At 44.4% G+C, this 72,089-nt stretch overlaps 2 protein-coding genes across 2 annotated transcripts; one reads left to right on the top strand and one right to left on the bottom strand.

The window, feature by feature from the left end:
- Positions 1 to 20,032: 20,032 nt before the first annotated feature.
- LOC129822839 (mitogen-activated protein kinase kinase kinase 8-like) lies at positions 20,033 to 32,804 on the bottom strand. The gene is made up of 8 exons (XM_055881288.1): positions 32,487 to 32,804; positions 31,456 to 31,838; positions 29,811 to 29,984; positions 28,798 to 29,059; positions 25,192 to 25,298; positions 23,851 to 24,003; positions 22,247 to 22,490; positions 20,033 to 22,022 (listed from the first exon to the last, which is right to left on the bottom strand). Exons 2-8 carry the CDS (start codon positions 31,810 to 31,812, stop codon positions 21,892 to 21,894), a joined length of 1,428 nt encoding a protein of 475 aa, XP_055737263.1. The 5' UTR covers positions 31,813 to 31,838; positions 32,487 to 32,804; the 3' UTR covers positions 20,033 to 21,891.
- Positions 32,805 to 33,120: 316 nt separating this feature from the next.
- Positions 33,121 to 61,311, top strand: mtpap (mitochondrial poly(A) polymerase). Its single transcript, XM_055881287.1, has 9 exons — positions 33,121 to 33,298; positions 38,341 to 38,507; positions 38,621 to 38,854; positions 39,364 to 39,588; positions 44,949 to 45,160; positions 48,094 to 48,320; positions 53,228 to 53,320; positions 53,437 to 53,510; positions 59,582 to 61,311. The coding sequence occupies exons 1-9, from the start codon at positions 33,121 to 33,123 to the stop codon at positions 59,918 to 59,920; spliced, it is 1,749 nt and encodes a 582-aa protein (XP_055737262.1). The 3' UTR covers positions 59,921 to 61,311.
- Positions 61,312 to 72,089: the final 10,778 nt, after the last annotated feature.

Raw genomic sequence — 72,089 nt, 5'->3', positions numbered from 1 at the left:
CATATTTATTCCAGAAAACACGAACTCGATTATACACTAACAAAACAACAAACGACGTAGACGCACCTGAACATAAGAACTTACATATAACGAAGAACGCATGAAACAGGAACAGACTACATAAACCGAAAACCAAACAAACCGAAAACAGTCCCGTGTGGCGCAACGACATACACAGACACAGGAGACAACCACCCACAACGAACACTGTGAAAACACCTACCTAAATATGACTCTTAATTAGAGGAACGCCAAACACCTGCCTCTAATTAAGAGCCATACCAGGCAACCCATAAACCAAAATAGAAACAGAAAACATAGAATGCCCACCCAAACTCACGTCCTGACCAACTAACACATACAACAAACTAACAGAAATAGGTCAGGAACGTGACAGTGGCCATATTTTGGCATGAAACTTTGTCATCAAGTCTGTCATTCTCTGGATTAATGGTGCTTTCAAGACAACTGGGAACTCAGAAAAAAACAAGGGTGAATCATGACATCAGTGATCTTCAGGTTGGAGCTCTAGAAAGAGGCCCGAGTTGCCGACTTGGAATTCTGAGTTGGATGACCGTTCAAAACGTATTTTCCCAGTCAGAGTTCCCAGTTGTCTTGAACTCACTGAAGTCGGAGATTTCCCAGTTTCCAGTTGTTTTGAACACGGCAGAAGTCATGATGGCTTGACATCATGGCCAATGTATTCAACCTTTCCTGGCCCACGGTGTTGCGCTTTTCCTTTTAAGCTTGGAAAAGAGACAGTTAAACCCAGCCTTGGACCACACACCCTCTCCACCGAATAGCAGGCAGGGGAAGCAAAATAGGGATTGCTTTGCAACACTTCAAGTTATCCACTGATTCCTTACAAACGACTCATTGTTCAATTTGTGATTTCCAACTTGGTGTGTAATGTTCATGTCCAATGGCCAATTTTTTATTTATTTTTATTTCACCTTTATTTAACCAGGTAGGCTAGTTGAGAACAAGTTCTCATTTGCAACTGCGACCTGGCCAAGATAAAGCATAGCAGTGGGAACAGACAACAACACAGAGTTACACATGGAGTAAACAATAAACAAGTCAATAACATGGTAGAAAAAAGAGAATCTATATACAATGTGTGCAAAAGGCATGAGGTAGGCAATAAATCGAGTAATTACAATTTAGCAGATTAACACTGGAGTGATAAATCATCAGATGATCATGTGCAAGAAGAGATACTGGTGTGCAAAAGAGCAGAAAAGTAAATAAATAAAAGCAGTATGGGGGGTGAGGTAGGTAAATTGGGTGGGTAGTTTACAGATGGACTATGTACAGCTGCAGCGATCGGTTAGCTGCTCGGATAGCAGATTTTTAAAGTTGTTGAGGGAGATAAAAGTCTCCAACTTCAGAGATTTTTGCAATTCGTTCCAGTCGCAGGCAGCAGAGAACTGGAAGGAAAGGCGTCCAAATGAGGTTTTGGCTTTAGGGATGATCAGTGAGATACACCTGCTGGAGCGCGTGCTACGGGTGGGTGTAGCCATCGTGACCAGTGAACTGAGATAAGGCGGCACTTTACCTAGCATAGCCTTGTAGATGACCTGGAGCCAGTGGGTCTGACGACGAACATGTAGCGAGGGCCAGCCGACTAGGGCATACAGGTCGCAGTGGTGGGTCGTATAAGGTGCTTTAGTAACAAAACGGATGGCACTGTGATAGACTGCATCCAGTTTGCTGAGTAGAGTATTGGAAGCTATTTTGTAGATGACATCGCCGAAGTCGAGGATCGGTAGGATAGTCAGTTTTACTAGGGTAAGTTTGGCGGCGTGAGTGAAGGAGGCTTTGTTGCGGAATAGAAAGCCGACTCTAGATTTGATTTTGGATTGGAGATGTTTGATATGAGTCTGGAAGGAGAGTTTGCAGTCTAGCCAGACACCTAGGTACTTATAGATGTCCACATATTCTAGGTCGGAACCGTCCAGGGTGGTGATGCTAGTCGGGCGTGCGGGTGCAGGCAGCGAACGGTTGAAAAGCATGCATTTGGTTTTACTAGCGTTTAAGAGCAGTTGGAGGCCACGGAAGGAGTGTTGTATGGCATTGAAGCTCGTTTGGAGGTTAGATAGCACAGTGTCCAAGGAAGGGCCGGAAGTGTACAGAATGGTGTCGTCTGCATAGAGGTGGATCAGGGAATCGCCCGCAGCAAGAGCAACATCATTGATGTATACAGAGAAAAGAGTCGGCCCGAGAATTGAACCCTGTGGTACCCCCATAGAGACTGCCAGAGGACCGGACAACATGCCCTCCGATTTGACACACTGAACTCTGTCTGCAAAGTAGTTGGTGAACCAGGCAAGGCAGTCATTAGAAAAACCGAGGCTACTGAGTCTGCCGATAAGAATATGGTGATTGACAGAGTCGAAAGCCTTGGCCAGGTCGATGAAGACGGCTGCACAGTAATGTCTTTTATCGATGGCGGTTATGACATCGTTTAGTACCTTGAGCGTGGCTGAGGTGCACCCGTGACCGGCTCGGAAACCGGATTGCACAGCGGAGAAGGTACGGTGGGATTCGAGATGGTCAGTGATCTGTTTGTTGACTTGGCTTTCGAAGACCTTAGATAGGCAGGGCAGGATGGATATAGGTCTGTAACAGTTTGGGTCCAGGGTGTCTCCCCCTTTGAAGAGGGGGATGACCACGGCAGCTTTCCAATCCTTGGAGATCTCAGATGATACGAAGGAGAGGTTGAACAGGCTGGTAATAGGGAGTGCGACAATGGCGGCGGACAGTTTCAGAAATAGGGGGTCCAGATTGTCAAGCCCAGCTGATTTGTATGGGTCCAGGTTTTCCAGCTCTTTCAGAACATCTGCTATCTGGATATGGGTAAAGGAGAAGCTGGGGAGGCTTGGGCGAGTAGCAGCGGGGGGGGGGGGGCTGTTGGCCAAGGTTGGAGTCGCCAGGAGGAAGGCATGGCCAGCCATTGAGAAGTGTTTGTTGAAGTTTTCGATTATCATGGACTTATCAGTGGTGACCGTGTTACCTAGCCTCAGTGAAGTGGGCAGCTGGGAGGAGGTGCTCTTGTTTTCCATGGACTTTACAGTATCCCAGAACTTTTTGGAGTTAGAGCTACAGGATGCAAATTTCTGCTTGAAAAAGCTGGCCTTTGCTTTCCTGACTGACTGCGTGTATTGGTTCCTGTGAACACTGATGAACACTGAACAATGAACACTGATACGTTTTATCTATAATTTCTCTCCCTGTAGGTTTTGCAGTGATGTAGTGTCCTCAAGAGTGACAGAAAATTGAGCCAATCACAGAAAAACCAGAGAAGATTACCAACCCCTATGCTCTGTTTTTTTCCCACTGTGTGCCCCTCCAACACAGAAAGCACTGAGTTGGCTGAAATACCTACATTTTGGAACTGCCTAACTCAAGAAACCAACCATGTTTGTATGCAGCTTTATTAACTCAATGACAATGTTTTGTAAATTTTTTGTAAACTGATATGGGACACGTATTAATGCCAAAATAACATGGAAAACAGGCAACCAAAAGAATAACTGTTTGCAATGCAGCCTAAGTGGGATAAATCAGGGTTGAAGCCACAGAATGTGTTTCCTCCCGTTAATTAAGATTTAGTGCTTCTATTAACAACACTTGCTGGTGCTGTGTGTGTGTGTGTGTGTGTGTGTGTGTGTGTGTGTGTGTGTGTGTGTGTGTGTGTGTGTGTGTGTGTGTGTGTGTGTGTGTGTGTGTGTGTGTGTGTGTGTGTGTGTGTGTGTGTGTGTGTGTGTGTGTGTGTGTGTGTCAAAGCTCCAGGTACACTATGCCAAGTACTCTGGAATAGGGATTAGAAGATTAAGGAGACAGTGAAATAATGAAATAACTTCTGCCAAGTTCTGTTAACTACAATCCACACATTTCCCCCTCAATGTGCTCCTATTTCCCCTGTATAGACATGACCATGACTACTCTGTTCTGTGTATTGGATACAGTGATTTTACCTGGTTTGCGCTGTAGGTTTTCATGGGAGGAAAAAGTGGAGTTTGCTTCGTGAGTGCTGTGCTTCAGAGACAGGAGTGTGAGAAAGTCATGTTAACCATGCTCAACATGAGACAAATGGCCCTGCTCGAAAGTAGCTGGAAAACCGGGACATTTTTAGGACATTTGCCGGACTTTTGCAACCCTAAGACACCCCCACAAGGTTGGTTCTGGGTATGTTGTTTTAACTACACAGGGTCATAGACTTCGCGGCGCTTTCTTTAGCCTTTCAAACAGCCAGGATGTTGAGGGACTAAGTCGGCATCCCAAAATGGCCCCCTATCCCCTATATATTGCATTACTTTTGTATGGGCCCTGGTCAAAAGCAGTTCATTAGTAGGGAACAGGGAGCCATTTAGGAGGCATCCCACTACAGTCCGACCACTGGCTATCAGCTTGTTTCATTTGAGTGTTTGTTTTACAGCAGTTCTATGTGTATCAAGTTATTGCCTATCACAATCAAATTATGTTCACACACACAGATAAGTATGAAGACTTAGGTCCATATTTTCAATGGGGTCCCTTTGGGGAAGAGAGGTGCTTTCACTGAAGCTGGAGCAGAGATTACGACCCTTATCTTTACTGCAAAACTGGGAAACATACAGAACAGCAACGCAAACAGCGCATGAAGCAGCAGGACTGTGTAATGTGATAGCAGGCTACTGATGGAATCTATAGGTAGGGTAGTGGAGTGGAGAGCTGTGTAGCTACTCAACAGAAAGAGCCTACAGTGAAAACAGCATTAAAATACCTCAACTTCTGATTGATCATATTTAAAGTTCTTCATAATGTCACCCAGACAGTATGTTGTGGTGAAGGTATTAGACAGATGTTAGGCAGATAGTTAAATCGTAAATTCAACTGACATTGGGAGCACTAAACATGTAACATTCAGCCAGCATCCCAAATAGCACCCTATTCCCTACATGGGCCCTATGGGCCATAATCCAAAGTTGTGCACTGTATAGGGAATAGGCTGCTATTTTGGATGCAGATTTACATTTGATACAATCTGTCTGGCCCCTAAAGAATGTTATTTCATAAAAGCCTGTAGAGGTCCTGTCCAGTAGAACCCACACTCATATCAAGCATCCACCACCTTTCAATCTTTGACTGAATAACACAAACTGAAAAAGATTGAGATTTTAGATATTACTGCAGCCAACAAAGGACTTATTATTCCAAATGTTTATTGGTGATAAACACATCTGGAAACAGTTATCACCTCACTACCATGGTGGCAAACATTTACCACCCACCCAGACCCTGTCAAAATGCTTCCATACTCAGATACTCTCTGATTCAGAAGGGTTGGGTTAAATGTGGAAGACACATTTCAGTTGAATGCATTCAGTTGTGCAACTGACTAGGTATCCCCCTTCTCAATATGTTTTACTCAATGTCTTTATAATGCCATTGCCAATGACAATACAGTATAAGCTGGAGAGAAAACTGAAATAGCTCCTTCTGGCTGAAGAGAACCAACGCGTCCCAAATGGAACCCTATTCCCATGTAGTGCACAACTTTTGACCAGGGCCCATAGGGTATAGGGTGCCATTTGGGACGAAGCTCTACCGCTTCTGGCTGAGTCTTCATCAAGCCTTTGTCTATGGATCTTCAGTTTGATTGGAATCTCAGTATGACACAAACAACTGTGGGTTGGAGACACTGAGACTGCCAGGTCACCCCAATTCTCTTTCTCTATGTAATTTCATTCCAACGTTTGTTTTACTTCTGTGTTTATCAAGTTACCTCGCATCCCAAATTCTGTTTAGTTGACGTTGAGTTCTGAAATAATTATTTTGGAGAAGAACCTGCTCCCTTGGGTGCAAAATAGCCTCCAGAATCTGAATGTCTCAATAAGAAAAACAAGCAGATTTTGTCTGTGGCAAGACAACATCTGTCAGAGTAATTTCATTTCACCAGAGCTCACCACCAGTGGTTTTTCCAGTTTAGACTTTCTGCCTGTTCCTACCTGAGGTGCTTCTTGAGGACACTCAGGATGCATCCCAAATGGCACCCCAGAGCCCTGGTCAAAAGCAGTGCACTATAAAGGGAATAGGGTGCCATTTGGTACACACATGTTATAGGAACAACTTGTGTTCTTCAGATTGTGTGATGTTGGCCAGGCTGTCTCTAGCCAATCTGTGCCCCCGGGCATCCCTCTCACCCCATTGATCCTCAGCCAGGACTGTCCAGGCTTTGCAAGGAAGCCTAGGGGAAAGGCACCTCAGAGAATATGTGTCATGTTCCTGCTCCGAGTCAAACTGAAGGGCCTCAGCCCTCATCTCAGCTCGGCCCAGCGGAGGGCAAAACAAACAGGCAAACAACGTCAGGGTGACACCACAGCCAAATAAAACAAAGATAATATGCAGGGGCACGGAGGGATGCACACACACACATACACCCACACATACCAGCAAACACACAAATAAATACACACAGCCCACAGACCAAACCAATATGAGGAGGAAAAATAAACAGAATATGAGTGACTCCTGAGTCGTGCATATACATAAACAGTGATAATGTATGTATGGCAAACACCGGGGGAATGACTCACATTCCCCTACAGCTGACTCAGGTTGTGTCACTAATGGCACCCTATGCCTGGTGCACTGCTTTTGACCAGGGACATAGGGCTCTAATCAAAAGTAGTGCACTAAATAGGGAAAGGGTGCCATTTTGGACGTAGCCTCATTTACAATACAGGACACAGAAGTGGTCTGAAGCCACTACCCTAAAACCTACCAATGTCAATGTGCCAGGTGCCACAAGTCGCATCCCATGAGAGAAGCACTGAGAGGAAAGAGGCTTCTTCATTGTAGTCTGTCGTGTAAACGGCTCGTCAAATGTCATCCATTGGCGAATACAGAATACACTCCAGTCATAAAGTTCTGGAGTCTGCCCCAGCTGGTGCTTCTGACTCGGGTTACGTCCCAAATGGCACCCTATTCTCTATGTAGTAACCTCAAAAGTAGTGCACTATGTAGGAAATAGGGTGACATTTGGGACTGAGGAGAGAACTACGGCCATACAGACAAAGCTTTGTCAGGGGGGGCTGAGGAGAGCGCTCCTGTTCTGATGCATATTTGCATGTGATGATGGAGCACTCCTGACTTGAATAGAGACTGCATGGCTTGTGTCCCAAATGGCACCCTATTCCCTATTTAATGCCCTACTTTTGACTAGGGCCCAAAGGGCTCTGGTGAAAACCAAAGTAGTGCACTATATAAGGAATACTGTAGGGTGCCATGTGGGACACATCGATAGACTCTCAATGGGCCTGTCAGTTTGAAAAGCCTCGGCCAGAAATGACCGATTTCTGTTTTTGCAAACATTGAAATTACTATTTTTCATTTTTTTTCCCCTACAGCCAAACTGTTGTGTGAAGAAAGCAACCGTATTGTCATTGCAGGCACCAGCGTTTTAGCATCTTGCACATCATATTTACAACTCTACACACACACACACACACACATAACACACACACACATAACACACACACACACACACACACACACACACACACACACACACACACACACACACACACTCTCACACACACACACACACACACACACACACACACACACACACACACACACACACACACACACACACACATACAGGTTCTGAGGTGCAACAGATTACAAAGTAGAGTGTAGTAAGGGGAGTTCTCCATGGCCTGTCCTGGTCTCTCTGGAGTAATCACCTGCTCGGTTGACTGCAGTGTTTCGACAGGAAACAATGGCTCCATTGTGACCAGTGGATTCCTTTGTGCCCTGGGTGAGCTTAGAGCCCCAGCACAGCAGCACTGGGTCCTGACACGCAAACACATACACACACACATGCAAGCATGCACACACGCAATCACTTTTGTGAGCACTGACACTCACACACACACACACACACACACACACACACACACACACACACACACACACACACACACACACACACACACACACACACACACACACACACACACACACACACACACACACACACACACACACACACCCCAACGTCTGGAGCAACTCATTCAACCTTCTCCTATGGGACCCTACTAATCTTCCTGTGTGTGTGAGGGGCTTCACACCTGCCAGCACAGCTCTCACACACACTCACGGAGACTTAGCTAGATGTGCTTTTACTCAGCCACATTTCCTCACTCACAACACATCATGTTAAGTCCATGAGAAGCTCTTTAGTCACTCTCCTATTCATTGATTAATATTGGCATTTTTCACACCAAAAAATGAATTGTTTCAATATAATCTAGTGAAGTTAAGAGGGAGGGCATTCTATTTGTTGTCCCATTTCAAAACACAGGCCAATAGCATCCTCTGCTGGAGATTTGAGTATTTTCTGAATTCATGTGTAATACCGCTTGAAGCCCAAGCGAGGGGGATAAAGCACAACATGTTGAATTCAAGTTTCTGATTTAACTAGCCTAAGGAAGTCCCTCCTTTATACCAGGGTTTCCTAAATATGGCAAAAACAAAACGTGCACCCTGGAAAGGCCCCAGGACCGAGTTTGGGAAACCCTGCTTTATGCCATACTGTAATAATCTCGCCACTATGGCCTATTTTTGCCTCACCCCCCTTATCCTACCTGATTTGCACACACTGTATATCGACTTTTTCTATTAAATAAAGGTGAAATAAAAAAATAAAAATGTAAATGCAGTGGCGGAAAAAGTACTCCATTCTCATACTTGAGTATAAATAAAAGATACCGTAGAAAATTAATCAAGTAAAAGTGAATACGAGAGTAAAAAGTCTAAGAGCACACTACATGACCAAAAGTATGTGGACACCTGCTCGTCAAACATCTCATTCCGAAATCATGGCCATTAATATGGAGTAGGTCACCCCTTTGCTGCTATAATAGCCTTCACCGTTCTGGGTAGGCTTTCCACTAGATGTTGGAACATTGCCGTGGGGACTTGCTTCCATTCAGCCACAAGAGCATTAGTGAGGTCAGGCACTGATGTCGGGCGATTAGGCCTGGCTCGCAGTCGGTGTTCAAATTCATCCGAAGGTGTTCGATGGGGTTGAGGTCAGGGCTCTGTGCAGGCCAGTCAAGTTCTTCCACACCGATCTCGACAAACCATTTCTTTATGAACCTCGTTTTGTCCTGCTGAAACAGGAAAGGGCCCCAAACTGTTACCACAAAGTTGGAAGCACAGAATCATCTACAATGTCATTGTATGCTGTAGTGTTAAGATTTCCCTTCACTGGAACTAAGGGGCCTGAACCATGAAAAACAGCCCACCAAACTGTATTGTTGCCACTATGCATTGGGGCAGATAGCTTTTTCCTGGCATCCGCCAAACCCAGATTCGTCCGTCGGACTGCCAGATGGTTAAGTGTGATTTATCACTTCAGAGAATGGATTTCCACACTGCTTCAGAGTCCAATGGCGGCGTGCTTTACACCACTCCAGCCGAAGCTTGGCATTGCGCATGGTGATCTTAGGCTAGTGTGCGCCTGCTCGGCCATGGAAACCCATTTCATGAAGCTCCAGACGAACAGTTCTTGGGCTGACTGCTTCCAGAGGCAGTTTGGAACTCAGTAGTGAGTGTTGCAAACTGTCGTGTAATCAAATTTGTCTGTACGTGAGTAAAATAACTACTAACGGTGTATCTTTATGAAGGCACATTTACTGCCAACTTGACGTTGCTTCACATTATAAGCCACATGAGAGAGAGATGCTTTCCTCATGAACTCCCACAGGCCTCATCAGCATATGGCAAATAAGGATTCAAATAACACCACTTCTCCCCTTTTCAGAGAACAAATGGTAGACTGCCTTTGTCTCAACAGACCTCAAGGGATTATTCTGCCCTTATGTCGGTAGGTCTGTTCCTGCCTAGTTCTTCTGGAACATTTCAACATAGTCATGAGCGTGAAATATTTTCTGTCAACTTTAACCCAAAATGCATATAATTTCTTTTAACACAAAACTACCCCACAGGTAATTTAGAACTGTAACAACTTAACAGCTGTGGTTTTGTCTTTTGTTTTTACTTTGTTCCCTCAGCACTGTTCCTGTGACTTGAGTCAGTCACCCACACCTGTTTTCCAGGTGGGAGTCTGCTGAGGTCGCTGACTCTGTGACACTTGTTGAAGCTGATCCGCAGTCCTTCTCTAATTGTGCTTTGAGCTGACCACAGCTGTGTTTGGGAGTGATGGGTCGAGCAGCGATGGGAGCGTTGGCACTGTGCTACGAAGCCGTCGTGCCATCAGCAGTTGCGCCGTGCTGAAGCCATTCTAGGGTGGAGTTGACGGGTAGGCCAGCAAAGCAAGGTAAGCGTCAGCTGATATGCATACTTCTACATTGTAATGGACACGGTTCAACCTTTGGTAGGTAGGCTGCTGTCAGGCTTCGGCTGTGGTACAGCAAAGCCAAGTCAGCCCATGTTCATGGTTCTCACAGGGGAAGTGAAATGATAGAACAATGACTTTGTTCATGCACACCGCAAATGGCATGTAACTATAAATTCCTTGAATTTTCTTTTGCTGGTCTCTTATCATTATCTGGATAGGCACTTGTGATTTCTAGCTCTCGTTACACCAATCGAAGCAGTGGAACTTTACACCAATCAAAGCAGTGGAACTTTACACCAATCAAAGCAGTGGAACTTTACACCAATCAAAGCAGTGGAGTGTGTAGTGAAGCAAAACTTTAGTAACTCTGGGACTTCCCTTCCTGTGGCGGCCCTCGTGAGAGCCAGTTTCATCATCGCGCTTGATGGTTTTTGCTACTGCATTTGAAGAAACCTTCAAAGTTCTTGATATTTTCCGTATTGACTGACCTACATGTCTTAAAGTAATGATGGACTGTCGTTTCTCTTTGCTTATTTGAGCTGTTCTTGCCATTATATGGACTTGGTCTTTGCTGTCTTCTGTATACCACCCCTACCTTGTCATAACACAACTGATTGGCTCAAACACATTAAGAAGGAAAGAAATTCCACAAATTAACTTTTAAGAAGGAACACATAGGAAAAAGACACTCCATTCACATGGGCAGTTCGGATTTGTCACTTCAAGCCCAAATATATCATACTTTGACTAAAATGATGACTTATTGACGTAAATTGATGTGCAACATCATGGGTAAGCTCTGGCCATCGTCTTTCAGCTCGAAAAAGTGGATTTCTCCTGGTGTGGGTGTTTAATAGTGGTAGTACTTGGTCTAATAGTCGACTACTCTCCGTATGCCTTGAGGGATTTTTTGGGGAAAAACAGACAATTAGTGAGATGTGACTTCAAAGAAAGAACTATGCAAAAAGGTATGGCGATGTCCTACCAAGTAAACGCTAGCTCCTTGTAGATGCGCAATGCAGGTCTCGCTCTGTCCCATTGATTAGATGAGGATATTGAAAAGCCAATGTCAACGCCTCATTTCTGCTTGTTTGTGCCTCCTTGGCTTTGTACAGAAATGAATAGATTTGCACAGCGAAGCATTTTTAAGCCATCTATTAAAGCTACTTGACCAAATGAGGGATGCAAACTTACTTTATCTAACTAGATAGGCTACTCCTGCTTGGTGGACTTGTATAATGTTATGCCTGTTGTCTTGATGGATGCAGAAAAAACCCTGCGGGAACCTCTGTGTCTGTCACAAACTCCCTGGTGTGGGAAACTGCTCGGAAATTACAGTGCCAGCCCTCTGTGTGCTTTTATTTTGCTTGTAAAGCCCTATTCGGGTGGGATAAGTTTTACTGGGGGAGGTCAGGTAATGCAATGATGTGCACCAGCACAAATCCCCACATCCGTAATTTTAGTCCCGTCCGAATCTGCCATGTCAGTCACATTTTACTAAGCAGGAAGATTTTGTCCCAGCCCTAAAAAACTACATTTTTTCAGCAAACTCCCAGGTCCTCTGATAATACTTATCCCTGTGAATCGCCCTCCCTGTGTTTTGAGGGATATTAGCGTTCAACAGGTGCTGCATCCCAGTTTGGGTAAGAACATGGGAACAAATTTAAGCTTATTCATGTAGCCTACAGATGAATGATCTGTTTTGTCATATATCAACGTTCGTAGTGCCATACTTCTCTTTAAAAAGATAAAGTGGACGATATCGTGCCAATGAATCCATAAATTGCCAAATACATCAGTTAATTAAATGTCTGCATAGTTTAGAGTTCATGGTTCTTATTGATATGCATTATTATTTTGACTTTCTCCGAACTGAAGAATATGAGGCCAATATTAGGCTATTCCTAGACATTTAAAATATCTTCATGCCTAGAAGAGCCTCCAGGCTTCCGTCATATTGGCCAATTGTGAATGAGGAAAAAAATGTATTACAGGGGCAGGCAGTTAGATAAAACTAATCCTGCCCAAATCGTCCACTGGAAAAGCAGGCAGACATTCTAGGGTAGTAACTACATAACCGACGTTCTATAATGTACATCCTATTTCCTCACAATGATGAGACTGCGTATAAATGGAGGGTTTTTATTCTAGAATCTAATGAAATCTCAAATCTCTTATGAAGTGTTCCTTCGTCCAAATAATGGTACGAAATGAATACACACACACCTTTGTCTTTAGTTTCCATCTACTGACGCCAAAGACGGTAGGTCAAAGTTGAAACAGAGAAATTGGATTGGCTGAAATATGGGAAATGTCCTCAATCGCAGGAAAAGTGGGAGCTAGCTAGCCAACTGGCCTTGCTCCCCGACAGGCGTTGATTGCGGCGAGTAGTGAGGATGCGGTTATGGAGGATATGGAGAGAAGTTTGGAGAAGCAACAGCTGCACTCAATACGGTTGACAGTTCTGATGAAATTGGTTGGGGAGAGCGTGAGGATGGTTAAGTTAGGGAACAAGAGTAATGATGTATCAGAGTGGAAAGTTGTGACGGTCTTTTATGTGACCACAGGGCCGCATCTACACCCTATCCCATTAACCAATGACGTAAAGAAAGAGATAGGAGAAGTAAAACTAGCTAACTTCATTGGAAATGTTAGACTGCCAATATTCTGTGCTAGCCATGCTCAGCACAGATGCTAAGTTCATGGGAACCCACTACTTATGCTAAGTTCAGGGGAACCCATTATCTATGTGCATAGATGATATTAAATCAAATTTGAAGGGAGGCATAGTGATTTTTTTAGTTTAGCATTGCTACTGAGGTTTGAGAAGATTTTGCCTGAAAAAGTATAGACATGATTCCTTAGTGTCAATGTCAGAGAATTTGTCCCATCCCCTTTGCGGTGTTTTAAATGCCAAAGAATTGACAAGTAGCTGATCAGTGTAAAGGAAAGATGTGCCAAGTGTGGAGGGGAACATAATTACGGTGACTGTGGAACAATGTGAAGGCTAAGTGTTGTAATTGTAGGGGGGAACATGGTGCAGCATTTGCTGATGCCAGGTGCAGAGAGAGGCCCAGAGATATAGAATCAATCATGATGTCTCATATGCAGAGGCTGTAAGGCAGATTGGTGGAACTACTCGGTGGACTGATGGAGCTACCATGGCTGCTCCCGTAGTAAGTGGACCTACTGTCAGAACTGGGTCTTCTACTAATCCTGACATGCTTTCGAGGCCTGTTCAGAAAAATTGCTCCCATAAATGTCAAAGGACACTTTGATAGTAAATAAATTTGACTTATAGCTTTCATTGGAAAGGTTATCAACATGACTCGGATTGTAGAAAGCAGAAATGGCAGGTTGAATATTATTGTGGATACGGCAACAGAGTTATTGGGGGCAACAAATGTCACCCACTAGGCACACACTGTTGAATCAACATTGTTTCCACGTCATTTTAATGAAATGACGTGACTTGTCTGGCCTAACCAAATCATTTTTGGCATAAGGAGTGCCAAGGAGTCGAATGATGGCACAGACTGCTACCCTACCCAGGCTAGACTTGACTCAATCAGAGACCTTCAATTCCCAATGTTCTACCATTCAGTTCATCGTAAACTCAGGGTTTTTAAACACATTTTCTTCTAATAACTGAAATGTAGGCTATAGCCTATTATCACGTTTGTTATTTTATAATGTTGAAGGCCTCCACGAGTATAGTACCCATCCCCAACACCCCTATCACCACCACCCCATGAGAACGAATTACATTTTCTACCCTCTGGACTCCCCATTAACACACCACACCCAAAATACCATTACAACATCTTCTTACTTCCTTCCTGCATCACACCCACTTACTTCCCCACCTCTTCCAATTTCCTCATGCTATCACCCCACTTCCCAAATGCCACACCATCCCATTCAGCAAACTCCCACACTTTTACCCTTGCACTTTCCCGAGGACCTCTACACCAGGCGGTGTCAGAGGAAGGCCCTGAAAATTGTCAAAGACCCCAGCCACCCCAGTCATAGACTGTTCTCTCTACTACCGCATGGCAAGCGGTACCGGAGTGCCAAGTCTAGGACAAAAAGGCTTCTCAACAGTTTTTACCCCCAAGCCATAAGACTCCTGAACAGGTAATCAAATGGCTACCCGGACTATTTGCATTGTGTGTGCCCCCCCCCCCCCCCCCCAACCCTTTTTTTTTACGCTGCTGCTACTCTGTTTATCATATATGCATAGTTACTTTAACCATATCTACATGTACATACTACCTCAATCAGCCTGACTAACCGGTGTCTGTATGTAGCCTCGCTACTGTATATAGCCTGTCTTTTTACTGTTGTTTTATTTCTTTACTTACCTATTGTTCACCTGATACCTTTTTTGCACTATTGGTTAGAGCCTGTAAGTAAGCATTTCACTGTAAGGTCTACACCTGTTGTATTCGGTGCACATGACAAATAAACTTTGATTTGATATACACTGAGTATAGCAAACATTAGGAACACTTACCTAATATTGAGTTGCAGCTAGGGCTGCCGGTCTCACAGTAACTGTCCATTAGTTAACATAAATACGTTGAGCGTCTCCAGGCCTCCATACAAGCAGCTGATACGCGCCTTATGGATGTCTACATTTTAAAAAGTATAATAGATACATTTAATAAACACCATCACAATAAATCCCTAATTTATTTTAGTCAGGTCTAAAGAAACATTATGATATGAAGAAAATGTATTTCAGAAGAAGAGAAAATTAGTTGATAACATAAATGCATGTTATCTGGCTAGACGCCATGCCATAGGCTGTAGGCTTGTTCATTTAGCAGACAAGATATGTGTTTAAGTCCCGTGGCATTATTTTATATGATTTTATTGTAAGAAGAATATAATTGAACTTAGCTGAATAAAATAGAAAGGATATTTTCCCATTACGGCGCGAGTGCGCATATGAAATGTCTATGTTGAGCATAAAAGTGATAATTTGAAACCGGTCCTATATGCTAGATTTAGAGTTATTTGGTAACTTTAGTTGTGGATGATACAAACCTTAGAATGTCTTAGAAATCAAAAGATATCAATAAGCTCATTAAACAGCATGATCATTACACAGATGCACCTAAAAGGCTACTCTAAACATTTTTGTTTTGTCACACAACACAATGCCACAGATGTCTCAGGTTTTGAGGGAGCGTGCAATTGGCATGCTGACTGCAGGAATGTCCACCAGAGCTGTTGCCAGATAATTGTATGTTAATTTATCTATCATAAGCCGCCTTCAAAGTCATTTTAGATTATTCGGCAATACGTCCAACTGGCCTCACAACCGCAGACCACGTTTAACCACGCCAGCCCAGGACCTCCACATCCGGCTTCTCTACCTGCGGGATCTTCTGAGACCAGCCACTCCTTTTTATTGATGGCAAATTGAATGCACAGAGATACAGTGACGAGATCCCGGCCATTCATCCACACCATTGCCTCATGTTTCAGCATAATGCACGGCCCCATGTCGCACAAAACTGTACACAATTTCTGGAAGTTGAAAATGTCCCAGTTCTTCCATTGCCTGCATTCTCACCAGACATGTCACCCGTTGAGCATGTTTTAGATGCTCTGGATTGACGTGTTCCCGTTCCCACCAATATCCAGGAACTTCGTACAGCCATTGAAGAGGAGTGGGACAACATTCCACAGGCCACAATCAACAGCCTGATCAACTCTATGTGAAGATGTGTCGCGCTGCATGAGGCAAATGGTGGATTCTGACTGTTTTTTTTAATGGATTATTTTGACTATAACAAATTCTCAGATGAAACATATTGTGCTATTTATCACAGACTACCTTGTGTCAAAGTTTAATAAGGACTCTCTCCTCACGAGTGTCATGATCAAAGATATGATCAAGAGCCTCACATACAGTATATCGTTTGGTCATTGTGCTGCCACAGAATGAATTGTGAGCAAGGCCTTTATATACCAGAGCTGCAAGAGAAGTTCTCTATATTATTGAAACAATGTTGCGATTGTTTGTGAGAATGCCAGTGTGAGGTGTGTGGTTCCCATGGGGGAAAGATTCTATTGGGGAAAGGTTCCCGTGGGGGTTGCCATGGAAGCCAATAAGAGGAGTGAGGTGCGTGTGTGTGCGTGTGCGTGCGCGTGTGCTCAAACACACATGCATGTGGGGGTCTGGGAAAGGAAGTGTGTCCATCTGATGAATGGGCATGTGCCTGAACTAAATTTTATACACTAATTGTAGTCTCACCCATTGATTTCTAATGACCGGTCATTTTTGACCGGGAACACCACAGGTGTACAAAAGTTAAATATAACACCCCAAATTTTATTAAAATCATCAACATGTATTTTGTGTGTTCAGGTGCCCTGTGTGGACAAAGTCATGGAACCTTATGACAATCATATTAAATGAACTAGAACTTGTAAATCAGTCCAATTCGACCGGAACACAGCAGGAGGGTTAAAAGAAATTGCATTTCAAGGTGTTCAAAGTCATGCAGTGAAAGACATGTGGCACTTAACATCCTTCCTCTTGGCAGGTCTCTATAGGTGACCAGGGATTATCTCTACCACATGGGAATGCCTCCGTGGAGTTCATCAGTGAAGCCATGCAGCCTATTTCAACGGTTCACAATATCATCTGTATGGATGTGGAATGCGAGTGGATGAAGATGGCCGTGCCCAACCAGGTGCAGTCAGTGGAGGACTCTGTCCCGAGAGCCCACAGAGGAGGATCTTTAGTGGATAAGGAACCATCTCCGGGGCAGGTTCAGTGGAATGGCATGTCAGACCACTGAACAACTATTGATTTAGAACCACAGAGAGTTACCGCAAGTCGCAAAGAAAACAGGAGCTGCCTCCACTATTCCAGCACCATTTCAACTTCAACATTTCAACATCATCAAATCACCTCTGCTTAGTTTAATAACTAAAAGATACCAAAAACTGTTTTGTCCAATCAACACAAGCTAAATATGATGTGGCTGTCCATGGTTCTGCGGACAGTCTGAGCACTGATGGACGGATTGTGTGTTCCTGGTGTAACTCGGGCAGTTGTTGTTGCCATCCTGTACCTGTCCCGCAGGTGTGATGTTTGGATGTACCGATCCTGTGCAGGTGTTGCTACACGTGGTCTGCCACTGCGAGGACGATCAGCTGTCCGTCCTGTCTCCCTGTAGTGCTGTCTTAGGCATCTCACAGTACGGACATTGCAATATATTGCCCTGGCCACATCTGCAGTCCTCATGCCTCCTTGCAGCATGCCTAAGGCACATTTGTGCAGATGAGCAAGAACCCTGGGCATCTTTCTTTTGGTGTTTTTCAGAGTCAGTAGAAAGGCCTCTTTAGTGTCCTACATTTTCATAACTGTGACCTTAATTACCTACCGTCTGTAAGCTGTTAGTGTCTAAACCCTTTACAATGAAGATCTGTGATGTTATTTGGATTTTTACAAATTATCTTTCAAAGACAGGGTCCTGAAAAGGGGACTTTTCTTTTTTTGCTGAGTTTATAACGGCACAATCATTATGTTCATTCAGTACTTTAATAGGCCTATGCATATAGGTGTTTTGAATGAATCATTACCTTAGAAGCGCTACCCATTTCATTGTGTTAGGTTTTAAAGAACATCCACAAAGACCATGTTTTCCACTTAGTTTCAACCTGTCAAATCGATCAATCACAGTGAGGTGAGTTTTAAAAGCACATACTGTTTTCAGGATAAGTGTTTGATGTGATTTTCAATTGCATTGATGTCAGAGTGGTTAGAGGGACAATAGAGCCCTTAGTACCAGGAGAGGAGATTACCGTGACTCAATGGTCACTCAGCGGAATTTTACTGCTGTCATGATTCATGACTGTCGGTTTGGCGTTGATATGGTCACCGCAGCAGTCTGTCACGAAGAGGGCAGGTGTCCTTAATGTTTTGTATACTCAGTGTACATCACCGGATTTACCTCATACTCTCCCTTGGGGGCTCATTGATAAACAGCGACATAAAATGGGCTTCAGTGGATTCCCCTGCTACGTTCATCACTGATAAGATCAAAGACTGACTCAGTGTCAATAATGAGTTGACCATAGCTTCATAATGAGAAACCAGCTATGTTCTCTATCTCTCAATTTCAATTTAAGGGCTTTATTGGCATGGGAAACATATGTTAACATTGCTAAAGCAAGTGAACTAGATTATAAACAATAAAAATGAACAGTAAAATTACACTCACAAAAGTTTCAAAAGAATAAAGACATTACAAATGTCATGTTATGTGCAAATAGTGAAAGTACAAAAGGTTGCCTTGTTGCCTTGTGGCAACAAGTCACAAATCTTGCTGCTGTGATGGCAGTGTGGTATTTCACCCAGATATGGGAGTTTATCAAAATTGGATTTGTTTTCTAGTTCTTTGTGTATCTGTGTAATCTGAGGGAAATATGTGTCTCTAATATAGTCATACATTTGGCAGGAGGTTAGGAAGTGCAGCTCAGTTTCTACCTCATTTTGTGGGCATTGTGCACATAGCCTGTCTTCTCTTGAGAGCCAGGTCTGCCTACAGCGGCCTTTCTCAATAGCAAGGCTATGCTCACTGAGTCTGTACATAGTCAAAGCTTTCCTTACGTTTGGGTCAGTCACTGTGGTCAGATATTCTGCCACTGTGTACTCTCTGTTTAGGGCCAAATAGCATTCTAGTCTACTCTGTTTTTTTGTTAATTCAATGTGTCAAGTAATTATCTTTTTGTTTTCTCCTGATTTGGTTGGGTCTAATTGTGTTCTGTACTGGGGCCATGTGGGGTCTGTTTGTTCTCTCTCTCTCTCTCTCTCTCTCTCTTTCAGAGATTCCACCTCAAGGCGAACGTTGGTGTGAGCTATTTATCACATTATCTGGGCGTGCACTTCCCGTTCACACTGGTTGTGTCCCAAATAGCACCCCATCCCCTATATAGTGCACTACTTTTCACCAGAGCACATTGGGCTCACTATGTAGGGAATATGGTGCCATTTGGGATACTCACTGTGTGGGGGATGGTGATCGTCAGAGGGGTTTGCCTCAGATCTATTAGTAAATAACACAGAATTTACAGTAGCAGGTTTATCTGCATCTCAGCCACTCATACAGCCATATATGGTCATCACAGGTCAGTGTTAGTCATAGTTAGCTGAGGTCAGGGAATACCTAGTTGATACCCGCCCTCGCCCTGTCACCGGTCCTGCCCACACACTGTTACCATGACATCAGAGAGATTGGAGCGACATGCTTCCTGATAAAGAAATTGATCTCCGATGCTATCAAGGAACTGTTCTTCATACAAAGTACCAGAAAGCACATAGATGGATACTGTAGTTGTGTAACAGAAGCATTTGAGCATGTTGGATGGAGCCCACTCACATAGTAGTCGAAGGAAGAGTTGTAACGTAAATAGTATGCAAACTTTCTAATAACAATTTGCAATTCTTCAAAAACATTTTAGAGTAGGAACTAGTAACTACAGGTGTTTGTGTGTATGAGCTGACTGCCTGCGCTGTGACAGGATCACACAGAGTGGAAGCTGACCAGAAATGAAAACCTCCCACTCACTCACCATAGAAACAGATAGCTATACCTTCAATATGATGTCCCCTTTCCATTTTATCTAGCCATTAACATGACAAAAACACAGGTGTTGACTTTTTCATTTTATTCAGATGAATTATATGACATGTTATTCAGTAATTCAACTTCATATTGAGACAAAGTACCGTGTAAGAGACTGAAGTCAATTTACAAAATGCTATAGACATTTATCTCTTTAGAAAACCACAAATCCAACAGGTAAAATACATGTAAAAGATCATTGATTACACATGTACTACACGGTGTAACTTGCATAGCAAGTACTCAAAATATAATATTCAGATTCCACAGGAACAAACAAAAAGTTCATTAAGAACTTCAGACAATATGGTTTGTACAAAACGCAAATACATTGTCAGAAATCATATTGACACACAGAATGTCTCAATCATAAGACACATGCAGACATTTCCTTACGCTGAGAAAAAAAATAAAGGTTTTTGAATGGTTCTTCCTAAACTCTGAAGGTTCCTTGGGGAACTCTTTCTCGATAAAGAACCTTTGAGTTAAGTGTGGGGTTCTTAACTTGATGGTTCTTCGGAATTCTAAAAGGTTTTTGAATAGTATTGAAGCCTGCAGATGTGTCCCTTTCATAGCACACAGTAAATTGGCCAGTGTTAACTAGTGTTGATTTTTCAGTGTAACATTTCTAGTGTTGATTCAAGTTAAATTAACACTGTAGAGGTAAATGAACACTCAGTAGTGTAAAAGAACCCCAGTGTTGGTGTTAATAACCAGAGTTGAACCAAAACCACGCCCATCATTATCATATTTCCCAGCAGGCCCTAGTGCAGGCAGATTTTTTTTTCAATGTTTTTGCATGCACATTGATTGATTCATAAATTGTATGCTACTCAAATATAAATAACATACATTTTTGTAAACAAATCCAATCTGTTACTTGGACTCATTGCACCCGTTGCTGAAATGGTTGTTCCAGTTTAGATGTTTAAAATATGAGTATCTTAGTGTCCCCAACCCTGGCAGTCATTTTGAAGGCAGGTTGTGGGTGAATGAAAGTGTCAAACGTTGAATATCCCCAGTCTGGCTGGATTCCAATAGGAATTACACATCACTTATAAAGCCAGCATATTGTGGCCTGTAAACTATGAGTTTCAGGCCACAACTAGGCACTCAAAAAAGGCCTTATGAAATAAGTATTGTTTTAAATAATTAGATTTTAATGACAACATATTCACTTAGGATTTATCTTGGGGAAGCCACAGGGCTTAAAATGAATGATTGCAACAAGCATGTCTTTATCACTAGCAAACATAGTCATGGGTAGTACTTTTAACTCTAATATTCACTCGAAAGGCACCCTGGGAAATATGAAAATAAGGCTTAAAACCCTACACCGGTTTTGGCTTTTGGTATAGTTGTTCAAAGAACCATCCTATCCATGGTTCTTCAGAGACCCTAACATGGTTCCCCTATGGCATCGCTCTCGAGAATTTGATTTGGTTCCAACTTGCACCTTTATTTTTAAGAGAGCAAGAAACGAACTTGTAAAACATGCTCATATATCATGCATCTACAGAGCACATCACAAGATGTCGCTGATTCCACTGTTAACCCAGAGTTACGGAGTAACACATCTCTTCCAACCAATGAGGCTCAGCACTGTTGAGAGATGGCAAACTAAGATAGCTACAGAAACCACTCTCCAGACATTGGTCCACTTCACCTGCTCTACCCAACTCTCTGTCCTTCTGGTGACTCTTTCAAAACATATCAGACACATATTCACTATTGAGTCTCTGACCTAACAGTTCACCAGTACAAAAATGTCCCCATGGGGATAATAAAGTCATTATCTTAGTACCAGGCTAAGGTTACAGTTATAGCTCTACCAGACCAATTTCTGTCAGAGGTCTTACTAAATGTGTCTTTGGGTTACGCTCAGGGTTAGCCATACTCTGTAGCAGGGGGGCCTCTTACTAGATTATAGTACCCAGTCATTGCCCCCAGGTCGATGTACAGTGATCCCTTCCTCCTCAGGTGGGCAGAGTCCTCAGGCTCGGAGTACAGAGACGATTCTGCAAAAAAAGGGAATTGTATAGTTATTGGTAACATAAGCCCTCATGAAGTTTCATACACATGTTAGTGTGTATGTGCCGCTTGAGGAAGTGCGTAGGCATTTTACCACAGCACAGTTCGTATTTGAAGTCCCTGCCTACCTCTGTAGGGAATATGAGGAACAAAGTATATTTTAGGGAAGTACGATGATAAAGAACAGGAAGATAGATATAGAAGTCCCTACCCTGTGTGGTGTCAGGCTGCTGGCTGTGCTGCCTCAGAGGGTGGGAGGCCTCCACCAGGGCTGAGTCCAGGCTCCAACAGCGTGGCTGTTCCTCCCTGGGAGGGTTGATGGCCTCGTCCCTCAGGAGCTCGGCTGCAGAGCTGCGCTGGGCAGGGTTCCTCTCCAGGGCTCGCTCCAGGAAGGACCTCATGGCACCGCTGCAGTCCTCTGCTATGTCCTCCAGCGGAGGGGCCTGCTTGTGGATCTGAGGGGAGCCATAGAATTACAATTGTAGTCAAGCCATTCTAATTGTGTGATAGAACCGTATAGATCCTATAATTAGGGTTTCACAGCTATTCTTATAGTTCTACACTCTAAAAAAAATGCTGGGTTAAAAACAACTAAACTGCGCCTCCAGTCTTCCGATCTGACCCGCTGGGTCATTTCTCAATAACCCAGCATCGACAACCCAAAACTGCTCTTTTTAAAGCAAACAACCCAACTAGGTCTGATGCAACAGTTTCACACACCAGTCTTCTATGGAATGTAAGGATGCGATGTCAGGTTAGGCGAGACCTAGCCACCATCACTATAAGCATTCCTTGTTTTTTAGTCATGGTGATGGCTAGGTGAGACTAAAAGCTATCCTGCAACTCATGCCATCTCTGGGCACAACTTCCCAAGTGTAAAACAAGTTTGATGTACAACTAGGGTTGCAAAATTCCTTGAACTTTCAATAAATTCCCTGGTTTTCCAGAAACCTTGAATCCTGGAATAAAACCGGATTGCTCAACAACCTGTTTGTGCCGTGCTTATGTTTGCAATAGCCTAATATTACAACAGACAAATAACTACATTTGTTCAAACTTTTGTGTACAGGCGGCAGCGGAGTTATGGAGTGACTGCACACTGAGCAGCAGCTGAAAGGACATAGGCTATTGGATCCCGCATAAGCAGAAATCTCAGTATTTTTAGCAACAGAAAGTCAGGTTCGGGAACTGCAGCCAATCCAAAAAGAGAAACAGGACCTCTTCAAATCAAGAATGTGATAATGAAAAACACTGTTAAAAGAAAAACAGAACTTGTGTACTGAGCCTGAAAAAGTATGCTGATAATATTTGCCAGAGACAGAATCCCAAATGGCAACTTATTCCCAATATAGTGCACTACTTTTGACCAGGGCCCATAAGGCTCTGGTCAGAAGTAGTGCTCCATACAGGGAATAGGGTGCCATTTGGGACACAGCCAGTCATGTTAAGGGATCACATGATGTTTGAGAAATGATCTTGCAAGAATCTAGGCCAATGCCGTGGAAATCTAAACTGGGTGATGAAAAAATCTGTCTGTTTCAAAGACTGGCTATAAGTGGGGGTTTCCCCTCCTTCAGCCCTGTCAGTGTAGCAAGAGGAAGGCCTGTATGTTCAACATTCACTCATCCATCCACTTTCCATTGTCCCATTACTTAGTGGAGTGACTATGCAGAAACAACTTCTGCTACTTTGTATATTTGTGCATTTATTGGAAGTGTATAAATCATCCAATAGTTGTTGTTTTTTACTATCAGGAGATGCTTACTATGTAGAGGTAGGATGGGTAGAGAGGGAGATAGGCAGAGTGGCACTTACTATGTAGAGGTAGGATGGGTAGGACCTGCGTGGGTATCTCCTGACCCAGGGCGGGCTGCCAGTTTGCATGTGGATAATGGTGGTGCCCAGACTGTAGATATCCGTCTTGGTGTTGTGTCCTCGACACAGAACCACCTCCGGGCTCATATACATCTGAGGAAGAAAACACAAGACAACAGTTACTCACAGGGTCAATGGTTACTCACAAGGTCAATGGCATAATGTCAATTGTAGAATAAGAAAATAAGTGTTTGGACAGTACCCAATATTTTTCTTCATCAAATGTAAAAAATGTTATGTAGTCATGTTGCCAGTGATAATCATAACAGTTATAAAATGAATAATACAGTGTCTCTATGACTATGTATTAATACAGGAACCCTAAGTGCAGCTGGGCTGGTGTTAGGCTTCGGAACTACACTGTGTACGGTCTGTGAAATGTGAAACAGTAAACATCAGACCAGAGTCCATCTCTCAACTGGAATTTCCAGCCTGCCCCCATGTTAGCTAATGTCAGCCTAGTCTCAGCAGCTCCACTCTGTTGGCTAGCTATCTCCCTCCCTGTTATTAATGCTGGGTGTCTGTCTCTCTGCCCTGGGACTTTCCCACTCAGCCACCAGGGGTATAGGTCACCACAGAGGGGAGGAGAGGATTGAGGAGAGGATTAGGAAGAGGACGATGAGCAGAGGGAGGGTCATGAGAAAGAACAGAGTGAATGCCTCCTCCACGATTTTCCCAACTGTGAATAATGTTGGGAATGTAAATTGGAATCTGAAAATGCTAGTGTTCAAAGGCTTTCAACCTACTGTATTATTACTGATAAATAATGTCAATTTGAGACAACTCTGTAGCCTATGCATTGCACACAAAACCTATGGTCCACCTATAAACCTATACAATATCTCTTCGTGTTTGATGTGATTCCCATGCACCTTTTCCTTTACTATGGGACACTGTGAGACAAACACTGACTCGTCTACTAACTAAATCATTTTCAGAGTGCCCTGAGGCATCGCTTGATCTCAATTTGGAACGGAAAACTGCTGCTTTACCTTCTAGTAAACACACATATTGAACTTCTCACGAAGTAAGAAGTTGCTCTTGTTATTGTCATGTCATAGGTCACCAGGAAGTAAACTGGAATCCCCTCCCCCATTTTTTTTTTTTTAAATTAAATTAATTAAATTAATTAATTAATTAAATTAATTGACCCTAACCCTGTAGGTCATGTCGTAGGCCTGAGAGTGTCTTTTGTTGTTATGTCATAAGCCTAAGAGTGTCTTTTGTTGTTATGTCATAGCCCTGAGGGTGTTGAAGAGAGCAGACAGCAGAGTCACTTACCTCTGTGCCGCGCAGGTCCCTAGGGGTGTACAACTCCTCTGTCATCTGTACCGTCAGGCCAAAGTCCACCAGCACCGCTTTGTCTGACATCAGAACGATGTTGCTGGCTGAATAGAGAAAGGGGGGAGGGAGGGAGGGTGAGTGAGATTCACCAAAAAAGCTGTGCAGTTCAGCCATGTCAAAGCTAAAGAATATGTGCTGCAAGATACAGTATAATCTCAGAGCCTAATATAGTGTGTGCTAACTTGCTACTCTGTTAAATGTTTGTCACAAGGTCAACATTTCTTCTATCATTTGCTAAAATTGCTCTTGACATATGTGATATGTGATAGGAACTGTATGTACATTTAAGGAAATGAGAAGTATCAACATTTGCACTGATGTAAAATTAAAGTACACACAGAGCATGCTATGAGGCATGTTGAGTCTCTGAATGGCTTTTGACTGAGCTTAAAGAAAAAGGGAACTAAAGCGTTTAAAAGTCATTACTGAAGTCAAACATCTTTCAGGGTTTTGGCACAGAATTTGACAGTTAGAATTAATAAGAAGGCTTTTCCCAAACCTCCTCTCCCTCCTTGCCCCCCTGATCCCTTACCTCACCGAGGTAACATTACATATTTCTGTGTGTCCCAAATAGCACCCTATTCCCGATATAGTGCACTACTGTTGACCAAAGTCCTATAGGCACTACATAGGGAATAGGGTACTTCATAGGGAGCCATTTGGGATGTAGCCTTTGACTGGAGGACAGGAAGAGCACAAGACCACAGTGCCACGTCAGAAAGTCATAACTCACTGGTTTCTTCTAAGCAGCCCTACAGTCAACCCTGCTGCAGGGAAGGTGGGAGGGTCTGACTGGAATTTCCAGATGCTACATATAGTGCATTTAGTCTTTAGCCAAGCCCTGATTGACTGACTGAATGATAATAGACTGGTCCACAGGTCTTTGTTTAAAGTTCATTGCAACACATTAACCCCTATAACTTTTACTAGGGAACACCCCACATTATAAAGTTAACGTTATTACAATACATTTACTGGAAGAGAGGGTATCACTTGCTGAGTTTAAAGCTCTGATAGAGGAAAATGTTGCTGACCATTGTAATTGTTTTTAATTTACAGTATTGTGCTCGTGTCGTATGTACACGCTGACTACTTCCTGCTGACCTCTTGCCAGGTCCCCCTCAAAAAAGGGGTTTCTAACCTCAAAGGTCTTTTCATGGTTAAATTAAGGTTAAATAAAAATGCATTTATCAACACAGTTTTGACTGATGTTAGCTGTAGCTCCACAGAGCTTTGAATGCTGTGATTGACTTTAGCGCACTACAATCTTGGAAGCAAATCTCACGTGCGATGGACAGCGCTGCGCTACTCCAACTATGGTAGCAGTCTGTCACAAGAGACTGTTAGCTCACTGCCACCTGCCTGCAGCCCTAGCCTTGCTATCTAATCTATCTCGCTCTAAAATCCTGTGTTTCAGCAACTTCAGTAGCTAGCTAAGCAGATACTGGGTTTTGCCCCAAGTGGCTCCCTATTCCCTATATAGTGCACTACTTTTGACCAGGTTAAAGGTAGTGCACTAAATAGGGGATAGGGTGCCATTTGGGACAACACCTATAAAAACGTTAGCTACCTGAGTGACCTGAACGCCGTCAGCAACACCACAGCTTCATCCTGCCTTCTTACAAGGGTCACGTGGTTTCTTTAGTTGTCTGTGGTTGAGTTTCCTATGAAGCCGTTGGTTCAAGGTGCAGTTTACTCTAAAGTCCTTTCCTATCTTGGTTACATTTGACATAAAGTGGATAATGACAGTCACAGCCCACTGGGCACACCATGTCATTTCAATGTGGAGCATTGGGCAATATTGGTTACATACGTTGATCAATGAGATTTCAACCTATTTTCCCAATAAGTTATCACTATGCTTTCAACCATGTAAAAGCACAACCAAATTCCAATAGAAAATCAATGTCTGGTTTTTGGTTTAGTTGTCACCTAAACTGCACTTTCAACCATTTAAAAGCACACCAAAGTTCAAATGGGACTACAATGTCAATTATTTAGTTTATACAACAACTTAAATGTGTCATCACTGCTTCATCTAATAGCACAACCAAATGAACTGGATTGCAGTTAGTTGAGATTACATTAAAGTACATGGTGCAAGTGAACAATGCCATTTGAGAATCTGTGCAGATTATTATAGCAATTGTTTAGATTTCCAAAGACCTTCAACCCTGAACGTGCACGCTTTCCATTATATAAAAATACATTTGTTACAGTAACTTCAAAATGTGGCCATGGATGTGTTACTAATTTTAAAGTTGAATGTTACATTAGTTTGTAAGATAGTAAATAGCCTAAAGGTAAGGCTATCTTACAAAAGTAATATTGAATTGTGTTTGGTTGACAATGCAATCAAACACAATTCTACTGCTTGGATAGTTCCCTCTGATCCACTGGCTTAATCTTATTCTTTAACTTTTATTTTTGGTTGAGCTGGAGATGTGAATCCAACATGTAATTTGTTAACTTGTCAACAGTTAATAGGCTATTTACTGTATTGCAAAAGTGATATTAAATTGTGTTTGGTTGTCAACGCAAACCAAATATAAACTTTTGAAGGAGATAGCTCCATCTTTGCCAATGAGTCTTGCTTTAATTCCAGTTTGTCTACAAATTAATAATTGACATGTCGGATTCACGTCTCCATTTTGACCAAAAATCTAGGTAAAAGAATAGGACTAAATCAAAGTCAACTTTAAATTCTTTAACTTCCATTTTTGGTTGAGATGGAGACGTAAATCCAACATATATTATTACCCTGTATATTCCATTTGAAATCCTAGGCCCACAAGGGCTGAATTTAAGCAATATCTGTTGATGACTGCTCAAATGCTATATAGGCCTAAATAGCATCACTGAGGATATATGATTCATAAAGTATTGTTACATTTCATTTGCTCTGTTGAACTTAATGTTTGGAATTAATTTGACAGCGCCAGTGAATCTATTAAGTGTAGATTTCTCCACAACAATTCTCACGATAGCACATTGGTAATAGTCAGTGACAAATATCAAAGCTAAGCTGGGCTGGGTTAAAACCCTGGATGGGAGACAGAAATAAACACTGCTGTAGATAGATCGACTCTCCAGTAGGAGGTGCAGCCCAGCCTACAGCTTTTTTCTTATAGTGGATATTACGTTGAAGATCTGACGTTGTTTCAAAGGTACAAATTCAACATATTTTATACAAAGTTTGTATCTGTTGAAAATTGGTTACCGTGATGGCATAATCCTGTGGATGAAATGTTACCCTCAAAACAACTTTTTTCAAATCCGATGTATTTTCCATGTCATAATATACTGACAAATGATGTTGAAACAACGTTGATTTAACCGGCTTGGGCCCAGTTGAGGGCACACATATACTACTAGTGTGCATGTGTTTTGGACACATACCTGGGTTCGATTTTTGATGTATTTGGGGCTAGAATGAGTAAAAGCAGAGGCTATAGGCCTATAACTTGCTGTAACTCTAATGCTTACTAATTGAGTGTACTAATGTGCGTTTTTTAACGTTTGTTTTGGGCACTATCCACTCACGTTTGATGTCGTGGTGGATGACATTGTGAGAGTGCAGATACTCCAGGCCCCTGAGGACCTGCTGGGTAACCCAGATGATCTCAAACTCCCTCATGGGTCCACAGCTGTCCAGTTTCTCCAGAACCGAGCCTCCCTCGCCGGCCTCCATGAACAGATGGATGTTCTGGTCCCAGAGGAGAGCACCGTAGAGCTCTGCAATGTTCTCGTGACGGAACCGGGCCTGGATCTCCACATCGGCTGGTTTGAAATGCGCCATGGGGATCTAGTAGCATGAATAGAACCATTAAGGCATAAAGAACATTCTATAGACATTATATTTAAAAAGAGATTTAGACATGTACAATAAAGTATGTCTATTATGCAAAGTATTTACAAAGTCTTTAGTATGTAAACATTCCACTGACTACAGAATAGCCAGACCAGGAAGCCACTCCCATCGTGTGTAACTATTTGTGGGCAGAAATAATACTGTATAAAATGCCATATCCTCTTCTACCCCAGGTGAAGTACCATTGTGATCAGAGTGCCTGCCTCAGATTGGAAAGTTGGGAGTTCAAACCTTGGCCGGGTCATACCAAAGACTGTAAAAATGGGACCTGATGCGTCTCTGCTTGACACTCAGCACTAAGAAGATAGATTGGGGGTTAGGCCCTGTAATAGACTAGCATGGGGGGTTTCCTGTGGGGTAACCAGACAAATACTTTCAGTTTCTATCTATCTGCAATACTGGCTTTTGAGATGTCGCAGATAAATATTTTTTTCTTTCTACAGTACATAGTGTTCCTCTTTCTAGATGTTCTGTTGCAGCTTTCAAAGTTTCTGGGTGCAAAGACCTGACTGACTACACATGTGACATTCTGCTTTTATATTGTCCTAACAAATTAGTTTCTATTGCTTTGAAAACAAAACTTCCTGCCAGAAATCAATCTTGGCACAGATCAGCCAACGGCAGTTTCGAGAAATCCACTCTGCAAACGTGCCAGACATTCCTGCACGCGGACTCATTGACTCACCAGTTTGCATGCCATTCGCTTCCTGGTAACGGTATCCTGGGCCAAGTGGACTTTCCCAAATGAGCCCTTTGGAACATGGCCGCCGGAGCCTGGAGTCTTGTAGGTCCACATCCATGGAAACAGAAGTACATCCAAATCGATGCGATAGCGTCCCTTTTTCAGCACCATGTGTTTCTGCACAGAAGTAGTGAAATACAGTGTGAAAGGTGCTGCTGAACCAGTAAAGGCTTTAAATAACCCTACAGACAGATTGTCTATACTTGACCATATACATAGACGCAGACAAACAGACAGACTGACTAACAGACGAAGGGACAGACAGTTTCAATCACACAATGCCACTTCTAAGATGTCATTGTCCTTTGCATATGACAAATAAGCTTTGATACACTATCTATACAAAAGTATGTGGACACCCCTTCACATTAGTGGATTCGGCTATTTCAGCTACACCCATTGCTGACAGGTGTATAAAATCTAGCACACAGCCACACAATCTCAATAGACAAACATTGGCAGTAGAAGGGCCTTACCGAAGAGCTCAGAGACTTTCAACCTTGCACCATCATAGGATGCCACCTTTCCAATAAGCCAGTTCATCACATTTCTCCCCTGCTAGAGCTGCCCCGGTCAACTGTGCTGTTATTGTGAAGTGGAAACGTCTAGGAGCAGCAACTGCTCAGCCACACAAGCTCACAGAACGGGACTAGGCCACACAAGCTCACAGAACGGGACTATACAACACAAGCTCACAGAACGGGACTAGGCCACACAAGCTCACAGAACGGGACCGCCGAGTGCTGAAGCGCAGTGCGTAACAATAGTCTGTCCTTGGTTGCGACACTCGTTACCAAGTTCCAAACTGCCTCTGGAAGCAATGTCAGCACAAGAGCTGCTCGTCAGGAGCTTCATGAAATGGGCTTCCATGGCCGAGCAACCACACACAAGAATAAGATCACCATGCGCAATGCCAAGCGTCGGCTGAAGTGGTGTAAAGCTCGCCACCATTGGACTCTGGAGCGGTGGAAATGCGTTCTCTGGAGTGATGAATCACGCTTCACCAGCTGGCAGTTCGATGGATTAATCTGGGTTTGGCGGATGCCGGGAGAACGATATCTGCCCGAATGTATAGTTCCAACTGTAAAGTTTGGTGGAGGAAGAATAATGGTCTGGGGTTGTTTTTCATTGTTCGGGCCCCTTAGTGCCAGTGAAGGGTAATCTTAATGCTACAGCGTACAATGACATTCTCTAGACAATTCTGTGCTTCCAACTTTGTGGCAACAGTTTGGGGAAGGCCTTTTCCTGTTTCAACATGACAATGTCACCGTGGACAAAGCGAGGTCAATACAGAAATGGATTTTCGAGATCGGTGTGGAAGAACTTGACTGGCCTGCACAGAGCCCTGACCTTAACCCCATTGAATACCTTTGGGATGAATTGGAACGCCGACTGCGAGCCAGACCTAATCGCCAAACACCAGTGCCCAACCTCATTAATGCAAGTCCCCGCAGCAATGTTCCAACATTTTGGATTGAGATATCCACATACTGTACACTACATGACCAAAAGTATCTACTGAGACCTTTGTGGGGACAGATACAAAAACATACAACAACAAAAAAACACTAATATCCTGAAGCCTCACCTTGTTCAGTAACACACCCATCTCCTCAGTCTGGTGCTGCAGTGCTTCTGGTTGCATGTTAGAGATCAGGTTGACGAAGGAGAGCAAGTCCGACACAACCCCGTACCTGACCATACCACCACCGTTCCCCTGCTGTGTGCCCTGGGTCCCTCCTGTTACCCCTGTCACTTCGTCCCCCGAATCATTCACAGTCTCCTCGTTCTCATCCATCTCCTCCTGAGAGAGACCTTCTTCACTCAATGCCCCAGTCTCTTCCTCCTCGGTGTGATAGAGATGCTCAACAGCGCCAATGATATCCTCTATGTTCATGTGAGACAGCAAGAGTTCTATTCCAGCATTGGCATATTTGTAATCCATTTTGATATTCTAGGTTCTGCTGGGTTCTGAAATAGAATGGTGATGATTCATTAGGCAATTGAAATTCCAATATGGGCTGGAAAATAATGACATATAATTTGTAGACTGCAAATTGACCGCAAGAAGCCCAAACAGATATAATATCTGACTAAAACATTTCAAACCTTGTATACAATCACATACCTCTCTACTGTGCGTGGGAATACTTTGAACAGATTTCTTAAATTAAAATCACTTGTAGATTATTTGCTCGTGTTTTTACAGTCTTATGTTTTTAGAAAACTTGGGTGGCCAATGAAATCACTCGCGGGGCAGTTGGGGAACCCTGCTGTAGGTTATCGCTAAGTGTTTTTAAAAAAAAGTTGTATTTTTATTTCACCTTTATTTAACCAGGTAGGCTAGTTGAGAACAAGTTCTCATTTGCAACTGCGTCATGGCCAAGATAAAGCATAGCAATTTGACACATACAACAACACAGAGTTACACATGGAATAAACTAAACATACAGTCAATAATACAGTAGAAAAATAAGTCTATATACAATGAAGTGAAGAAGAATGTACTCGAGTGTAGACTACATCAACCAATTGCCCACTCAACATAACTAGTCATTAACAAATAGCAAATATAAATTTGTTTATTTGTTTGAAATAGCGTAATAATGATGTGCTTACCTGATTCTTTGTAATAAATAACGTAGGGTAGGATCCCCTCCGAATGCGCTACTCCATTCTTGCGTCCGAATGCTGTCAACTCTAACGCGCACTAAAGAGCCTACCGACTGTAATTCCTACTCACGAGCTAGGAAGTAGAATAGGAAGTCCTTATCAGTCTCTGTGTTTGGGTGGTATTGTGTAAATAAAAACATAAGCCGAAAGTGGTGTCTTGTAACCTTAGTTTATTCCTCTGTAGTTTCGTTTTTCTTTTCATATTCTTGGATTTCCCCGTAATATTTGATTTCCGTAGGCAAACGGATTCATCAGATTCCATGGAATAGTTTGGTATTTTCACTACCCCAACAATTCTGCCTGTGCTTAAATACACATATTTCGCAATGTCCCCTGTTGTTTAAGTGCAAGAAAAACAGTATATGAGAGAACTGACTATATAGTGACAGCAGGATTTAAAAAAGTGTCATCATGAGACTAATTGCAGGTTACATAACTGAGAGCCCATACCATACACTCGTTTCAATCAATTGATCACGTTGGTCTTGCAAATATAGGAAAAACGCTAAACTCATGTTTGACGCTGATTGCGCTTTGATTTTTGGCAAGTTTCGGATGCCATAGAACATACAGCACACGCATGCGCTTTTACGGCAGTCTCAGTGCAGCGATGGCGTCTTCCATTGCGGTGTGTAGGTTGCATATGAGGGGCAGACTCTCTAAATGCTTTAAAAAAGTAGATTCATGTTTTCAAAGAAAGTTCGGAACTAATACTGCTGCTACAAAGACCGATGCACCCAATAAGAAATATAAAATCGGTAGGTTTCTCATCCACCGAGCACACACACAACATGGCTGTAGCCACATGACTTGTAACGTTAGATTGCTGACGTTGCTACCTAGCTAAATGTGACCGACCGGCTCAAATAGGTCTTATGTAGCAACATTTACATTTTATGTATTTGTTTACATTGGATAAAGCAGAGACTCAGAGCTACAAAATGGTGTATCATCATTTTTGAGGAACAATGGTTAAGTAATTCTGCTTTGAAAGTTGATAAACTTGTTCTCACTTTTGAGAAAATGGCCTTTTGAATGTTTTGGTACCTAGTGAAGAGCTCTAATTTGTCTACACCCATTCAGCATCGTTCACACCCTCTTAAGCTTTAGCCCCACCCATCTCGTTTCGATCTCGGATCGTTCAGAGCGCACGATGATTTGTTTACCTTTGGTAGACTGGACAATAGAACGAGTCAAAATTCACCCAAGGCTGAAAAATGGCTAAATAACTTTGGTTAAGCTGGAACACTAGCGTGAGGAGCTCAACGTTCCAAGGGCAAAATGTATTTCGTGGCTAGCGTTTGATGACAAGGGAATACTGCCCGCCCATACATCATTAGAAAGAGGAGATTAAAATGCTGTCCAATTAAAAATTTAAAAAATAATAATCCAAATATACACACTGAGATATTTGGTGAAATAGACAGACGTACCTATATTTCCCTACAGGAAACAATGGGAGGACCTCAGAGTTCCATGATTAATTTGTTGTTGTTTACATTTGAACTACAAACAACGTTTGCAGGTCTCATTGCCAACAATAGCAAAGCAGGCTTTGTGACGTAGAACAATAAGCTGGGAATAGAACTTTCAGAAGGCGAGTTGGTGCCACCATGTTCAATAGAACTAATAGGAGCTGGCAGGGTGAAAATTGCCCAAAAATAAGGCCTGTTTTTTTTTTGCGATTACTTCAAAACTATGGCAAGCAGCTGGGACATATGTTAATATTATGAAACTGGGCTCCACGGCGGATGCAATGAACTAGTTTTTATCAGAAAAAAGCATTGTTAAAAATGTCATGTGTCCAGCCTACATCTGGATAACATGAAAACAGCCTATTTCATTAAGTATTTTTGCCGACTTTACTGACACTGGCCGTATTCAACGGGTGTTGTGAGTTTGTAAATTCAGCAGTTATTCTGCACTCTGGCATACTCAGACTGAATTTACGAATGCACCCGAAATGGTTACTTGCGTAGTGGAGTCTTTTGTTAACACTTGTAGCTAGCTAGGTAAAGAATGAACCTAGCTAGGTAAACAATGTGTTAGATCTATACACGTCACGTAACGTTAGCTAGTGAAACAACAACCATGAACAGTGCCAAATCATGTCGTTACTACCCTGCATGAATCTGCTGGGAGCTAACCAACCAGGTTCAATGTTAGCTAGCTAACATTAGGCTCTAACTAGCCAAGCAAACAGCTCTGGGATACGAATAATAACATCATACACATACCGTTAGCTAGGGAGCCAGCCAGCTAACGTTAGCTAGCTAACAGTACACTTTAGCTTGAAATGAAATCACTTTCTTGCAAAATAGAAACGTGTAATATCTGAAAATGTGGCAAGCTCGACTATCTTACCCGTATACATCATCATGCATGATGGACGCATCTCCCTGTCACAGATGCCATGCCATGGTTTCCCTTAGTTTGAAGATGCAATCCAGATGACGGGTGTTTGCTCCATCTCTTTAGCTATCCTACTATAATTCCACTGATTTCAAAACTTGATCCTCCAGAAAGTGGAGATCAGCACTTATGCAGCTCCACTACACAATACATTTAAAAAAGCCGCGTTCGCCAGGATTACCAACACAGACTGGCCAGCTCAAATAGACAAAAGCTTTCTATATGGCAGACCAATCTGAACTCCTCTCTTGACATGTCCAGCCCACTCATTATCTCAGCTAATCATGGCTAGTGGGAAGGTTGCTGACTTTTTCTGTGGCTTAACCAACTAGGCTCGTAATTTAACAATTGTATTCGTATTTACAGATGGCATACAAGTTTGTTATTAAGGCACATGAAAGTTCACATTTTCCCAGAAGGCATTTCTTCCAAAAAACGCATTTTGATAATAAATTTAAAAAAAGTTTACATTCAAATGGCTTTCCTGTGAAGTAGTGACCCGCGACATACACCTGGTTTCCTGAAAGGAATCACAAATGTCCATTAATTATAGTGAGCTGCCAGTTCTCCAAAGAGTGTCAATGGATAACTGCTTATCTCCAGCACAAACTCCCTTCCGCTTGTCAGATCATGTAGCTAGAGCCATTGTCTCTTGCATGAAATCGACTAGCCCAATAAGCCTAACATTAAACCAAGGACCTTAGCTACATGTTCTGTTTCGAGACGAATTGGTTCTGGCAGCCAAATAATCTATCTGAACGTGAATAGATTCTCAATTGCGGTACAGTTCTAGAAAAATAAAGCCCTCTACTTTCATATCACAACATACCTACTGTACAACACAGGAGGTTGGTGGCACCTTAATTGGGGAGGACGGGCTCCTGGTAATGGCTGGAGCGGAATGGTATCAAATGCAGTGCAGTCGGAGAGTATTCGGACCCCTTGACTTTTATTACATTACAGCCTTATTCTAAAATGGTTTAAATAGTGTTTTCCATCATCAATTTACACACAATACCCCATAATGATGAAGCAAACCGTTTTTGAGGGGGCAAATCTATAAAAAATAAACATTACATTTACATAATTATTCAGACCCTTTACTCAGTACTTTGAAGCACCTTTGGCAGCGATTACAGCCTCATCTTCTTGGGTATGATGCTACAAGCCTGGCACACCTGTATTTGGGGAGTTTCTACCATTCTTCTCTGCATTACTGCACAGCTATTTTCAGGTCTCCAGATATGTTCCATCGGGTTCAAGTCCGAGCTCTGGCTGGGCCCCTCAAGGACATTCAGAGACTTGTCCAAAGCCACTCCTGCATTGTTTTGGTTGTGTGCTTAGGGTCGTTGTCCAGTTGGAAGGTGAACCTTGCCCCAGTCTGAGGTCCTGAGCAGATTTTAATCAATGATCTCTGTACTTTGCTCCTTTCCCTCAATGCTGACTATTCTCCTTGCCGCTGAAAAAGATCCCCACAGCATGATGCTGCCACCACCATGCTTCACCCTAGGGATGGTGCCAGGTTTCCTCCAGACATGATGCTTGGCATTCAGGCCAAATAGTTGAATCTTGGTTTCATCAGACCAGAGAATCTTCTTTCTCATTGTCTGAGAGTCCTTTAGGTGGCTTTTGGCAAACTCTAAGTGGGCTGTCATGTGCCTTTTACTGAGGAGTGGCTTTTGTCTGGCCACTACCATTTATTTGTACTATTTTCTACTCTGTAGAATAATAGTGAAGACATCAAAACAATGAAATAACACATATGGAATCATGTAGTAACCAAAAAAGTAGCCACCCTTTGCCTTGACAGCTTGTTATTGGCTGGAACTGGAACATGCTGTCGTACACCCTGATCCAGAGCATCCCAAACATGCTCAATGGGTGACATGCCTGGTGAGTATGCAGGCCATGGAAGAACTGGGACATTTTCAGCTTCCAGGAATTGTGTAGAGATCCTTGCGACATGGGGCCGTGCATTATCATGCTGAAACATGAGGTGATGGCAGCGGATTAATGGCACGGCAATGGGCCTCAGGATCTCATCATGGTATCTCTGTGCATTCAAATTACCATCGATAAAATGCAATTGTGTTCGTTGTCCGTAGCTTATGCCTGCCCATATCAATACACCGCCACCACCACGGGGCACTCTGTTCACAACGTTGACATCAGCAAACCGCTTGCCCACATGTTGTCTGCCATCTGCCTGGTACAGTTGAAACTGGGATTCATCAGTGAAGAGAACACTTCTCCAGCATGCCAGTGGCCATCAAAGGTGAGCGTTTGCAATCTGAAGTCGGTTACGACGCCAAACTACAGTCAGGTCAAGACCCTGGTGAGGATGACGAGCATGCAGATGAGCTTCCCTGAGATGGTTTCTGACAATTTGTGCAGAAATTCTTTGGTTGTGCAAGCCCACAGTTTCATCAGCTGTCCAGGTGGCTGGTCTCAGACGGTCCCGCATGTGAAGAAGTTGGATATGGAGGTCCTGGGCTGGTGTGGTTACACGTGGTCTGTGGTTGTGAGGCTGGTTGGACGTACTGCCAAATTCTCTAAAACTACATTGGAAGTGGCTTATGGTAGAGAAATTAATATAAAATTCTCTGGCAGCAGTTCTGGTGGACATTCCTGCCTATTGCCTGCTCCCTCAACTTGAGACATCTGTATCATTGTGTTGTGACAACTGCACATTTTAGTGGCCTTTTATTGTCCCCATCACAATGTGGACATTGTAATGATGTGTAATGATGCTGTTTAATCACCTTCTTGATATGCCACACCTGTCAGGTGGATGGATTATCTTGGCAAAGCAGAAATGCTCACTAACAGGGATGTAAACAAATTTGTTCACAAAACTGAGAGAAATACGCTTTTTGTGTGCATGGAACATTTCTGGGATCTTTTATTTCGGCTCAAGAAACATGAGGACCAACAATTTGCATGTTGCGTTTTATATATTTGTTCAGTATAATTAGCGCAGGTACTCCTCTTTCTAACATCTGTTTTCCATTAACAAGCGCTGTAACATGGACATATGGCAGTGCGAGAACCTTAACCCTATAAAGGTAGTGTAGTAATCAAACATTTTCTGTTTTTTGAAAATGATTTATTGCTGATATGAAAGATGCATTCCTTATGTTTCCAAAACCGTGCTTTTTTGACATTCAGAACGAGCGTCCGGGTTATTTAATAAAACTCCCCCGGCCAGAACATACTGAAGGTAGCGTCTATGAATGTTAGAAATTAACTTGCCATGATGTGACTCTTTGTTTTTGCCTTGTCTTTAGAATCATATGATGGCTAGATTGCGACATGGGGTTACAATTTCCAGACCAAAGCCAATGATATCATCTTGCTAAAGTATGTCTGTCTGTTTTCTTGGTTTTAGACTCAAAGGATAGAAACAAATCTTTTTACACCGTCCAAGAGGAGAAGATAGAGCAGGCAGCGAGATCTGTCCTTATCAGCTGCCCGGCCAAAACCAACGAGAAAAAGTTCCTCAACTATTTATCCAGGCATGGAGATATCAACAAATGTTTCTTTTATGAAAGCTACGTAAGTATTTCAGTTGTGCTAAGATATGAGTCTACAAATAAACACTCCGAAATAAATAAATAAAAAGAAGATAACTGACTGTGCTGTCACTGTGCTCATGTTTGACCTTCCAGGGTACATATGCTGTGGTGGAGTTTTCCAACAAGGAGAGCCTCACATCACTCCATGAAGGGACGGCCATCCCCAGTATCAACCATGAAGCTACAGTGCCTTTCAAGTCCAGACTGCTTTCGCTCAGGAATGCTGGTCCTGTAGACATGTCCAATGGCCAGTCCGCCCCTCAGTGCCAACCACAGACCACCATACACATTAACGAACTCATACAGAGACTGTCCAAAGAAGACAGTGTAGGTCTACATGGCCTGGTTTCAAATACTAGCTAAACGACTGAAGTTGTCTGTCTGAATAAAGATTAGCATAGAAACATACAGTACCAGTCAAAAGTTTGGACACACCTACTCATTCAAGGGTTTTTCTTTATTTTTTACTATTTTCTACATTGTAGAATAATAGTGAACACATCAAAACTATGAAATAACACATATGGAATCATGTAGTAACCAAAAAAAGTGGTACTACAAACACAAAGTAGCCAGTCTTTGCCTTGATGACAATGTAGAAAATAGTCCCCAAAAATTAAGAAAAGTCCCTGAATGAGTAGGTGTCCACATTTTTGACTGGCACTGTATGTCTCAGGGACAACGTGTAGGTATTGTTAGCTTTTGTGATAATTGTTTCCAAGATATTCAACTATATTGTTGGTTAACAAAGATCTCCAGATAACCCTGGCTTTAGGCTTAATATTGAACACACAAATAATAACACTGTTTTGGTGTCCTCTCTTTCTTTATCTCAGATAGACCAACAAATCACCTCCCTTACAGAGACGTACCAGCTGACGGAAGAGAACGTCTGCCTGCGCTTCCTGGTCTGCTCCCTTCTAAAGGACATAGCTGCTGCATATTTCCCAGAATGCACCATTCGGCCCTTTGGCTCCTCCGTGAACGGCTTCGGGAAGCTGGGCTGTGACCTAGACATGTTTCTGGACCTGGACGGCATCAGTGGAAGAAATCTGAAAAGGGTGAGGATGAGGACTAGAAACCACATCAGTCCCGTTCAGTAGGTCACACCGTAGCAAAAGGCCTGTCAATGGGGGAAAAAATATCTGTTTTGTTATTGGACAAGCTTTAGGTAGGAATCTACGAGAAAAACACATCAGGGCTGTTTCCCAAAAGCTTCGTAGCGCTGAAATTAGATCATATAAGCAATGGAGGAAAGATAATGTTAGTGCTACAAAGCTTCCGGGAATCTACAAGTGATTACACTTACCTTTTTATCATGGTTCTTAGATGACAATTTTGGCCCAGGGTTGTTTTCATACCATAAAACAGCTGTAGAGAGATTTATCTCCTGTTTTCTGCCTCATACCTTCTCCTTTTTTATTAGATTGTCTTTGTTTACATCTATCTTTACAGTAACTCGTGTAAGATAGGACGTCAAGAACCTTGTTAATCAGACCCTTACTGTTGTTGAGCTGTAGAACATTTGTTCAAAGAGACAGGGGGGACTTCCTGTAGCAGTTTTTTCTACATTGACATTATAGTGTGGGAAAGGCCCACTAAGGCCTTTATCAGTGCTTCTCTCTCGTGCACTCCCTCACACACACACACACACACACTGGGTAAACATTCCGCTAAGAAGGACCTTAGGGAAGTGAGAGATGTGCACGATGCTACAAATCACCATTTCCTCACCTGGGGTCGAGGCTGTTCACTAGAAACAGAAGACCGCTGTGCGTAATGAGAGTTTGCAGAGCTTGTCAAAGCTCTGTCTTCTATGTGAATGTTGAGTGTCAATCTGACTTGCAAAGATTGACTTGGTTATATAAGATTGAAATGATGCACTTTTCTCTATGTAGGGTTTAATAGCGGGAACCGGGTTACCGAGATTTTACACCCAAGCCCGTTCTCATTTCCCGAGATAAATAATGTTGAGAAACCAATATTATTTGTCCAAGTCTGGCTTATCTAAGGCCTTCTCTGCTCTTCTATCTGCATGATAAATCATCAACGCTCAGTGTGAGTGTGTGCTGATGTAGCCTACCTTAGGCCTATTTACTTAAGTCGCCATAAATGGAAAGGGCTGGGTGCGACAGCTTCTCCTACCATGCCACCACGCCATTGCATCAGATCAGCACAGAAAAAAAGAATCCATTGAATATGTCACAACTGGTGAGATGATATGCAGAGAGAGAAGGGGAATTTAGCCGAGATGCAAAAATTCTAAATATGCACGTAGCCAATCAACTCTGGCTTCATTCATACATTAGACCAGTCATCACAACACTAGCAGCCTACCATATTTCCTCAACATAAAGTCCCCAGTAGAAGGGCAAAGCAATTTGTGACTTTTGGTAATCAGTGGCTGTATTGGGACCGAGTGGCGCAGCAGTCTTAAGGCACTGCATCGCAGTGCTATAGGCGTCACTACAGACCCCGGTTTGATCCCGTGCTGTATCACAACCTGGCCGTGATCGCGAGTACCATAGGGCGACACACAGTTGGCCCAGCATCGTCCGGGTTAGGGGAGGGTTTGGCCGGGGTAGGCCGTCATTGTAAATAAGAATTTGTTCTTAACTGACTTGCCTAGTTAAATAATGGTGAAATAAAATATAAAAATTGGAGGGGGAGTGGTTTTATCTATTTTCTGAGTGTATATAACCAGCTTCTCAGGCTCCATCTCAGTGTGCTTCATTCTATAGCTAGAGGACTCCTGATGTCTCCAGGAGGGATAAATACTTTAAAAAATATATATATATACTTATCTGTTGTGGTCTAGTACTGTCTTTTTGCTAGCTAGGACCATCTCCTTTAAGTGGTGCCTGTTTTCCCAGTAGCCTACTTGGTGTGTGAACTGCTGACTGATCATCATATGCAGAAGTTGTTGACACATCAACCAGGATCAAGGGGCAGGGCAATATGTGACTTGTTTTGGTAGTCAGTGGCTGTATTGGGAGGGGAGGGGTTTCACCTCTCCTAGGCAATCAGCAATTACTACAGGGAGTTGTGCTCTCCACCTCTGCTAGGCAATTAGCAATTATTGTCAGTTCTTCAGTCTCCCCTGGTTTCTCAGCAGCAGCTGTAAGTGGCGGTTTTGTCGCATAACTAGGACCGTTGCCGAAACGACAGTTCTGCTGAGTTCTGCGGGGAAGGAAAGAGAGGAGGGCTTTCACATCACTCTCTTGAGTATCTTACCGAGTTATTTACAGATCATGTCATTTTGTAGCTTTGTCAACTATATGTGTGTTTTCTACACCTGTTCGCACCTCTCCCTGTAGGCGGTAGACGCTCCCCAACCCTGGTCTGCAACCCTTTAATTTAGTGTACCCTGCGCGCACATCCCATGTGTAATTCCGGGTCTCTGGCAGCGTTTGAAACTGCTGATCTGTCCCTGACTGAGACAGGGATCACCCCAGAGAACTCTGCTGCTCTTTCTTCTAGCTATGTTTTCTCTCATAGTCTGAGAGCATCTGGTCATCGTGGTCTAATCAATTCTCCTAAGTGGAGATTTTCTCTTTTCTCCTTCTCTCACCTGTCCATCTCCTCATTTGAATGCCATGCCGTCACTGTCATTTGTCCACTCAAGCTTAACATTATTGTCATCTATCACCCACCAGGTGCCCTGGGAGAGTTCCTCAAGTTCCCCTTGACACCTTGATAATCTAATTTCCGAACGATGGCTCACCGCTCTTCGTACTTGGCTCACCGCTCTTCGTACTTTTCTGTCTCCCTTTCCTCCAGCCCCTACTCAGATGGTCATGCACCTAAATCATTCCTCCAGCCCCTACCTAGATGGCCATTCTACTAAATCATTTCCTCTCCTGATTCTGCCTTTTCAAACCTACTTTCCTCCCTTTCCGCATCCTATGACTCGCACTGTCCCCTTTTCTCCAGGCCGGCTCGCCCTCCCTCCTGCTCCGTGGCTGAATGACTCATTGCGAGCTTACAGAACAGGACTGTGGGCAGCTGAGCGAAAATGGAGGAAAACTTCTGGAGGACCTATCATCTTTTCCCTCCCTCCTCTCTAACTTCTCTTCCTCTGTATCTGCTGCCAAAGCCACTTTCTACCACTCTACATTTCAAGCTTCTGCCTCTAACCCTAGGAAACTCTTTTCCGCCTTCTCCCCCCCTCTCTGCCTACAACCGTTTCAACCACTTTTAGAAAAAGGTTGACGACATCGGCTACTCCACTGGTCTCACTCACACAGAACTACCCTACGCCTTGACCTCTCTCTCCAGATGACATCCTGTGACTAGTAAGGTCTGGCCGCCCGACAACCTGCCCGCTCGACTCCATCCCCTCCTCCCTTCTCCAGACCATCTCTGGAGACCTTCTCCCAGTCCTCCCTTCTTTCAACTCATCCCTGACCACTGGCTGCATCCTCTCTGACTTCAAAATGGCCCGAGTTGCTCATCTCCTCAAGAATCCAACACTAGACCTGTATCCCCTTTCTTTCCAAAACACGTGCTGTCTCTGATCAACCTTCTCGTTATCGCTCTCTGAACGATCTTGACCCTAACCAGTCAGGCTTCAAGATGGGTCACCCAACTGAGACTACTCTCCACACTGCCAAAGCTGAGTTTCTCCTCTGTTCATCCTCCTAGACCTATCCGCTGCCTTCGACACCGTGAACCGTCACATCCTCCTCTCCACCCTCTCAGGGCTGGGTGTCTCAGGCTCTGCACACTCTTGGATTGCATCTTATCTGGCAGGCCGCTCCTACCAGGTGATGTGTAGAGAATCTGTGTCTGCACCACGTACTCTCACTACTGGTGTCACCCAGGGCTCAGTTCTAGGCCCTCTCCTCTTCTCTCTACACCAAGTCACTCGGTCATATCCTTACATGGTCTCTCTTATCAAAGCTATGTGGATGACACTCGACTACTTTTCTCCTTCCTTCTGACGCCCAGGTGGCGACACGCATCTCTCTGTGCCCGGCAGATATCTCAACTTGGATGTCGGCCCATCACGTCAAGCTCAACCTCGACAAGATGGAACTGCTCTTACACCCGGGGAAGGCCTGCCCGCTCCAAGACCTCTCCATCACGGTTGACAACTCCACAATGTCGGATGGGTGCAAAGAACCTTGGCGTGACTCTGGACAACACCCTGTCGTTCTCTGCAAACATCAAAGCAGTGACCCGCTCCTGCAGGTACATGCTCTACAACATCCGTAGAGTACGATCCTACCTCAGACAGGAAGAGACCTAATCCAGGCACTTGTCCTCTCCCGTCTGGACTACTACAACTCTGTTGGCTGGGCTCCCTGCTTTTGCCATCCAACCCCTACAACTTCAGAATGCAGCAGCCAGCCTGGTTTTCAACCTTCCCAAGTTCTCTCATGCACTCTGCTTCTCAGCACACTCCACTGGCTTCTAGTTGAAGCTCGCATCCACTACAAGACCGTGGTGCTTACTTACGGAACCCTACCTTCAGGCTCAGCTCAGTCAAAGCTGTTCTTTGTCCTGGCACCCCTATGGTGGAACCAGCTTCCTCCTGAAGCTAGGACAGCAGAGTCCCTTCCCATCTATTGAGAACGTCTGAAACCCTACTTCTTCAAACAGTATTTTAAATAATCCTCCTCCTCACCTCGACCATTTCCCCCTAGCTCTGACTCTACGGACAGCTACGTTATCGAGGGAAAAATGTGCTTTCTATGTGGTTGTCCCAACTAGCTATCTTAAGATGAATGCACTAACTGTAAGTCGCTCTGGATAAGAGCGTCTGCTAAATGACTAAATTTGTAAAACGTCCCTTAGGCTACTAGCATGGCTACTATAAATGTAATTGCTTACTATATGTGCAGGCTACACATGACCTCTGGACGCGGTTAAGGTAGACAATTCCCTGTGACAGTCACCACAATAAGCGGGATATCATGAAGTCAAACCTGCCATCACCTTCCCAAACTCCCCCGATAGCCAGGTGCAAGGGGAGAGAGAGAAGTGTCAACAAGCTGTCTGACATTTTTCAGTCAACGGTAGGGTAAAGCGAATATAATGTTTACTAGACCTATAGTAATATTTTACCGGTCGGCCAACAGTTCTTTATAGGCTACATCAACGAAACAGTGTGGTGACTTTGAGAGAACTTTAATGTATATATATTTCTTCATTAACAGTAGTATAATCCTGTCAGATTTTTTCCCGCTGGCATTATATGCTTTTTAATAGAACGGGAATACCGGGATGCCTTGTAGATTCTCTGGGAGAATATTAAACCGTTACGTGTGGGTAGGCACATGCAATTGTTAGTGTCTATGTCGTCCATACATTTTTTTTTTCAGCCTTGGCCTGCCATCTTCACTCACAATACTCACTGTAACCCTATGCATTTTAACACTGTTTCAGTCATGAAAAATGTAATGTCCCATCTGCCCAGCCAAAAGCAGGGCTCTCCTTGGAGTACCAGACGAAGAGGTCTGCGTCTGAGCGGGCGGGTACCCAGAGTATCCTGTCTGTGATCGGGGAGTGTGTAGACCAGTTTGGTCCTGGCTGTGTCGGGGTGCAGAAGATCCTCCAGGCTCGCTGTCCCCTGGTCCGATTCGCCCACCAACCATCAGGGTTCCAGTGTGACCTCACGGCTAACAATAGGTAATACGCACGGTCACAGATTAAACATTTTTTTTTGTTGGTTTAATCAGTCTCAAACAGAAGTTGGTTTACATCCATTGTGGTTAATCATCAGTGTGATTAAATTAGAACAACTTTTATGATGCTTAACCAGTGCTTTTTAAACAATTGTGAATCATGAAAGCATACTTCTGCCTGCCTAGATGCGATTTTGAATTGTTAATCTTTAAAGTTCACCTTTTCACAGAACTATTAGTCACCTTTTTTAAATGGCATTTAGCCCTCATGCTTTATTGGAACTCTCTAACGTGTTAGTTCCTCGTTGCCCTTAATCTACTGGCGTTGCACAAACGAGACAGAAACTGAAGTTATGTAGAAACTGCTCTGTATGCTGGTTCCAAGCTGGCTAGACCAAAACTGGTCGGGCACCAGAGAGGGGGGCGGGGGGGGAGGAGGAGAGAGGGAACAGAGATGGCTTGTGTTTGTGTCCTGAAACTAGCCAGGCACCAATGAGAGAGAGCGAGAGAGAGAGAGAGGGCACCAATGAGGGAGGGAGGGAGGGAGGGGGGGGGCAGAGAGGGCACCAATGAGGGAGGGGGGGGGCAGAGAGGGCACCAATGAGGGAGGGGGGGGGCAGAGAGGGCACCAATGAGGGAAGGGGGGGGAGAGGGCACCAATGAGGGAAGGGGGGGGGGGGGAGGGCACCAATGAGGGAAGGGGGGGGGAGAGGGCACCAATGAGGGAGGGAAGGGGGGGGGAGAGGGCACCAATGAGGGAGGGTGGGGGGGAGAGAGGGCACCAATGAGGGAAGGGGGGGAGAGGGCACCAATGAGGGAGGGAAGGGGGGGGGGGGCACCAATGAGGGAGGGAAGGGGGGGGGGCACCAATGAGGGAGGGAAGGGGGGGGGGGGAGGGCACCAATGAGGGAGGGTGGGGGGGAGAGAGGGCACCAATGAGGGAGGGTGGGGGGGAGAGAGGGCACCAATGAGGGAGGGTGGGGGGGAGAGAGGGCACCAATGAGGGAGGGTGGGGGGGAGAGAGGGCACCAATGAGGGAGGGGGGGGAGAGGGCACCAATGAGGGAGGGAAGGGGGGGGGGGAGGGCACCAATGAGGGAGGGTGGGGGGGAGAGAGGGCACCAATGAGGGAGGGTGGGGGGGAGAGAGGGCACCAATGAGGGAGGGTGGGGGGGAGAGAGGGCACCAATGAGGGAGGGTGGGGGGGAGAGAGGGCACCAATGAGGGAGGGTGGGGGGGAGAGAGGGCACCAATGAGGGAGGGTGGGGGGGAGAGAGGGCACCAATGAGGGAGGGGGAAGAGAGAGGGCACCAATGAGGGAGGGAGGGAGGGAGGGAAAGGGGGGGGGGGCAGAGAGGGCACCAATGAGGGAGGGGGGGGAGAGAGGGCACCAATGATGGAGGGTGGGGGGGAGAGAGGGCACCAATGATGGAGGGTGGGGGGGGGGGTGAGGGCACCAATGAGGGGGGGTGAGGGCACCAATGAGGGAGGGGAGGGGGAAGAGAGAGGGCACCAATGAGGGAGGGGGGGGGGAAGAGAGAGGGCACCAATGAGGGAGGGGGAAGAGAGAGGGCACCAATGAGGGAGGGGGGGGGAGAGAGGGCACGAATGAGAGAGGGAGGGGGGGGAGAGAGGGCACCAATGAGAGAGGGAGGGGGGGGGAGAGAGGGCACCAATGAGAGAGGGAGGGGGGGGAGGGCACCAATGAGAGAGAGAGAGAGAGGGCACCAATGAGGGAGGGGGAAGAGAGAGGGCACCAATGAGGGGGAGGGAGAGAGAGAGAGGGCACCAATGAGGGAGAGAGAGAGAGAGAGAGAGAGGGCACCAATGAGGGGGGGGGGGGGAGAGAACCAATGAGGGAGGGGGAGAGAGAGAGGGCACCAATGAGGGAGGGAGGGGGGGGGAGAGGGCACCAATGAGGGAGGGGTGGGAGAGAGAGAGAGGGCACCAATGAGGAGGGAGAGAGAGAGGGCACCAATGAGGGAGGGGGGGGGGGAGAACCAATGAGGGAGGGGGAGAGAGAGAGGGCACCAATGAGGGAGGGAGGGGGGGGGGGGGGGGAGAGGGCACCAATGAGGGAGGGGTGGGAGAGAGAGAGAGGGCATCAATGAGGGAGGGAGGGGGGGGAAGAGAGGGCACCAATGAGGGAGGGGGGGAGAGAGAGAGGCCACCAGAGAGAGAGAGAGAGGGCACCAATGAGGGAGGGAGGAAGAGAGAGGGCACCAATGAGGGAGGGGTGGGAGAGAGAGAGAGGGCACCAATGAGGAGGGAGAGAGAGAGGGCACCAATGAGGGAGGGGGGGGGAGAACCAATGAGGGAGGGGGAGGGAGAGAGAGAGGGCACCAATGAGAGAGAGAGAGGGCACCAATGAGAGAGAGAGAGAGAGGGCACCAATGAGGGAGGGAGAGAGTGCAAAAGGGAGATTGCTTGTTGTTTCACTTCTTCTCTTGGTCCGACGGATACTGTGGTTAGCCTGAGAGTGAAGCAACCACATACACACCTGCTGATGTTCAGAAACGAACCCACCCATGCCTCACTTTATTAGGGAGTAGAGTAGAGCGGGTTTCTCAATGCTTATGTTAAATCATACAAGGGTATGGTTATGCACGGTTTGTCATACGGAACCTTTCAAAATAGAGGGATGTTTTGGTACTAAGTGAGAATTGTAAAGTTCAGCTAAATGCTGCCCTCTGGAGGATAACTTCTGTAACCGTCATGGTTTCTAACATCAGATTGAGATGTTTTGTACAGAGAATATATCATATCAAACAAATATATATCAGATCGAAAATACCATGTTATACATGTTATAAATTAAAATATTAGGAATGGTGATAGAAATTAATGTAAGAAAGATCAATTAAAAGGCGCAGACAGGGTCAAGTGTCTCATTTAAAACGACTACTGTAGTCTTAACTGTCATTCTGTGTGTCCACAGGGTGGCGATGAAGAGCTCGGAGCTTCTGTACCTGTATGGAGGGCTGGACCGGCGGGTGCGTTGCCTGGTGTTCAGTGTCCGGTGCTGGGCTCGGGCCCACAGTATCACCAGCAGCATATCTGGAGCCTGGATCTCAAACTTCTCTCTCACTGTCATGGTCCTCTTCTTCCTCCAGAGGAGGACTATTCCTATACTACCCACCCTGGACCACCTCAAGGAACTAGCAGGTATCTTACAATGGAGCACTGTGACAATTTAACAATCAATACTATCGGTATCTCGCCTCCAAAGAGCTAGCAAGTAGTAGTCTGTGGTTGTGCATTGTTACACTTCCTAGTTGTATTCAGAAAGGTGGAAATTGACATTCAGCAGGTAGCAATGTACCACTGACCGAGTGGCAATTGGGTTATTAAATGATTATTTATTTAATTGCAATCAATTGATTGTTGAGCCTCGTTGTCAACAAATATCTGTGTTGGTGTAGTGCAGTGATGCTCATAATCCTGCTTCCCTTGTCACCTTGGCTCTCAGATAATTGCATTCCTCCCTCCATCCACCTTAGCCTAGACAGAGACACTATCCCAGGCAGCATCACATAGTGCTTACAGCACTATAAAGGCCCCATCACTCTGGCAGGGGCCAAGACCCTCCCAGCATTGGGCATCTATTTAATCACGCCCGCGCGCATAGCAAATTCATGCACACCACCGGCCTCTGACCCTCGGCTGACTCGGTCAAGAAGATTGGTACCAAGGCTCTGATGGAGAGCCAAGCTTGATCAGAAATCTTTATTTTCCACCTTTTTTTCTCTGTTTTCCCTCTTCTTTCTCTCGTTTGTAATTGTTCTCTTTGACCTCTCTTCCTCCTTCTTTTGCTCTCTATCCATCCCACTCTCTCTCTTTGCCTGTCAGTTTTCTGAGTGACAACATTCATCTTTTAAGGCCCTTTAAAATCTGCATGTGGAGGGAATAACGTAATCCAGACGTTAATCCAAGATGGCGTAGCAGTCGGACATGTGTTTGCGTTGTCCCGTCTTGTCCCATGTAAAGAGTCGGTTTCGTGGTTTTTATTCGCTTATATTTTTAATCTCACTTTCCACCTACGATTTAAATGTACTTTCCTCTAACCCGCCTCACCCAATGTGGTACGTATCTGCTATTTTTATACGTTATAACTGGAACCTCCATCAGGAGCTAGCCAGCTAACTAGCTAGTAGACAATGTTAACCACGGCTAGAGGTCTTCACCTTTTAGCTCAGACACCAGCCAACTTTAGCTCGGTCAATACCGGCCAGTCTGCACAGCGCGATATCAACCCAGAGCATATCGGACTGCTTTTCTCCACCACATCACCGGATTCCTACCGCAAGCTCTGGGCCATTACACCGGATCATCGCAGCTAGCTAGCTGCAACTGACTAGCTACTGCTGGCTAACGCCTCTGTCCCGAAGCAAGCACCAGTTAGCCCCGAGCTAGGCCCATCTCCCGGTTAGCCTAAGAGGTGTACCCGCTAATTCGTGGGCTACAATACCTCTTTCGCCAATTGGCCTGGACCCTTTATTGCCGACACGGAGCCCTGCCGATCCATCACGACTGGTCTGCCGACGTAATCGTCCGATGTGGTTTCAACAGGCTTTCCCGTTGCGATGTCGCCGAAGACCCATCTGCTAGCCCCGGCCCGCTAGCTTTCTGAACGCCGTGCGTCCTGCTCGCCTAGCATAGTAGCGACTACCGAACGGCTCCCTGACTCATCTATTGCTGCTCATTGGACCCTATGATCACTCGGCTACACATGCCTCTCTCTCTAATGTCAATATGCCTTGTCTTCTGCTGGTTCGGTTAGTTATTACGGTTTTATTTCACTGTAGAGCCCCTAGTGCAGCTCAACATGCCTTAGATAACTATTTTGTCACACACCCCACATGGGGAGACCTCACCTGGCTTAACTGGTGTCTCCAGAAATCCAAGCTCTCTCATCGTCACTCAATGCCTAGGTTTACCCCCAATGTACTCAGATCCTACTATACCCTTGTCTGTACATTATGCCCTGAATCTATTCTACCACGCCCAGAAATCTGCTCCTTTTATTCTGTTCCCAACGCACTAGACGACCAGTTCTTATAGCCTTCAGCCGTACCCTTATCCTACTCCTCCTCTGGTGATGTAGAGGTTAACCCAGGCCCTGTAGCCCCCATCTTTACACCTATTCCCCAGGCGCTCTCATTTGTTGACTTCTGTAACCGTAAAAGCCTTGGTTTCATGCATGTTAACATTAGAAGCCTCCCCCCTAAGTTTGTTTTATTCACTGCTTTAGCACACTCCGCCAACCCTGATGTCCTAGCCATGTCTGAATCCTGGCTTAGGAAGGCCACCATAAATTCTGAAATGTCCATCCTCAACTACAACATTTTCCATCAAGATAGAACTGCCAAAGGGGGCGGAGTTGCAATCTACTGCACGGATAGTCTGTAGAGGTCTGTCATACTATCCAGGTCTGTGCCCAAACAGTTCGAGCTTCTACTTTTAAAAATAAACCTTTTCCAGAAATAAGTCTCTCACTGTTACCACTTGTTATACACCACCCCTCAGCCCCTAGCTGTGCCCTGGACACTATGTGAATTGATTGCCCCCCCCCCATCCATCTTTAGAGTTCATACTGTTAGGTGACCTAAACTGGGATATGCCAAGCACCCCTGCCATCCTACAATCTAAGCTAGATGCCCGCAATCTCCCACAAATTATCAAGGTACCTACCAGGTAAAACCCTAAATCCGTAACTATGGGCACCCTCTTAGATATCATCCTGACCAACTTGCCCTCTAAATACCTCTGCTGTCTTCAACCAGGATCTCAGCGATCACTGCCTCATTGCCTGCGTCCGTAATGGGCCGCGGTCAAACGACCACCCCTAATCACTGTCAAACGCTCCCTAAAATAATTCAGCGAGCAGGCCTTTCTAATCGACCTGGCCCGGGTATCCTGGAAGGATATTGACCTCATCCCGTCAGTAGAGGATGCCTGGTTGTTCTTTAAAAGTGCTTTCCTCACCATCTTAAATAAGAATGCCCCATTCAAAAAATGTAGAACTAAGAACAGATATAGCCCTTGGTTCACTTCAGACTTGACTGCCCTTGACCAGCACAAAAACATCCTGTGGGGTACTGCATTGGCATCGAATAGCCCCCGCGATATGCAACTTTTCAAGTCCGGAAACAATATACACAGTCATTTAGGAAAGCTAAGGCTTGCTTTTTCAAACAGAAATGTGCATCCTGTAACACAAACTCCCAAAATTTCTGGGACACTGAAGTCCATGGAGAATAAGAGCAACTCCTCCCAGCTGCCCACTGCACTGAGACTAGGAAACACTGTCACCACCAATAAATCCAAGATAATCAAGAATTTCAATAAGTATTTTTCTACGACTGGCCATGCTTTCCACCTGGTTACCCCTACTCCGGCCAACAGCTCTGCACCCCCCGCAGCAAACTGTTATAGACCTATACCCGCCCTGCCTTTTGTAGTCTTCAAAAGCCAAGTTAACAAACAGATCACCGACCATTTCGAATCCCACTGCACATTTGTGGCCTGCTGGAGGTCATTTTGCAGGGCTCTGGCAGTGCACCTCCTTGCACAAAGGCGGAGGTAGCGGTCCTGCTGCTGGGTTGTTGCCCTCCTACGGCCTCCTCCACGTCTCCTGATGTACTGGCCTGTCTCCTGGTAGCGCCTCCATGCTCTGGACACTACGCTGACAGACACAGCAAACCTTTTTGCCACAGCTCGCATTGATGTGCCATCCTGGATGAACTGCACTACCTGAGCCACTTGTGTGGGTTGTAGACTCCGTCTCATGCTACCACTAGAGTGAGAGCACCGCCAGCATTCAAAAGTGACCAAAACATCAGCCAGGAAGCATAGGAACTGAGAAGTGGTCTGTGGTCACCACCTGCAGAATCACTCCTTTTTTGGGGGTGTCTTGCTAATTGCCTATAATTTCCACCTTTTGTCTATTCCATTTGCACAACAGCATGTGAAATGTATTGTCAATTAGTGTTGCTTCCTAAGTGGACAGTTTGATTTCACAGAAGTGTGATTGACTTGGAGTTACATTGTGTTGTTTAAGTGTTCCCTTTATTTTTTTGAGCAGTGTATATATATCTTTTAACAGAATTCAATAATATTGGAAAATGTATTGAACTTAATTAGTAGGAAATCAACTGTCTCTTGAACATATTAGACAATTCATTAATTTCCCCAAGTTAATCATAAAACATGAACAAAATGCATCAGTGTATGGAAGAGGGTGAAAACCAGGAGCCTTCTAGGTTTTGTATTGAAGTCAATGTACCCAGAGGGGCTTAGAAGCTAGCTGTCCTCCGGCTACGCTATGTTGCTACCGTACAGAGTGCTACTGTAGACCTTCATCGCAAAACAGTGTGTTTTAGTATAGTTTTATCTAAAAATTATAACTTTTTAAAATATTTCATTATTTTTATGAAATTCACTGAGGGGGGTGGTCCTCCTCTGAGGAGCCTCCACTAATAGCATGTTACTTTACAGCCACTTCGTTCCAATTTAGGTACTTATTGGTGCCCAAATCAGCCATTTTCAACCCGTATACAGGTATGAGTGTATAGGGTTAAGCATTGTTCTGGACTTAGAACATCCACTTTTGTTGTTTTCTATTAAAGTTTGATTTTGAGACCTAAAACCTGGAAAAACTAAATGGAGAGAACTGAATTTGGGGGGGAAAACGGAATCAGGCAAATAATAAAACAGATTTTATGGGGCCCTAATCTTTGTCTTGTTCAGGCTGCACAATTCTGGTCCTGAAGGGCTGTGACACTTCTGATTTTCATCCAGGGACTAATTCAGATCTGGGACACCAGGTGAGTGCAATTAACTACCAAGTAGAAACAAAGCCAGAAGTGTTTTGGCTCTCCAGGACTGGAATTAGGCAGCCATGGTATTGTTTATGAACCTCATAGGTGTGTACATAGACATCTAGTCTATTGTGTGTAATTTACGCTTTCCCCTTTCTCTTATACAAGGCCCTTCATGTGTAGTGTGTCTTACCTTGTGGTATATACCTTATCATTTACCTTATGTTCCCCCACCCCACCCTTTTCTACAAGGCCCTCTAGATAAGAGTGTCATCGAGGGAAACGACTGCACGTTTGTCAGCGACTTCACAAAAATACGACTGCAAGACAACACAGAGACATTAGGTGGGCCCATAGCGTAAATGTGATTTATTTTTTTGTCTTTTATTTCCACATGGAAACAGGTTTCTTCATCAGTATGAATGTGGTGTTTCTTACCACACTCTTGTATTTCCTTTCAGAGCAACTGCTGCAGGAGTTCTTTGAGTTCTACGGAACCTTCGCATTCAACTGCATGTCGATCAATATCAGAAAGGTAACACACAGACACAATGAATGCGCACTAATTGGCGGGAGTCAGTGCCCATTAGTGGGGAGAAACATGCCTTTTATTTTTAAATCTCTTTGAGTTCTGACGGCTACTCAACTTTTACCAGCGCACAGGTTTAAACTTGATATGGTCTAAATCAGGTATTCCCAAACTCCAGGGGTACGCGCAATGCCGTCGGGGGTACGCCAAATAAAAATGTGATTCACATTTTAAAACAAAAAATTGTTTACTTTTTTAAAAACTTTTTCAAGCAGTACATTTATATTATCCAACGGGGCTATACATTTGGGTGAGTTTTCTTTTTTTTTCTTGCCTGAAGAGCCTTGTTTCACTGCCAAAAATGAAATTAAACCATCTAGTGTTCAGTGAAATAACCACACAATGTCAAATACAGGTAGCCTTGTCAAATAATTAACATCCAATCACATTAACCGTTACTCTCTCGCGGGAAACCTTCACTCTTGCGCAGACATTTAGAAATGAAACATGACAATTTGAAAAATAAGCCCCGGGAGTTTTGAGGGTGAATAAAGATGACTTTTGAGTAGAAGAAATGTATAAAAGCAACAGATACCATTAATAAGAAGGGGATAAAAGCGTCACATATGGTGAGCTACCGAGTGGCTAGGACAGGCAAGCCCCATACTATTGTGGAGAACTTCCTGCTGCCACGGATATGGCTGGGACAATGCTGGAGGAAAAGGCCCAAAGAAACTATACAGGCAATGCCTTCATCAAACAACACTGTTTCACGACGCATCAGTGACATGGCAGGAGATGTTTTGAAACAGTTACTGCTTTGCATACAAGCCAGTGAATTCTATGCATTACAGCTGGATGAGTCAACAGACGTGGCGGGCTTGGCACAGCTCCTGGTATATGTCCGTTACGTTTATGGGTCAATTAAGGAAGACATCCTCTTCTGCAAACCACTGGAAACCAGGACAACATGAGAGGATATTTTTAAAGTACTGGACAGCTTTGTGAAATGAAATGGACTCTGATGGTCAAGATGTGTTGGTACCAAAGCCATGACAGGGAGACATAGTGGAGTAGTAACGTGCGTGCAAGCAGTTGCTCCAGACTCCACTTGGGTACTCTACAGCATCCACCGAGAGGGTCTTGCTGCCAACAGCTTGAAAGACGTTTTGAACACTACAGTGAAAATGGTTAACTTTGTTAAAGCAAAGCCCCTGAACTCTCGTGTATTTTCTACGTTATGCTATGATTTGGGCAGCGACCATGTAACGCTTTTACAACACACAGAAGTGCGCTGGTTATCAAGGGGCAAAGTATTGACACGTTTTAAATTTTTATTGTGATGAGTTTAATGTTTTCTTGTCTGACCGCTTGCATGATGAGTTTGTCACACGACTGGCCTATCTCCAGAACTACACTACCGGTCAAAGGTTTTAAAACACCTACTCATTCAAGGTTTTTTTAAATATTTTTTTTTAACTATTTTCTACATTGTAGAATGATAGTGAAGACATCAAAACTATGAAATAACACATGGAATCATGTAGTAACCATAAAAGTGTTAAACAAATCAAAATATATATTATATTTGAGTCTTCAAATAGCCACGCTTTTCACACTCTTGGCATTCTCTCAACCAGCTTCATGAGATATTCACCTGTAATTAATTTCAATTACTAAGCGTGCCTTGTTAATTTGTGGAATTTATTTCCTTTTTTTTTATTTTATTTTTTTTTATCCCCTTTTCTCCCCAATTTTTCGTGGTATCCAATCGCTAGTAATTACTATCTTGTCTCATCGCTACAACTCCCGTACGGGCTCGGGAGAGACGAAGGTCGAAAGTCATGCGTCCTCCGAAGCACAACCCAACCAAGCCGCACTGCTTCTTTAACACAGCGCGCCTCCAACCCGGAAGCCAGCCGCACCAATGTGTCGGAGGAAACACCGTGCACCTGGCCCCCTTGGTTAGCACACACTGCGCCCAGCCCGCCACAGGAGTCGCTGGAGCGCGATGAGACAAGGAAATCCCTACCGGCCAAACCCTCCCTTACCCGGACGACGCTAGCCCAATTGTGCGTCGCCCCACGGACCTCCCGGTCGCGGCCGGCTGCGACAGAGCCTTGGGGCGAACCCAGAGACTCTGGTGGCGCAGTTAGCACTGCGATGCAGTGCTCTAGACCACTGCGCCACCCGGGAGGCCCATTTATTTCCTTTTTAATGCGTTTGAGCCAATCAGTTGTGTTGTGACAAGGTATGGGGTATACAGAAGACAGCCCTATTTGGTAAAAGACCAACTCCATATTATGGCAAGAACAGCTCAAATAAGTAAAGAGAAATGACAGTCCATTACTTTAAGACATGAAGGTCAGTCAGTATGGAAAATGTCAAGAACTTTGAAGGTTTCTTCAAGTGCAGTCGCAAAAACCATCAAGCGCTATGATGAAACTGGATCTCATGAGGACCAACACGGGAAAGGAAGACCCAGAGTTACCTCTGCTGCAGGGGAGAAGTTCATTAGAGTTACCAGCCTCTGCTTCACAGAGTTCAAGGAGCAGACACATCTCAACATCAACTGTTCAGAAGAGACTGAGTGAATCAGGCCTTCATGGTCGAATTGCTGCAAAGAAACCACACTAAAGGACACCAATAAGAAGAAGAGACACGAGCAATGAACATTAAACCAGTGGATATTTGTCCTTTTGATCTGGAGAGACGCGCTGTGGGTCTTTGTGAGACGCGGTGTGGGTGAACGGATGATCTCCGCATGTGTATTTCTCACCATAAAGCATGGAGAAGGTGGTGTTATGGTGTGGGGGTGCTTTGCTGGGGACACTGTCTGTGATTTATTTAGAATTCAAGTCACACTTAGCCAACATAGCATTCTGCAGCGATACGCCATCCCATCTGGTTTTCGCATAGTGGGACTATCATTTGTTTTTCAACAGGACAATGACCCAACACACCTTTAGGCTGTTTAAGGGCTATTTTACCAAGGATAGTGATGGAGTGCTGCATCAGATGACCTGGCCTCCACGATCACCCAACCTCAACCAAATTGAGAGGGTTTGGGATGAGTCGGGCTGCAGAGTGAAGGACAAGCAGCCAACAAGTGCTCAACTTATGTGGGAACTCCTTCAAGACTGTTGGGAAAACATTCCAGGTGAAGCTGGTTGAGAGAATGCCAAGAGTGTGCAAAGCTGTCATCAAGGCAAAGGGTGGCTATTTGAAGAATCTCAAATATATTTAAATATGTTTAACACTTTTTTGGTTACTACATGATTCCATATGTGTTATTTCATAGTTTTAATGTCTTCACTATTATTCTACAATGTTGAAAATAGAAAAAATAAAGAAAAAGCCTTGAATGGGTAAGTGTTAAAAAACTTTTGACCGGTAGTGTATATTCAATGTGCGAGACAAAATTGAGGCTACGATTATGAAGTTGGAGCTCTCTTCTGTCTACAGGACAACACACAGGTCTTTCCATCATTGTATTATTTTTTTGTGTGGAAATTAACTCAAGCTTTCGGACATTGTAAAATGTGATATAGTGAAGCACCTGAGTGAGTTGGGTGCACAATTACGCAGGTACCTTCCCAAAACGAATGACACAAACAACTGGATTCGTTATCCCTTTCATGCCCTGCCTCCAGTCCACGTAGCGATATCTGAACAAGAGCCTCATCGAAATTGCATCCAATGGTTCTGTGAAAATTGAATTTAATCAGAAGCCACTGCCAGATTTCTGGATTGGGCTGCGCTCAGAGTTTCCTGCCGTGGCAAATCGCGCTGTTAAGACACTGATGCCCTTTGCAACCATGAACCTATGTGTGAGTGGCTTCTCGGCCCTCACCAGCATGAAAACTAAATACAGGCACAGACTGTGTGTGGGAAATGATTGAAGACAGACTCTCCCTAATACAACCCAACATTGCAGAGTTATAGCCTGTGGTTATTCACAATTTTCAATGAACAAATAGTTTTATATGTAAGATGGCTAAATAAAGAGCAAAATTATTGATTATTATTTGTGCCCTGGTCCTAGAAGAGCTCTTTGTCGCTTTCTTACGAGCCGGGTTGTGACAACTCACACTCATTCTTATGTTTAATAAATGTATCGTATAGTGTGGGTGGCAGGTTTACAATGATCCCTGGTTCGAATCCAGGCTGCATCGCATCCGGCCGTGATTGGGAGTCCCATAGGTCGGCGCACAAACTGGCCTAAGCGTCGTCCAGTTTTGGCCGGTGTAGGCCGTCATTGTAAATAAGGATTTGTTCTTAACTGACTTACCTAATTTAAATTTAACCTTTATTTAATAAGTATAAAGCATGTGCGTTCACACACACGGCATTTTGTTTTAATCGGCTCCAACTAGCAAGTCATTCTGTTTCTCCATTCATCCTTAGACATAAGGTGACAGTGCTTCACTGAAAGCTTTAAACAGAAATAACCTCTTTCTTTTAGCTCTAAACAGACTCTTTCACCCCTGTGCCTAATTGCCATAGTTTATAATTGGCCAGCTCTGATGGGAGCTAGTGGTCGCAAAGTGTTGTTTGTCGATCACACATCAACATCATACTGACGTCCCTCGGTGCCTGCTAAGACGACAGCCGTCCGACGACTGTGTGATTGATGGCGGCTCCTCCACCCATCTCTATATGAACCCCATCTCTAGTTCTTCATGCTCAGTAAGCAAAAACAAACGACGCGTTTATTCAATCTTAGACGCGTGTTCATTTGGATACCATTTACCCATTCTTTTGCTTGGTTGCTCATTTTCATTGTTGCTCCTCCTTAGTCTAGAGATATAGTGTAGTAAAGACGTTAACGTGGGGTCAGTCGTGTGCATGTCCCAGGGTCAGGATTGACGTATTGAAGGAAGGCCTGTAGGAAGCGTGGTGGCCATGGCCTTTCAGTAGAGACACCACCATCAATCATCTTTACTGTGTGCCGTCTCTCTCCTGTCTCCCTCTTTCTTTCTTTCCCTCCCTCTACCTACCATCTCTCCCCCTTCTTCTCCACCTGCTCCACTTCTCTCTCTGACTGATGGCTTTATGCTCCATGGTCATCCATCCCTCTATCCAATGGAGCTGGAGGCTCCGTCTCTCTCTTTCTCTCGCCATCTATCCAGTCAGCCTTTTTTATTTATTTGTTACAACCCCAGGCTTAGATGGGAGTTGGATGTTTTGCAGGCCATGCTTGACCTGAATTCAAATAGCATTTGTATAGAGTCGAATACCTTGTGTGGTTCGATTGAGCCAGACTGGAGTGTTGCACCTTTGGGACTATTCCATTGGTTCCATTTCGTCAGGCAAGCTCGATCGGGCAGCAGCTGAAGCATTTGAAAGAAAACCAACGCTATTTGAACCCAGGTGGGTATGTCGCATGGATAGAACCTTGGAGGGCTCTGCTTACGTCCCGAATGGCACCCTATCCCCGTGGCAGACACATTTTCCTAAGCAGCAATAGTGTAGCCTTGCTGTCATGCGTGACGAGGAGTTAGCAAGATGGCAGAAACAGATCTAGGACCAGCCTAGTGATGGTGTCAGAGGGTCAGTGGTATGATAGATGAGGCGTGGTGAATCTGTGTCTACCCTGCTGGTGCTGCCCCCAGGCTCGTTCCTCATAGCTAAGCTGACACTGGCTGTGTCCCAGATGGCATCGTATTCCCTACATAGTGCACTACTTTTGACCAGGGCCCATAGCGCTCTGGTCAAAGGTAGGGCACTATATAGGGAGCCATTTAGAACGTAGACACATCCACGTGTTAGCCTGGCCTGGGAAGAGGAGAGGTGTGCCAGACTCAGACCAGCCCGATCCATTCTATATGGGCCCATGTGGCATAGATAACAGCCACAAAACACCTGACCTCACCAGCGTGACCAATAAGATAGATGGACCATGTATAAAGACCAGTTGGTGTTTTGACAGCTCTTTCTCACTTTCACGATCTCATTCCCTCTTACTTTTTCTCTCTTTCTCAATCCTTCTTTCTCTCTCCATCTCACGTTTTCTCCTTCTCTCGCTTGCTCTCCTTCAATCTCTTACTTTCTCTTTCTTTCTCTCTGTCTCACAGGGCAGGGAGCAAAACAAACCCGAGGTGTCCCCATTGCACATCCAGAACCCCTTTGAGCCCGCGCTGAACGTCAGTAAAAATGTTAATGGAACGCAGCTGGAGCGGTTCGTGGCGCTGTGTCGGGAGAGCGCCTGGATGCTGCAGCAGCGGGAGTTCAACGTACCGCACAGAGGCAGCGGTACCGGAAACAACGCCCCCTGGGGCCTGGCAGCGCTCCTCATGCCCTCGGTCTCCCAGGTGGCCGGGGTTAAAAGTCGTAAGAAGAGGAAGAGGGAGCCGGCCAGCGAGAGGATAAAGGGCCTGCTGGAGTCTCTAAAGAACAGTGAGGTGAAGAGCTAGAGAGCGGCCATGCAGTACAGCCCCACTAGAGGTCACTGGTGAGTTCTGGGTCTGTGGGTAACAGTGGCTGTGTACCCTATCATGGCCGTAAAGAATGGACATGTGAGGACTTGTCCAATTTGCTTTTCAAACAACTGCAAATAACCGATCAGAGCCAAACCAAGCTGTACTGATATGGCTTGCGCCATGGTTGCTGCAACCTACCTGAAAAGGACAATGTGACAACAGTTTGGTTTTGTTCAGCACGGTAGTGTGAAAAGGGTACCTGTGACCACATGCTCGTTATAAGAAAGTCCGACTACTCTACATGGCGACGTTTGCACATCGATGTACATAAAGATATGATCGATGTAAAGATCGATGTATATAAAGTTATAGCGTCCGCTGACACCGTTTTCTTTGTATACATTTAGATCAGATGTTTTTTATTAAAGATCCTAAACAGTAATTCTGAAAAGTCATTTTCTCACGGCTAACTACCAGGAAGTTTGAAAAGGCAGGCTGAGTGGGCGGGGAGCTTATATTCATGAGCTCGCCTTGACTGACAGCTCTTTGAAACGCCTATGTCAAGCAACTTGGATGCAGTGTTGCAGTGAAATTACCTCAATCAAATTTGGTGACACAAAGCAACTCAAACAACATTGAAACTGCATCAATTAGGCCTCCTGAGTGGCGCAGTGGTCTAAGGCACTGCATCGCAGTGCTAGCTGTGCCACTAGAGATTCTGGGTTCGAGTCCAGGCTCTGTCGCAGCCGGCCGCGACCGGGAGACCCATGGGGTGGCGCACAATTGGCCCAGCGTCGTCCGTTTTGCATCATCTACATAATAAAAAATATATCTGCCATTTTGGCATGTCTCTTATGATGTGGTTCACAGCAACACTGATGGCTGTGTTCACTTGGCGAGCCCTAGCTAGCCAGTAACTAGCTAACACCAGACACAGATGAAAGGGGAAACGTATAAGTATCTTTGCCATAGATGAATAAGGTAAAATCTCAATAAGATTCTGATACCCTACAGTCAAATTTTGGCACCAGTAGAGTAGCTGTCGAGCCTCTCTGCAAACATGCCTTCTCTGTTGTTGGTGGTACTTATTTAAATTAGCGAAGAGAATATCATGTTACCATTGTTGTATTAAAATTTGTTAAATTGATGTCCCCTTAATAATAAATCTTAAGTGTTTGACATGGGGAGGGGACCAGTAACTTTATGATCCAACTTTTATCAATGTAGAAGAAACAGTCATTTTTCATACTTTGATCTGGTTTCCTTCAAATATCATCACATTTCATGAAAAACATCATTTTGACTGTTCATGACCTTGTCATCAGTGTCACAAAATGGACTAAGACTTTTTAATGACAAAATAAAAACAGTTGTGGTCAAGTTTATTGAAATATGTTTGGTGGATGATGAGCAGTATGACAGTCACACATTCAATGTGCTAAAGAGGTCTGTTATTTCTGGATTCAACTTTCACCAGCAAATGTTAGCCCCAAATGGCACTCTATTCCCTATATAGTGCACTACTTTTGACCAGAGCCCTATGAAAAGTAGTGCACTACATAGGGCATAGGATGCCGTTTGGGACACCAAAAATGCACTCATGCTAGCTTGTTAGTCAAGGCCATATTTAAACACTTAGTCCATACCGTTGGTTGTCCAGTCAGTCTGGAGCAGAGAGGAACCAGCGGTGTGGTTATTTTGTAAAAATGGATTGACCTCTTCCTGGCTACTGGTTAAGCTAACATGTCAAATATGTAGCTAGAGAGTAGGCACATTCCACTTTAAACACGGGTCCTTCGTTTTCTCGTAGGAGACGGAGAGAGACGGGGCCTTAATGTTGTTTTTACAGAATCTGCTCACACTGCCTGATTGCCAGTCATGTTAATTAGAAATGTGGCATTTCCAAGCCAAGCCCTGATAAGCTTGGTGAACTGTGTACACAAGATCAGGCCATTTAGACCGTTATTTCATCAAAACTTCTTGCCACCTAAGCACTCTCTGTGAATGACCCCCTACTCACTGAATAGTTTGCCGTTATGGAAAGGGAATGTGTGTTTTTTTCCAGCTACTGTACGTTTCTGCCTCATTTGCAGGTTCTTCAAACCATAGAGGTACTACTGTAGGACTCATGCTAAAAAAGTGGGTGTGTTTGAGACAGTGAGAGTGGGTGTGTGCATGAAGGTCCCAGGAGATTGGTTCAGGAGCAGGAGTGTGCGGTGGCCCCACAGCTGTTTTTCCGCTCTGTGCAGCGGGAGGTTAGGGGGTGAAAAGGGATCCAGTTTTAACAGTTCCTCCTCTGAGATGGAAAGGAGAGGAGCACCAACTGCCTCCTCTCTCACACACACACATACACACTTTATACACTGACTACATACACAAATATATTTTATACACTCACGCCAGGATAGCTTTGAACTTTTCTCCTCTCACTGATTCTCCCCCCCTCTCTACCCGTCTGAGTAGCTGTAGGTTTAGAGAGCTTGTGTTTGAGGTTTGTTCAGGAGGGTGCAGCTCAACAGAATTTTGAGATAGAGTATGTTTTGATAAATTAATTTCTAATCAGATTTTCCGTCCAGTACTTAATTATGACTGGCGTGCTATTAGGAATGTATTCTTACACAAGAACAATGATTTAACATGACAAACTCTTCCCTTGGATGCATCGCTATGTAGGTACCGTAGGTGTTCATGTGTAATACAATCGTAGTTTCTGACCATTTGCGGACATGAGCCAATACTTCCTCAACAGAGAGGTGGGAAGGTTCCGGGTCACGATAATACTGTGTTATACCTTCTCTTAATGTGTACCTATGTTACGTAACGGACTGGTTCTTCCAGTAGGTAGCCCACCCGCATGTCTGTCCTCTGCAGAAGTAGTACCACTCCACAGAGAAAGAGCGTCTGTTTCCGAAATGATAGCCTATTCCCTACATAGCGCAGTACTTTCCCATATGGGCCCTGGTCAAAAGTAGTGCGCTAAATAGGGAATAGGTTGCCATTTGAGAGACACCCCTCACTCTCTGTGCAGGGGTACTCCTTCTGAAGAGGGTGCAGTGTGTCTAGCTGCTCTTGGGATTCTCAAGGGGTGTGTTTGGCTAACCTGCCAGCGCTGGCCCCCATCCTCAGTGTCTGCGGGCAGCACACTGTGGGCTCTGATTTATGAGCCAACATGGTGATAGGTCCGCGCTGGATTGGGATACTCAGAGGAACTCGGGAGGTTCTAGCGACGAACACGCCGTGGACGTGATCAGTCAGGCCTGGGTTCAAATAGTATTTGAAATCTTGGAAATATTATTAGTGCTTGTTTTAGCCTGCCTACAGTGCTAGCTGGAAGGGGGTCTCTGTTGTACAACTGTTTTATTGTGACAGTACAGGCAAGCTCAATCAAGCCCAGCTAGAATAGTTGAAATGATTTAATATAGTTGAAGCCAGGTCTGGTCAGTTTGTTACTTGGGGATTTTCTTGGCTCCAAGCTGCTCGCCCTTCAGAGCCTTAAAGGAATTTAAAAGGGTGGATTGAGGGTTTGAAAAACGGAGGGATTGGAGCAAAAATCCGATGGAAAACAGGATTAAAAAAATGGTCTTGGCTTGCAGTTGGAATTGGAATTCCACTTTTAAAAGCTTTTATTTTGCAAGCTTTTAACAATTTCTTTCGTTTTTTTTGTTTTTGATTTTTTTACACTAAGATTAAATGTATCCTTTTAAAACCTGGTGTGAAATAGTTGACCATGGATAGCGCAGTTTTTATTGTAATTTATGAAATTACCTCTTTGTAATTTGTTTGAAAACACATTCCAGTGCTATAGTGTGTCGGAAATGCCACCCTATGTCTCAGTGCACCGGCACTACGTTTGACCAGGAGCTCGTGGGGCCCATAGGGCTCTGGGCAGACGTAGTGCGCCATATAGGGAATAGGCTGCCATTTAGTCCTTATTTGGCCTCTTTAGAACCACGTTGATCAAACCATCTGATCCATGCTAACAGCACTCCCCAGGCTCCACACACATGTTGCATCCCAAAATGGCACCCTATTCCCTATATAGTGTTCTACTTTTGACCGGCTCTGGTCAGAAGTAGTGCACTCTACAGAGTAGGGCTATGACGATACCAATATCACTTTTCTTCCCACTCCAAAAATGAGAACACGAAGCAGACCAAACTATTTGGTCCTTTTAAAAACCTGCTTTATGTAGAATAGTGTGCTACAGTTTGATAAATACATGCGACTCTGGATGACAACGATGTTTACAGAAGTTAAATCAGGTTCATGTTTTGTTTCCTTGCCACGATACTAACGAGTATCATGATACTGGTCTTGTCAGAACCCTGATATAGAGAATACGGTGCCATTTGGGTCGTACTCACAGTTTACAGAGACCTGTGCGTAGTGGAGAAAGCTTATCTCCAATCACTTCCCCTCCCAGTTCCATGAATTGTTCTGACAGCGTTGTCCGGGGCTATTACATGGGTTCCGTGTGTTGAGGGACAAATGGGACAATCGTCCCAAGTCTCCCAGGCAGTGTATCTGTGTGTAGCTCCACCAATCCTCTTTTTAATCCACACCACCCGCTCCCCTGTCATCCAACCAAGCAGAATTGGCCCTCTCCCAACTCCTCTCTCTCTTCCTCTACCGCTACCCACCTGTCTGTCTCGCTCTCTCTTTCATATATATTGTATATGCCATTTAGCCTGTCTCTCTCTCATGGGAGGGGTGTAGGTAGAGCAGACTCGGGTCCCATGAGGTTATCAGTGTGTATCACGTCAGTCCAGCTTTCATTTTCAGTCACTGAAAGCTCCCAGGTCTGGAAAAAAAACTAGCTATCGCAGTTAAACTATAGAAAACCGTTTTCACCTCTGAGAAAGCAGAGTAAAGGTAGCCATTGGCGACTCGGCCAATAATGTAAGCAATGTGTACAGTGGAAGGGAATGCCTCTGTCTCACTGTACCAAAAGGGCAATTGCTTCAGGTCAGGGTTCAGGGCGCTCTGCTGCCTTGCCCTAGTTGGTGCCTGGCACAGGTTTGGTAAATGAATTGAATGGTGGCACCGTAGTTGTTTGCACCTTTTATATCCGTCATAGCAGACCTAGGGTGGATGACCGAAAGGCCACCCATTCAGTAGCCTTCTATTGATTCAATATCTGTATGGCTTTAATTAATAAAACGAACTGGAGTATGGGCCCACGCCATATACAGACACCGTTGTACCAGATACCCACCCCTACCGGAATGAAGGACAAGGGGTGAGTCTGTCGCCATGGTAACGCTCTCTCCGGGAACACTTTCACAGCCTCCCAAATGGCACCCTATTCACTATATAGTGCACTTCTTTTGACCAAGGCCCCGGCTCCTGATCAAAAGTTGTGCACTATATAGGGGATAGGGTGCCATTTGCAGCTGCTCGTTGGAAAAGGATGTGATGGCAAAATGTTTCCAACATTGTTACTGTACATCCTGGCTGTGGTTAAGTCCAGCGTGGTTTGGGATGAAGATTGGGACTGGTAGGCAGGCTACTGTACTGCCGAGTTGAATGCCCTGTTAAGGGCAGCTGTTTGGTCCCCCCTAGTTGGTTGGTCTCAATGCAAAGCTCTGTGTGCCCAGTGTGGGCCTTTCTGTGGTTGCCCTGGACACTGTTAGGATCCAGGATGCATCCAGGTGGGTTGAACTGTCTGTCCGTGGGCTGAGGGAGAGGGTAGCTGGAGAATGGCTCTATGCCAAAGAGATGATCAGAACCCGCCAGAGCCAGATCTCCTCCCTCTCTTTTCATAATCAGCCAGAACTGAGAGAGAGCCTAACTCCTGGCTCCCCTACACACACCTCATCTCCACCTCCCATTGCCCTAATACCATACTTTAAGATTGTCTGACCAACCACTATCAGGGGACACAATTACCACCACACCAAATATAGCCTTCTTGGGATCCATTCATCCTTTTAATCTGACTTCTGTTGTACCATATCACTTCAATTAGCCAAACACAACCGTTTCCCTCTCCTGTTTGGACCAGCAGAATGAGGGCAGTGAGTAAGTTTGAATAACAAGGGGCTGTTAGCTAGCTACAATATCATATGGTAGTCTGATTCGTTTAGTTCACTTTTCCTATGACCGCTGATTCTGATCGGGATTCATTGTTACTGGAAGACTGACTGACTAGACTAAAAAGAGGAAGCTATTTAAGGAATTCAGCGACCACATACATCTGAAATTAATCGTCCGAGGAGGAGGGGGTCTAATGTATTTTGTGGAATTGGACTGGTGGGGGAAGGGAGGTGGCCTATACTCCGTATAGAGCATGAACAATACCATTGAAGGGAAACATTTAGCAGGGAGGGAATAGGAATGAAATGTGGTGTGAAGAAATGGAGTAAAAGGAGGGACTACTAGTCTGATTGTAGTGACAGAGCTTCAGAAAATGTGGGTTTATGGTTTCCCAGAATGAATTCCATTACGCACTGTACTGCATGAACAAACCACAGCCAATGTAACCTAAGACGGCACATAGGAAGGGTTTCTGCTGCTGGGGTCTGTCTGTTGGTGTTCAGAGACGACGACGAATGTCACCCGCCTTCTGGCTGTGCGCATTGAGAGCTGTGGGTGTGGACAAACACCTTTTATCTGGTCAGCTTAGCTGGGACAGAACAGGGCATGAAGGGTGTGAGAGGTACAAAAGAGGCCCTGTCTGAAGCAATTTTTCACACCCACCGTCAGAAGTAGGGTAGCTTTGCTGGCAGGGAGACATGACTCTCTGTTGTCAGCTGTCTATTGTCTCAGTGAACAATCAGTGGCGTAGATACAGCAATCTTTCACTGGTCATTGGTCACCCCCCCGCAGTGTGGTGAGTTCCGTGTCCACTCTGCAAGATCTGATTGGCTGAGGGACTTGAGAGTACGGTGGAGGAGAAATGGCATACAGATGAGATACAGAATGCAAGTTGAGTGTTCTCCTTATTTCCCGGATATGTCCTCCCTCTTATCCTCAACCTCTTTTTTCTTTCTTTTTTTTTCTGCAGATCAGAGAAAATGATGATATAATACGCTGCCCACCCCCCCCTTTACTCTCTCTGTCTACTTGCCCCCCCCCCCCTCTATTCCCACATTCCTGATTGGCTCCCAATTAAATCCGTCCTAGTTTAGCTTGTGTAATTAAAGTTCTATCGGCTTCCTGGTGCAGGTTCAGTTTCTGGTTAACGAAGGCTCCATCAACTCATTACACACATACTCACTCACAGAGCAGTGATTACTTCTTGTTAAAGCCTCTGGGATGTGAGGACTTTACAGGTTCATTACTGTCTGATCTAGGATCAGGTCCCCCCCTGTCCTTTATGATCTTATTTTCTGAAAGGTGAAACTGATCCTGGATCAGCACTTTTTTATAATAAATGTTATTTGCGCATCCTCTATTCTGAAGACAAAAGTTGTTTTGGCTCTACTCCACCACTTTGGTTTTGAAATGAGGGTATTTTCATCCATAATGGGTGAACCGTTTAGTCATTTTTGTACATACAGTAGTCCCCCATTTTTAGGGGACCAAAAGTAATGGGACAAATTGACTTGTGTATGAAAGTAGTCAAGTTTAGTATTTAGTCCCATATTCCTAGCACGCGATGACTACTTCAAGCTTGTGACTTTACAAACTTGTTGGCTGCATTTGCTGTTTGCTTTGGCTGTGTTTCAGATTATTTTGTGCCCAATAGATATGAATGGTAAATGATATGTTGTTATTTTGGAGTCACTTTTATTGTAAATAAGAGTAGAATATGTTTCTAAACAGTTCAACATTAATGTGGATGCTACCTTGATTACGGAAAGTCCTGAATTAATTGTGAATAATGATGCGTGAGCAAGTTAGATGCGCATATATGATACCCCAAGACATTCTAACCGCTCACCATTACAATAACAGAGGTTAGAATTTCTGAAGGGTTATGATAATTCACATGGATGCTGGCCCATAATTACTCAAATGCTTCCCACATTTGTCAAGATATCCTTTGGGTGGTGGACCATTCCCGTTCAAAGACACTTTCATCTTTTCTCCTGCCCATTCACCCTCTGCATGGCACACATACACAATCCACGTCTCAGTTGTCTCAAGGCCTTCTTTAACCTCTCCTCCCCTTCTACACTGATTTGAAGTGGATTTAACAGGTGACATCAATAAGGGATCATAGCTTTTACCTGGTCAATATATGTCATGGAAAGAGCAGGTGTTCTTAGTGTTTTATTCACTCAGTGTGTATTTTCTTTTGCAGTGTTTATCATCAACATTTCAAGAATTTTAACCAAAGTCAAATGGACTTAACTCCATAATTTCAAAACTTACTACATGTTATCATACATCATTTAAAAGCCCTTTTCATAGAGCGTGTTACAAACTAGATTGTAGGTAGTAACTTACTTTTAAGAGATCGTGATTGGGTATAAATAGGCGTTTTGGCGATTTGGTAGGCTAAATTCATTGTACTTCTCCTTAATTTCCATTTCCTGAAAGTCAGACTCTTCCCACATGCCAACTCATTTCGCTCAGCTTCAGAAGACTCTGCATTCACCAAGTTTTATATGCATTCTCCAGACTTTTTTATTTTATACAATTGTGATATGATTAAGTGTAAAAAATAAAATAAAAAATGCCCTCAGTGTGTGTCACCTCGTCTTAAATGTATGAGGGTGATGGTTTGTAGTGTGATTTCCTGTAGATCAGTACACCTGCTTAAAGATGTTAGTGCCTCATTAGAAGGGCATCTGTAGCAGCAGCCCAGTCCCAGTGACAAGGAAGACTGACTGGGCTTCAAGGATGACAGGCTCTAAGGCAGAAACAGGTCTGTGATCCTGTGATGTCCCAGGTGGAGCTAGCTACTGGGGTCACCCTCGGCTACTGCCTTGAAACATTCGTGTCCCCGTTAATACCTACCTACCTCGTTCATTGGAGGACACCGTCAGTAGGCCTAAGCTAGACAACAGCTTCCAGGGAACACTGGGCCCACATCTCCAGCCACGGCCCAGCCCAGCATAGCAAAACCCAGACCCGTACAAATAGTCCATCCCATCCTATCTCAACCATCAGCTGTACTGTAGGGCTTCAGCTGCCCACAACGCATCTCTTGTTACCAAATATTTGGATTCTGGAATTTGCAAAGTAAGCCTGTCCGAGCCAGGAAAACAACATCAACATCATGCTGGTTCTTGGCATGGCCTCTTCTCTTCCTCAACTATTATACCCAGACAGAGCTATCGTGTTACTTAATGAACCCCATTAGGAAGAGTAGCCTCTGTTGGGCCTCCAGTGGGTCTGCTCTGTGCTCTCCATCCCTCCCTCATCCCCTCCCTCCACTGGCTGGTTGGGTTGCTGGGCAACATTACTGTCTGTCTGACAGCTTAATGACACCCCCCCCCCCCGAGAAGTGGAAACACAGAAACTCCACCGTCCTCCTCCAGAACTCCAGACAATGATAGCCTGTTTAAGGGACCCTCTAGAAGTCCAGGGACGTGGGATGGTATGCATCGGGTTGGGGGGGCAGTAGACAGGCTAACTCATATTGCATTAGTGATGGGCTTCATAATGAACAACAGCCTGTGTGTGTAACCGGGGGTTCCTGCGTGCCACACGACCTTCAGGATGCTAACCCCATGACCTGGCTGACCTTGTGGCTCCGCCCAGGGTAAGATTGGCCATTACCCATGCTAACTCATTTAACCTCATCAGGAGACATCCTTATTCAAAAATCTAATTACATTTTATTTGTCACATGCTTCGTAGACAACAGGTGTAGACTATGACAGTGAAATGCTTACTTACGGGTCCCTTTCCAACAATGCAGAGTTAAAGATAAGATTTTTTTAAATGTAGTAAAAAAATAGAAGTAGTGACCCGAGGAATAAATACAAAGTGAATAACGAATAGAAACAACAAGTAAAAATAACATGGCCATATAGAAGTAGTAGAAATAACATGGCTATATAGAAGTAGTAGAAAATAGCATGGCTATATAGAAGTAGTAGAAAATAACATGGCTATATAGAAGTAGTAGAAAATAACATGGCTATATAGAAGTAGTAGAAAAGAACATGGCTTTGTACAGGCAGTATAAAAGAACATGGCTAGGTACAGGGAGTACCAGTACTGACTTGATGTGCAGGGGTACGAGGTAATTGAGGAAGCCATGTACTGTTCATATAGGTAGGGGTTCCTATACCTAACAACACAACATGTTCTAGAAGTTCTTACTCTGCTGACTTCTGCTGCAACTTATCATTATCGGTCGTTTCAAACATGTAACTGAATAAAACAACCTTTTTTCTATGTATTTCCTTCCAGGTGATTATATGTGTGGTATGGTCTCGGCATACATCCAGAGTGCTGTCTGGGTGTGTCTCTTCCTTCCTCAGTGTGTTTAGGTAGTAGGCGTGGGGGCCTGAAGACACAGGCCAGGCCAGATGCCTGATTCTATACATGTCCCAAATAGCACCTTATTCCCTATGTAGTGCACTACTTTTGACCAGGACCTACATAAAAGTAGTGCAGTGAATAGGGTGCCATAGGGTCTCCATGCCTAAACCTCAGACAGAAGGTTCCAATTCTGGGGCTTGGCCAATAGGGACAGGTTGACCTACACAGACGGACAATATTTGAATGTGGACAGATTTATTTTCTTTTGATTAAATAGGCATTTGGGGCATTTGGTGCAGTTGTACAAGACTCTAACTCTAATGCTTTTATTCTGCTCCTGGCCCTCACAAGGGAGCAGGGGTGAGGTAGTTCAGCATAGCTTTTGGTCTTCATTTTAAGGTTAGGGATAAGGTTTCCAGTGTGGTTAAGGTTAGGTTTAGGTTTAAAATAAAATTTTAAGAAAATAAATTGTAGAAATGGGTGGGTTTTAGACATTGTGACTTAGTGGCTGTGTTAGCTAGTGACAACTGAGCAGGTGGGGTGAGGAGGAGGAGGAGGAGGAAAGGTTGGGAGGAGGTGGGGCGGGGGTGATGAGGAGCAGTTGGAGGAGTAGCCCAAAGGCCAGCAGATGGCGAAATTGTCATTTCATCTTACCGTCCAAATGCATCTTACCGTCCGGCAATACATTCGTATCCCTCGTGGACCGGTTCGTACTTAAGGCATTCTCCGTTCAGGCTGCATAGGCTTAGATTTCCTCAACTTTATTTAATGACAAGAAGGCAGAAAAAAAGGGGGAAATAAACATACATTCTTTATGGAACACAGTTTTCCACCACCATGCTAGTGGCTAAATACTAATCCCGGATGTTGTGTGTCATGTTCAGCGAATCGGGTTGCAGCATTATTTTAATTTTATATTTACCCCTAACTTAACACAGCAGGAATGAAATTAGCAGAACCCCTGGTCTGATAGTTTCAACTTGATTGGCTGAACCAGAGATATTTTTGAGGAATTGGGAAACTCCATTGGAATCGTATTAACACCCATTGTGTATGATGCCAATGCGTTGTCAATGGGCCAGGAGGTGCATTCTGGGCAATTCTGGGACAAGGAGACCACTCCTTCAAGTAGTGAATGGGAGTGAACATTAGCACGAATTACGTGAACAAGAAGTACAACATTACAAATATTTTTTTAGATAATTAACTCACATCTTGCGTGGCGATTAGCATGACAATGTGATTGGTCGACAGTCTGCCAGGCAGAGCATTATACGTTTCTCCATTCATTTGCCGCTGGGATTCTTATCTCCTACTTTTTTTATTGTCTCTGGCTGAACACGATACAGAACATCCGGGATTAGCATTAGGCAACTAGCATTGTGATGGAAAATGGTGTTTCATAAAGAAAGTATGCATATTTTCCCCAATACGTTGTTTTCCGCCTTCTCGCCATTAAATAAAGTTGAGGAAATCGAAGCCTATGCAACCTGAATGGATAATTATTTTAGGTACGAACCGGTCCACAAGGGATGTGAATGTATTGCCGGCTGCATGCAATGCGTTTGGCCGGTAAGATGAAATGACTCAATATCGCCATCCGCCACTTTTGGGCTAACTACCTCTTCTGCAGTGCTCTGAGTTGTATACAGTTTATATACCGAGGGGGAGGATCTGGAATTCTGGATACAGTAACAAGTTGTACATTTTATCCAGTCATCACCTCTCTGCCCCATTGCTGCCCATCCCCCCCATCCTCTCACTCTCATTTACACCCTTA

Source organism: Salvelinus fontinalis, chromosome 25 (assembly GCF_029448725.1).
Source record: "Salvelinus fontinalis isolate EN_2023a chromosome 25, ASM2944872v1, whole genome shotgun sequence".
Taxonomy (NCBI): Eukaryota; Metazoa; Chordata; class Actinopteri; order Salmoniformes; family Salmonidae; genus Salvelinus; species Salvelinus fontinalis.
The sequence above is the reverse complement of the archived record's forward strand: the minus strand, read 5'-3'. Positions and strand labels throughout refer to the sequence as shown.

Coding starts and splice junctions, on each gene's coding strand:
- LOC129822839 (XM_055881288.1), bottom strand. CDS start 31,812: ATGGATTACAAATATGCCAATGCTGGAATAGAACTCTTGCTGTCTCAC. Junction 25,299..28,797: donor CATCCACCACGACATCAAAC/GTGAGTGGATAG, acceptor TTCTCTATTCAG/CCAGCAACATCGTTCTGATG. Junction 22,491..23,850: donor ACCCATCCTACCTCTACATA/GTAAGTGCCACT, acceptor GGCTCCCCTCAG/ATCCACAAGCAGGCCCCTCC.
- mtpap (XM_055881287.1), top strand. CDS start 33,121: ATGCGCTTTTACGGCAGTCTCAGTGCAGCGATGGCGTCTTCCATTGCG. Junction 38,508..38,620: donor GTTTCTTTTATGAAAGCTAC/GTAAGTATTTCA, acceptor TTGACCTTCCAG/GGTACATATGCTGTGGTGGA. Junction 48,321..53,227: donor CCACCTCAAGGAACTAGCAG/GTATCTTACAAT, acceptor CTTTTCTACAAG/GCCCTCTAGATAAGAGTGTC.